Source organism: Pelodiscus sinensis, chromosome 1 (genome assembly GCF_052426305.1).
Source record: "Pelodiscus sinensis isolate ZL-2025 chromosome 1, ASM5242630v1, whole genome shotgun sequence".
NCBI classification, from domain to species: Eukaryota; Metazoa; Chordata; order Testudines; family Trionychidae; genus Pelodiscus; species Pelodiscus sinensis.
In genome coordinates this window covers 249,956,239-250,028,327 of record NC_143052.1, presented here as the reverse complement: position 1 = coordinate 250,028,327, position 72,089 = coordinate 249,956,239, and positions in this window count along the sequence as shown.

Here is a 72,089-nt window from a genome sequence, read left to right as displayed (position 1 = left end):
AGTTACCCTAAAAGAGGGAACAGGACTTTGGGACCAAGCCCATAGGCCCGTATTTATTGTAAAAGGAAAGAATTGTACTGTGGGGACCACACGCCCCTTTTGAAAAGGGACATTGATCCTGCCTTTGTGGACCTCTCCCCTCCCTGACTGTTGTGGGAGTCTGGCCCCCTACATGGCCCTTCAAAGCCAAAGAGATAGTCTGAGAAGTCAGTTGCCTCATTCCAAGAGTCTGAAATAATCAAAATGGAACATGGGTGAGAGAAAGATGGTCCTGGAAGGAGGAAAGCATAGCAAACCCCCCATACTATTGTTCCTTTTCATGTTTTTCATGTTTTTCATGTTGGCTACCCAGAGCCAGTGCTCATCTTAGGAAAGCACAATACTTATTGAATTTAACTTCGTGAAAAATCCACTTCTATTGCTTAAAAATAAGTTGTGTTTATTTACACATTTAATAGCCCAGAAAGATTTTAGACAGACAATGCGAGTGAGATAATATATTTTATGGGACCAACTTGTGTTGGTGAAGGAGGTCTGAAGCTCTGTGTAAGTTTTATAACATTCTGGGACCAATACTGCTACAAAAACCCTAAAACACTGAAACTGCTGAATTATTAATGGTGACTGTTTCTTAGCAGCAATAAGAACTTAGAGCTAATTTTTACCCTCTTCTGTAGACCCTGTTGTGAGTCTCGTCTTCCATTCAAATTCTCATACACATACGTATCTATTTACTGTACCCAGATTTGCATAATTTAAAACACAAATATGAGAAGAACTTTTCATTCCTTTCTCTTTTCTTGTTATCCTCATTCAAATCCCTTTATTTATAATAACTCTGTTTTTACTTTGTTTGGTGGTGGATTTTTGTTTGTATAGCTCCTGTTTCGTTAGATGTTACCTTAATATCTGCAATTTGAAAAATCAGTTAAAATGGTTTCTTTCTGTAAAACATAACATCCACCAGAGGCTTACCTGACTTGTTGTAGGTCAAGATCCCTGTGACCTTGAACTAGTCATAAAGTGCTTGAGGTGACTTATCAGATCCTCACATTGAAATTGGTTTTGAGTCTCAAGAGAAAGTTCAGATTCTAATGCTGGTAACAGTGAAGGTGAAAGCAACAATTATATGTCAGCTCTGGTTTATTTTCAAAGAGAGCATTTTACCAGTCTGACACATTTGCGGGGGGGAAACAAAAGACACAGAAGTTTATTTTCTTCTCATTTATTTTGGGAGATATGATGGAGCCTGCGATTAGTCACAATAATAAACAAATAGGCCAAGATTTGAAAAAAAATGACCATTATATATGGAAGCCCTGATGAGCTGAAATTTAGCTTGGTATAGATCTATTTTCAGGAAGAAGAAATTTAACCTCTTCTGTGCATTGGTTTATTATTGGTTTATGATTGTAATGAGCTGTTTTTCTAAGGCAAACTATCAGTTAAGAAAAAAAAACAAGAATAATTGTAAAAGTCTAAAACTGACAATTTATTTTAAACAAATGTTTATATAATTTGTTATATAATATAATATTACTCTACTAATCTATAATATTCCTCTACTAAGCTATTATTTTAATTCATTGAGAGATGTACCAAGGGAAAATAATCTTGTAGGGAGTGGAAATGTTATAGAATTTAAACAAAAGAAACATTAATTTTGCCTTAGGAATTTACCAAGGAAGAATTAAATGAAATGTCTTCTGCTTTCTTGCTGCTTTCCCTTTTGAGGTCAACAGCTTTTATAGACTTCTTCCAAAACTTCTGATTGTACATCTCTTTGTGCAAATTGATCTTGGCAATATCTGCTCATATCTGGTCTACATAGTGAGTCATTGCAAGGATTCCCCTACCAATGCAACTGTCAGATCTCCACTGGACACATCTATACGGCTATGTCTAGACTGCAAGCCTCTTTCGAAAATGAGCGTCTAGACTACAACCAGTACTTTAAAAAAACAAGCCGCTTTTTAAAAAGACAGCACCCAGGCAGTCTTTCGAAAGAATGCGGCAGCAGTCTAGATGCAGGGGACGTTTTTTTGAAAAAAACCTGTAGTCTAGGCACACCCTACCAGAGGAACCTAATCTTCCACAAATTTTCTTCAATGAGGCAACCCCCATTAGGCTACATTAGCCTCATTAGCACTGGTACTACTATTGACAGGTAATTTCCCCCCCCCCCCTCCTTTTCTATTATAAATTCTGGGTTCCTATTATTTTCAGTCCAGCTACAGCTCATCTGAAGAAGTGGGTTTTGCTCACAAAAAATCATGATACCATTTATATTTTTGTTAGTGTCTAGGGTGCCAGAGTACCACTCATTGTTTTTAAAGTTGCAAACTAACATGGCTATCTCTCTGGGTATGTCTACACTAAAACGTTAATTCGAACTAACTTAGTTAGAATTAGTTAATTCGAACTAAGCTAATTCGAACTAACGGATCCAGACTAAAAAACTAGTTCGAATTAGCGTTTTGCTAATTCGAACTAGCATGTCCACATTAAGTGGACCCTGAACCGGGTTTAAGGATGGCCGGAAACAGTGCCAGCAGAGCATCAGAGGAGGACTTAGAGCGTGGAGATGCTGTCTCAGGCTAGCCCAGGGCTGTGCTTAAAGGGACCTGACCCCCACCCCAGACAGACAGTTCTCAGGGGTGCCCCACTTGCAAAGCAGTCCTGGCTTGGAGTGCCTGGAGTGCCCACACTGGGCACATCTCAGCACTCGGCCATCAGCCCGGCTGCACTTGCCGCAGGCTGCCATCTGGGGAGAGGGGGCAATTGGGGGGCTGCAGGAGAGCTTCCACCCCGAGGAGCCTGCAGAGCCAACCCAGTCCTCCCCATCGGGGGCTCGTACCCCATTCCACCCTCACCTCCTTCCACTTACCCTTCCCTAGCCCCCCTTCCTGATGTACAAAATAAAGGACACGTGTGGTCAAAAATAGAAACTCTCTTTATTTAACAAAACTCAGGGAGACTGGGAAAAGGAGGTGGGAGAGGGGAAGAGAGAGGCTGGGAGAGGGGAGGGGAAAAGATAAGATAACGAGCCTTGTGGATAAGGGAGAAGCGGTGGATGTCATATACCTAGACTTTAGTAAGGCATTTGATACGGTCTCGCAAGATATTCTTATTGATAAACTAGGCAAATATAACTTAGATAGGGCCACGATAAGGTGGGTGCATAATTGGCTGGACAACCGTAGTCAGAGAGTTGTTGTTAACGGTTCTAAATCCTGCTGGAAAGAGATAACAAGTGGAGTTCCTCAAGGGTCTGTTTTGGGACCCGTACTGTTCAATATCTTCATCAATGATGTAGATATTGGGATAGAGAGTACGCTTATTAAGTTTGCAGATGATACCAAACTGGGTGGGGTTGCGACTTCTTTGGAGGATAGGGACATAATTCAAAATGACCTTAGCAAGTTAGAGAAATGGTCAGAGGTAAACAGGATGAGGTTTAATAAAGAGAAATGCAAAGTGCTCCACTTAGGAAGGAACAATCAGTTCCATACATACAAGATGGGAAGCGACTGTCTAGGAAGGAGCATGGCAGAAAGGGATCTAGGGGTCATAGTGGACCACAAGTTGAATATGAGTCAACAGTGTGATGCTGTTGCAAAAAAAGCAAATATGATTCTAGGTTGTATCAACAGGTGTGTTGTAAGCAAAACTCGTGAAGTCATTCTGCCGCTCTACTCTGCACTAGTTAGGCCTCAGCTGGAGTACTGTGTCCAGTTCTGGGCGCCACATTTCAAGAAAGATGTGGAGAAATTGGAAAGGGTACAGAGAAGAGCGACAAGAATGATTAAAGGTCTAGAGAACATGACCTATGAAGCCAGGCTTCATGAACTGGGCTTGTTTAGTTTGGAAAAAAGAAGATTAAGGGGGGACATGATAGCGGTTTTCAAATATCTAAAAGGGTGTCACAAGGAGGAAGGCGAAAATTTGTTCCTCTTGGTTTCTGAGGACAGGACACGGAGTAATGGGCTTAAAGTGCAGCAGGGGAGGTTTAGATTGGACATTAGGAAAAAATTCCTAACTGTCAGGGTGGTCAAATATTGGAATAAATTGCCAAGGGAGGTGGTGGAATCTCCCTCTCTGGAGATATTTAAGAACAGGTTAGATAGACATCTATCAGGGATGGTGTAGACGGAGCTTGGTCCTGCCTTGAGGGCGGGGGGCTGGACTCGATGACCTCTCGAGGTCCCTTCCAGTCCTATTATTCTATGATTCTATGATTCTATGAAAACTGGGAGGAGGGAGCTGGAAGGGGGAAGCAAGGGAAAGGAGGGGGTGGGGAAACTCAAGGATCAGGGGTGGGGGTCTCGCCGGGCCAATTGTCTCCCAGCACGGCGAGGGAGGGGGCCTCGGCTTCCCCGGGGGGATGGGATGGAGGGTGCGGAGGTTGAGGTGGGGGGTGTGGACATTGAGGAAGAGGGTGTGGGGGTTGAGGAGGAAGAGGTGGGAGGGGGGGCAGGATTGGGAGGAGGGACAGCAGTTGGGGGGGCAGCAGGTGCAGGACCAGCACGGGGCACCATGTTCTGCAGCAGGAGCTGCAGGTTTGTGCTCAGCCCTCGGACCTCAGCCAGCAGCTCGTGGCGGAGCTGCAGGTCTTCCCGCATCCAGGCCTGCAGTGTGCGGTGCACGGCTCGCAGGGCCCCCAGGTGCTGGTCCCAATACTCCTGCTCCGTGGTGGTGGTCCGGAGCAGGCCGCGGGTGCGGGAGCATGTCCCGGGCGGGGTGGTGCACCCTGCATGAGCAGCTGGTGCAGTTGTAGAGAAAGAAGAGAAGTGGTCAGTTCTCCCTGAGGACGCAGAGGATGATGCCCAGCCCCCTCTCCCACCCTGCAACGTGAGGGTGACCATGTCCTGCACCGTCAGAGCTGCTGTGCTTGTACAGAGGGCATGGTCAGGATGTCTGGCTCTCCCCAGGACTGGGAGCTGCCCCAAGACCACACCCATGTCCCTGTGCCATGTATAGTGTGGCCGGGGCGGCGGGAGGGGGGGGAAGGGGGAGATGTCCCCTGCCTCTGTGTAGAGGGGACATGTGAAGGGAAAGCATCCTGCTGGGTCCCGCCCTGTGGTCGGGAGCATGTCAGGTCTCTTTGCACAAGCATGTGCCTATTGGGCCATGGCCCCTGGGTGTCACGCAGCTGGAGCCACCTTCCCAAGGGTGGCATGGCACGTGCTCGCACGTGCACAGGTGTCTGCGTGATCCATGGAAGGCATGGCCCACGTGCGCGGTCCCTGGTCTCCCTCCCGCCTCCCCCCCCCCCCCCCCCCCCCCCCCCCCCCGAACTACTTAATTCGAACTACTTACCCGGTACGGTCTCCCTGGACGCTGGGACATCCTGTGGTGGCCTCTCCGGTGTGCCCGGGTCAGGGCCCTCTGGTCCCGGCTCGCTGCCTCCTGGGCTGGTGCGGACCGCCCTGCCCCCCAAGAGTTGGTGGAGGGCGGGGAAGTAGGGGCAGGTATCATCCCCTGCAGCGGTGCCGCCCCTGGTGGCCCTGGCATACCCCTGCCGCAGCTGCTTAACTTTAATGCGCACCTGCTCCCGGGAGCACCTGTGTCCCTTGCGGGCCATGGCAGTCACTATGCGGCCGTAGACGGCCGCTTTCCTCCTCCTAGTGCGGAGATCTTGGAGATTGGGGGCCTGCTCCGCACTAGTCCAGGGGGCTGCGCACCATCTACGGCCCCTGGCTGGCCCCTGGGTGCTGGGGGACTGGGCAGGGGACGGCTCACTGCCACTGGCTGCCTGGCTCATGGTGGGGCCACTGGGTCAGGGGCAGAGACTGCTGGCAGGGCTGTCTGTCTCCAGTGCCATCTGGCCACAGTCTACCCCTTTAAGGGCCCGGGGCTGGGGGAGAGGAGAAGAGTTTTCCTGGTTTTGCCCAGAGAGGCTACCAGGGGGAACCTGGGGAGGGCTAGCCTCCCACTAGTTCGAATTAAGGGTCTACACAGCCCTTAATTCGAACTAGTAATTTCGAACTAGGCTTAGTCCTCGTGCAATGAGGTTTACCTAGTTCGAAATAAGCGCTCCGTTAGTTCGAATTAAGTTCGAACTAACGGAGCGCTAGTGTAGCGCCTATGAAAGTTAATTCGAACTAACATCTGTTAGTTCGAATTAACTTTGTAGTGTAGACATACCCTCTGAGACTTAAGGTTCCGGTCAGCTTCATTGGGAGAAAATTAGTACACAGTATAATCTCCTTTATTTTTAAAAATGGACCCACCAAAGCTTTTACACTATTTATTCCACATTTTCTCTTTCTGAGTATCTTTGGAAAGAGTTGACCCCTTCCATTCCAAATGACTTTAGCACATCCATTGGTACTTCATCTACCCCAGCTGCTTTCTCCTTTCATTTTTTTAAGGGCCTTGACTCCCTTTGCCTCCTGTATGCAATATATCACAACCCTGCTTGGCTTATGTGTTCTTGGTTTTCACTCTTTGCTTTTTCTTATTCATTCTTCTTTCAAAATAATCAGTCTAGACTTTACTGATTGAGTGACTATCCTTGCAATATACCATGTTCATTTCTAATATAAGCAACTCATTCACTCTCCTTGCTGTTTTCTTTCTTGCCTTAATGAGTTTATAGAGAGGAATTTATTATGTATGTCTTCCAAGACAGTTGCATCACACATCACAGACCAAATGTTTAGCTGTTGCAAAGATTTTGATCTTTTTTTTGCCTCCTTATAAATCATTTTACCACAGATCAAGCCACTGGTTTGCCATTTTTTAAGAGTTACCTTTATTTTTCAACAGATTCTTTAACTTGAGGATTCCACAACCAATTGTTCCTCATCTGTTTTAGCACTGGTTTCAGAGCAACATTCATAGAATCATAAAATAATAGGATTGGAAGGAATCTCAAAAGATCATCTAGATCAATTCCTTGCACTCATGGCAGGGCTAAGTATTATCTAGATCATTCCTGACAAGTATTTGTCTAACCTGCTGTCAAAAATCTCCAGTGATAGAAATTGTACAACTTCCCTAGACAATGCTTAACCTCCCTGACAGGGAGTTTTTCCTAATAGCCAACCTAAATCTCCTTTGCTGCATTTTAAGCCCATTGCTTCTTGCCCTATCATCAGATCTTAAGAACAATTTTTCTCCCTCCACCCTTATAACACGCTTTCACTTACTTAAAAACAGTTATCACATCTCCTTCCAATGTCCCCTTTCAGTCTTCTTTTTTCCAGACTAAACTAAACACATTTTTCTATCTTCCCTTGTAGGTCATATTTTCTAGATTTGTAATCATTTTTGTTGCTCTTCTCTGGACTTTCTCCAATTTGTCTACATCTTTCCTGAAATGTAGTGTCCAGAACTGGACACAATACTCCAACTGAAGCCTAATAAGAGCAGAGTAGAGTGGAAAAATTACTTTCATGTCTTGCTTATAACACTCTTGCCAATACATCCCAACATGATATTTGCTTTTTTTCCCCCAGCAATGTTACACTATTGACTTATGTTTAGCCTGTGATCCTCTATGAGACCTACATCTCTTTTTGAGGTACTCCTTCCTAGACAGTCATTTCCTGTGTTATATGTGTACAACTGATAGCTCTTTCCTAAATGTACCACTTTGCATTTGTTCTTATTGAATTTCATCCTATTTACTTCAGACCATTTTTCCAGCGTCTCCAGATTATTTGTCATTTTAGTCCTCTCCAAAAAAGCATTTGCAACCCCTTCCAGAATGGTATTGCATGCACACTTTTAAAGTGTACTTTCTATGTAAGGGCTACTCAATATGTGGCCTGTTGGTTTGCAGCTGGGGTGTGGTTGGGTTTACGTGGGGCTCAACATTCAGCCTGCAGGTGGGATCCATTGAACATGGCCTCCACTGGGAACATGCCCCACAAGGGCGAGGCATCTCCCAGGCAGGAGGTATAGTGAAAGATGCAAGCAGATGGGCTGTCTGGAACAGATGGGTACAGGGCGTCTGCATTTCTATCCCCCAGGGAGGAGTGCCGGGTCATTGTGAGAAGTGGTGGCTGTTAGCCTTCTGAGTAGAGCCTGAAAGGTGGTGATTGCATGTGCTGTGAGTATCCTTGCAGCCTCCGGGGCTTCCAAAGTTGAGTAGCCCTGATCTATGTCATTATCTTAATCATTGATGAAGTTATGGAACAGAACCAGACCCAGATTTTTTCTGAGGGACCCTGCTCATTATGCTCTTCCAACATGATTATGAACCATTAATAAATATGGTTTTCCAACCAGTTTTGCATCCAGATTATAGTAGTTCCACCCAGGTTGCATTTCCTTAATTTGTGTATGAGAAGGTCATGCAAAATGATATCAAAAGCTTTACTAAAGTGAAGATTTTCCAAATCTACTGATTGCCCCCGTCCACAAAGTTTGTTTCACTATGAATGAAAGCTATAAGGTTGAAAAGCTTCAGAGACTATTTGTTATTCCAGCTATAAGGTTGGTCTGACATGATTTGTTCTTTATGAAACCATGCTGACTTTGCTTATCACTTTCTTATCTTCTGGATTCCTTAATTATTTGCTCCATTATTTTTCTGGGTATAGAAATTTAATTGATTGGTCTGTAATTCCCTAGGTTGTCCTTATTTCTGGAGCCTTCTACCACATCCCACTATATGGTTTCAGCTAATATAACTCCATATCATTTCTAAGGATGAACTCCTTATCACTGTAACCTTTCGCCAGCATCTTAGCTTCACAATCTTTCCCTTTTGTCTCTGATACATGTACCATGTTTTTTTTTCTCCTCTTTATTTTAAAACCTCCCATTCATCAAAGTTTCCTCTTACGGTCCAAGTGAATATTTTAGCTTGTTCTACTTATTCATTTGTGTCTTTAACTTTAGTAGTCCTTGAGCAGTTACAACAGTCAGGCAAAGTCTGTTGTACATCACTTGTGGGGAATACCCTCATCTTTTTAGGTACACTTAACAAGACCATCAGTTCATATGAGCATATTTATTGCCCGAGCTTTATAGGTCAGCTGTCAAGTATGACAGGCTAGGTTGAAAATCAGTTTCTTTTCTCCTAGTTGAGTTGCCTACCAAATCTCTCAAACACCACCTGCCCTCGTTAAATCTCATGTACCATCTGTAATTCTTCCTAGTTACCTTCTGTTTGGAAGAATGTTGTTGCAAAGGGGACAAGAGCAATAGAACTGTTCTCGAATTGAACTTCTGATTGTTTTCGAACTTTTGCGATGGGAAGATTTAAGAGCCCTATGAATTTCAGGGTGGAATGCGGATCCTATTTAAGTAAATAGTAAAATTCCTATTGATTTAAGTGGAGTCTTGATTTCATATTAGAATTTCATTGGCATAATCTTGAAAACGGTTCTGTAGAGGAACCCTGTGCCATTGAAATCTCGGGGGAGGGGACAGGGAAGAAAGGGGAAAATACATGATTAAAAGAGTTGGGCTCACTTCTTTTTTGAAAAAAAAAATTGGTGATTAGTTGTCTCCTCTGCACATGCAGGATCTCAACAGGATGTCCAAAATCCACATTTTCCTAGGGAGATAATTGTTTTTTAACCGTATGGGTATGAATCACTGTCAATAAGTCATTATGCAATTTACACTTTGACTTACTCATTATTATTGTCAGTCTCTGAGTTTAGATGGTGAGGCCTGGTGGTTGCTGATGAAGTTGAGAACAGGTGTCAAGGGTCAAAGCTGGCTGGAGAATCAGGACTGGATTAAAGGCACAATGGAAATGGATCTGGGGACAAGCCTTGAGTCAGAACTGAGCTCAGAGACCATAGACAAGTTGAATCAGGATAATAATCAGAATCTGGATAGGGCAAAAGTCAACGCCCAGATGAAGTCAGTCTGAGGGTCAGGAGGATGAGGGTACAGGACTGGACTGGATCAGTAACAGGGCTTGAACAAAGTTGAAGTAGCACATAGACAAGGCCAAACTGGGCTAGAATAGGGCTCAGGGAAAGTTGGGGGCAGGAACAGGACCCACATCAAGGGCAGGCTGGCAGCCTAGGGAATCTGTAACACTGCAGCAAGGCAGCAGGAGGGTTTGTCACACAGAGTAACTTGCAGTGCTGCAACACCTCTGCTTGCACCTGTGACCCAGGTTCTCCTCAGTGCTAAGTTGCTGCAGCATGAGTGGGGACTGACTCACTTTAGACTCCTTGGGAGGAGTGAGTCAAGGCAGTCAAGGGAGCCTCTCTGACCAGGCTGCGGGTTTGCCTCACAATGAATGAATTAGTGTATAATTTTAAAAGTCTATTTCCTTTTATTTTATGTCACAAAACTCCCGAGGGGTAATCCAATCTGTGTAAATGTGTATTTTCCTTTAAGCCATAATAAGCATGCGGACATTTATTTTAAAAATTCGCAGACATCGAATTGTTGAAGGTATATTTTAAAAAGAGAAGGAGAGCACAGACAGACATACTGCATATATTTAGAACAGGTTGTAGATGGACAGATATGAAGTTTTATAGTGGCAATAAATGCTTTTGTTCTATTACTATATATTATAAAAATTATATGCATGAAAACTGGCCATATAATCACCTCTTTGATTTCTGATGCCTCAAGAACTCTGCAATAGAATTAGTGCTTTAATACATATAGTTGAAAATACATAATTCTATACTTAAAATAGAATTTACAATAATCGGTTCATTTTTCTACATAACCTGATGAGTTTTCTGGAGTTACAGTTTCAGGAAGCTTGTTTGGTGTTCTGTTGTTTCAAGTTCATATACATAAATACTGTTAGTAACATAACAAAAACTGAAGTATCCCACAGCTGGAAGTAGCAGTGCAATCTTCCTATACATTGCCTTCCTCCTTCTTCCAATGGACTTTCAATCATGATCTGAAGAAGCCAAATCTAGCAGGCTGATATTAGTTCATTCTTCTTGCCAATTCATTGTTTGGTCCTTTTATTGGGACTACCTACAAGGACCCTACTTGAAATGCTATTACTTATATTTGAATTCTTGTTCATATGGGACTGGATTCAGCCTCTAAGGGTATGTCTACACTACCCCGCTAGTTCGAACTAGCGGGGTAATGTATGCATACCGAACTTGCTAATGAAGCCCGGGATTTGAATTTCCCGGGCTTCATTAGCATAAAGCCGGCGCCGCCATTTTTAAAAGCCGGCTAGTGCGAACCCCGTGCCGCGCGGTTACACGCAGCACGCGCTAGATAGTTCGAACTACGTAGCCATTCCGAACTATCTGTACTCCACGAGGATCCAGAGATTTAAGAAGATTTTGTTTATGATGGTTCTACGTGGAGCCTCATTCATACTGGAGTTACAGTCTATGAGCAGAGAACTGCTGAGGCAGAGCAGAAGTGCCAGCAGTCTAGATTGTGCAACAGAAGCATGTTTGCTATTAGTCAAGCAACCTATAGTGGCATTTCTTGTTCAGTGTGCCACAGAGTTCAAAGCTCAAATTGGACTGGTCAACCACTCATGTATTCACAGAAATCAATCCAATCAGTTATGTCATAGTAATCTTAGAACCCAAAAGATGAATATTTCTTGACTTAAGAGTAATAAGTTAGGGTATGTCTACACTACCCCGCTAGTTCGAACTAGCGGGGTAATGTATGCATACCGAACTTGCTAATGAAGCCCGGGATTTGAATTTCCCGGGCTTCATTAGCATAAAGCCGGCGCCGCCATTTTTAAAAGCCGGCTAGTGCGAACCCCGTGCCGCGCGGCTACACGCGGCACGGGCTAGATAGTTCGAACTACGTAGCCATTCCGAACTATCTGTACTCCTCGTGGTTGACCAGTCCAATTTGAGCTTTGAACTCTGTGGCACACTGAACAAGAAATGCCACTATAGGTTGCTTGACTAATAGCAAACATGCTTCTGTTGCACAATCTAGACTGTTGGCACTTCTGCTCTGCCTCAGCAGTTCTCTGCTCATAGACTGTAACTCCAGTATGAATGAGGCTTCTCCACGTAGAACCATCATAAACAAAATCTTCTTAAATCTCTGGATCCATGTTGAAATGCCCTAATAATAATTTAAGGAATTCTTGAAACATTTTTTTGGCCTCATTGAGGGCACATCTACACAGCAGGGCAAAAGTCTAATTAAGCTACACAACTTCAGCTATGTTAATTGTGTAGCTTAAGTCAAAATAGCTTAATTCGGCTTTTGGCTCTGTCTACACAGCAGGAAGTTGTAAGAAGAATACTCTTCCTTTACTTGCCTTACTCCTCATGAAATGAGGGTTACAGGAGTCAGAGTAAGAAGTCCTTCAGCTCGCCATTATTTTGAAATAATGGCTTACAGTGTAGACACACTCTTTGTTATTTCAGAATAATGAGAGTTATTCTGAAATAACACTGCTGTGTAGACATAGCCTGAGAGAGCTTTCCCTCCTTTAGCTCACCATAAAAGATATTTTTCGGCAGTTGTTTATCTGAAATTCTGGTAACATGGCCTGTCCATCTCATCTGTGATTTCAAGAGAGTATGGATGCTTCAAATACCTGCCTGTATGAAAACCTCAGTGTCTGGAACCTTGTCTTGCCATCTTATCCTCATCAGTTTCCTCAGACAGCCCATATGAAAATGATTCAGTTTCATGGCATGGTGTCTGTACGCCCTCCAGGCTTTGCATGCATACATCCAAGTTGGCAACATGATGACTCTCTAAACCTTCAGTTTTGTTTGTTGCCAATCCCAGTGTCAGAGTCACAAAACATATCTTCAAGCATGGGAGAGAACATCAAGTGAGATGGGGCCAACACATAGCCCTGCTTAACTCCACTGATGACTATAAGTAGCACAAGCTGCTGGGACCTTTAAGAGAAATTCAAGGAATATCCATTCCACTCATAATCCAGGATTTCCGTTTCAGAGAATTGATTTCACTGTTTTCAGCGCCAAGACAAACACCTTCACATACTGCTCAAATCAACATCCTAGTAGAACTTCAGTTATGAAGACTAGTGTTGTGATCCAATCAACCACACACCTCACTTGGAACCAGAAGTAAACAGTCAGAGAGCAGCAGAGATCCCTCAAACAGAATAAATACAGTACCGTACTGTGTTAAAAATAAACTATTAAAAAAGGAAATAAAGGATTTTGCAAAGTAAGGACACTATTTCTGTGTTTCATTTACATTAAGATGGTTAAAACAACATTTTTCTTCTACATAGGAAAATTTCAAACCTGTTTCAGCCAATATTCAGCTGTAAACTTTTGAAAGAACTGCCATAAAGTTTTGTTCAGATTTACAAACATTTGAGTTATGAATAACCTCCATTCCCAGGGTCTTCGTAACTCTGAGTTCCACTGTATGTCAGTAAAGTTGATACAATTGTCCCTAATTATTAACAGAAGCTGAATATTGTAAGCCTTCAAGATAAACACTTTCATTAAATGGATTAACTTTTATAACATGTAGGGCAAGGAAACTCTTTCTAAATCCCTAATGGCTGCCAGACTACACAGATGATAAATAATGAGCCTCATCTTGCTAAAGATGGGCCTATACCATAAATGGTTATAATGAGTGAAAAAGCTGTTTGCCTTTGAAAAGCATCGTTTTGTCTTCCCCATCTGAGTAGTAGAGACAGCAGATTATTGTCAAGAAACTAGTTTCTCAAACCAAAGGCAAAAGACCTAGTTGCTCAGGACTAAGATTCCCCCAGATGGGTAGATGGTCTTATACGAAGATTGAGATTTTTATTGGTTTATTATTGTTTCAAGAATTAGGAATTACATTTTAAAAAAATAAGGACACGACTTCTTGCTTGTATAATGCTACCTTCAGTGCTCATACCCAGCATGCATAAAAGAAAGCCACTTATGCTGCATCTCCACATTGATTTAAGATGTTGGAAAGTTAAGAAAAAGGCCTATTCTCAAAAGACATTAAGAGAATGAAACAGACATCAGATAACTGAGAACAGATGCTGTTAAAATGTCAAATAAAACAGCTGCTGGATAGATATAGACAAGCTTTAAAAAGGTTAGACTTTGATCCAGTTTGGGTTATGAGGATTAAATATATCAAACCGAAGCCATAATTTACACTCTGGACTAGCTTGTGCCAGCCTTTCTCCAGTACTTCGCTCCATATTGATTTCAGTCAGAGTGCTTACAGAGTAAGGGTATGTCTACACTAGAAAGTTAGTTCGAACTAACGGACGTTAGTTCGAACTAACTTTCCTATGCGCTACACTAGCGCTCCGCTAGTTCGAATTTGAATCGAACTAGCGGAGCGCTTAGTTCGAACTAGGTAAACCTCATTTTACGAGGACTAACGCCTAGTTCGAACTAGCTAGTTCGAACTAAGGGCTGTGTAGCCCTTTAGTTCGAACTAGTGGGAGGCTAGCCCTCCCCAGGTTTCCCTGGTGGCCACTCTGGCCAACACCAGGGAAACTCTATGCCCCCCTCCCGGCCCCGGACCCCTTAAAGGGGCACGGGCTGGCTACGGTGCCCGTGCCAGGTGCAAGCCTGCCAGCACCCAGCTAGCAGACCCTGCACCTGGCACGGCACAGAGCCACCCACCCGATGCCCCCCAGCCCACCCCCTCTTGCCGGGACCAGGCTGGCGGCTCCCGGGAGCTTGCCCTGGACCGCAAGAGGCGGGCACCTTCCTGGGCTAGTGCGGACATCGTGGACCTCGTCCACGATCTCCGCACTAGGCACAGGAAAGTGGCCGTCTAGGGCAGGAGAGCTGCCAGCCTGGCCACCCAGGACCAGGTGTGCATGAAAATCAAGGGGGTCCACTGAGACCCCCGACCCTGAGCCCTGAGCTTACAATGGCCGTACTGGGTCAGACCAAAGGTCCATCTAGCCCAGTAGCCTGTCTGCCAACAGCGGCCAACCCTAGGGACCCTGGAGGGGATGGACCAAAGACAATGACCAAGCCATTTGTCTCGTGCCATCCCTCTCCAGCCTTCCACAAACTTTGGGCAGGGACACCACTCCTACCCTCTGGCTAATAGGACTCCATGGACCCAACCTCCATGACTTGATCTCACTTCCCTTTAAACTCTGTTCTAGTTGTAGCCTTCACAGCCTCCTGCAGCAAGGAGTTCCACAGGTTAACTATTTGCTTTGGGAAGAAGAACAACTTTCTCTTACTAGTTTGAAGCCTGCTACCCAGTCCTTTCCTTTGGTGTCCCAACCCCTGCTTTTAGAGACCTCTATCCTGTCCCCCCTCCGTCTCCTCTTTTCTAAGCTGAACAGTCCCAGTCTCTGTAGCCTCTCTTCATCTGGGACCTGTTCCCAACCCCTGATCATGTTAGTTGCCCTCCCCTCTCCCAGCCTTTCTCTTCCCCTCTCCCACCTCCTTTTCCCAGTCTCCCCCAGTTTTTTTCAATAAAGACAGAGTCAATGTTGGAAGAAACGTTATCTTTATTTTGTACATCAAGAAGAAGGGGGGCTAGGGAAGGGCAAGTGGAAGGAGGTGAGGGAGGAATGGGGTACGAGCCCCCGATGGGGAGGACTGGGCTGGCTCTGCGGGCTTCTGGGGGTGGAAGCTCTCCTGCAGCCCCCCAATTACTCCCTCTCCCCAGATGGCAGCCTGCGGCAAGTGCAGCCGGGCTGATGGCCGAGTGGTGTGATGTGCCCAGTGTGGGCACTCAGGGCACTCCAAGCCAGAACTTCTTTGCAAGCGGGGCACCCCTTAGAACTGTGTGTCCGGGGTGGGGGTCGGGACCCTTTAAGCGCAGCCCTCGGCTAGCCTGAGACAGTATCTCCATGCTCTAAGTCCTCCTTTTATGCCCTGCCGGCACTGCTTCCGGCCATCCTTAAGCCCTGTTCAGAGTCCACTCAATGTGGACTTACTAGTTCGAACTAGCAAAACGCTAGTTCGAACTAGTTTTTAGTTCTAGATGCGTTAGTTCGAACTAGCTTAGTTCGAATTAACTAATTCGAACTAAGTTAGTTCGAACTAGCGCTGTAGTGTAGACGTACCCTAAGAGGCTAATCAGAATTTCAGTTAAGGTGACACAATTTGTCCCATCATTTGCATTTCTGTTACCCTATGCTTAAAAAAAAACACTTCACAAAGACTCGCAATCACTGTCTTCAGTATGGCCCTGCTCATTCAATTGAGACTAAAGTTTTGTCCCTTGTAGATTTTTTTTCAAATTTATCACCATAAGGATTACATTGTGTCCTTAGTAGGCTTGCCAGATGCTTTCACCAAAAATCCCGAACATGAAAAAAAACAACCCAGAGACAAAAGTTTCACAAACTTGTTGAGAAAAAACAAAAAAAACAAAAAATGTACAACAACAACAAAAACCAAGTGCTGCACTTTTAAGAATCCCTACATTCCTTGCTTCTCCCCCACCCACGCCAGATGTGGCAGGGTAAGATTGTCCCTGCCGACCTTCCAACCGGCTTTAACATGTTCTGTATTTTCTGGTTTTATTACCGGACGGGGCCAGAAAAAAACGGACTGTCCGGGTGAAAATCAGACACCTGGCAATCCTAGTCTTTAGGCATAACACTGAGTAAGAGTAGTGAGCAATCTCTACCACTCTAGTAGTAACTATAGGAAGCACTGTACCTTAGACACTCACTTCAGAGGCATGATTCCTTTTCTGCTCCTACCTTACTCTAGTAGGCTAACAACTTACCAGAGAGGTTTTTAAAGGCTAGATGGTTCTTAAGTCACACTGACTAGTAACTCACTCTGTAAGCACTCATTATCTACATTCAGCAAGAATAAAGGTAATCCAGTCTAGTCTTTTGAGTTTAATAAGCTGCTTCACCTGTCACATAACACTAGCTGGAGTTGCTAGGCTCAGTCCAGAGTAAGGTGATGTGTACAGAGGTGCAGACAGCCTCTGTGGACCCCTAAGTAAGGGGGGTGGGACAGCTCCACACTCCTGGAAGGGGCCAGGCCTGAAGCAGGAGTGGGACTGGGGCAGCCAACCCTCTATGCTCCTGGAAGGAGGGTGGGGGCCTCAAGTGGAAGAGGCAGCTGGGTGTAGTCAACTCTCTTCACCGCCTGGAGTGCATCACCAAACACACACATACACACACACACACACAGCACTCAATACCACCCAGAGAGCAGATCCCCACCCAACCCTCAGAGCCTCATAAAGTAGATGGCACAGTGCTCCAATGGAGATTTAAAAGGCCCAGAGCTCTGATCACTGCTGCTGCCACAGTAGCACAGGGGCGGCTGGGAGCCCCAGTACCCTTTTGAATCACCAGATCCCAGAGCAACTGACCCCTTTGTTCCCCCCTCCTCAGTGAGCAGGCTTGGGTGTGTAAGTTGACAAGGAGGAATTGGAAAAGAGGCAAAAAATCCTCCTCCGCTCCCCTCTTATTCTGCTTCTCTCCACTGATTTGCTCATAATGGAAGGTAGATACATTTGAGCATCTCCCATGCTCTGCCTATACACAGAGCCAGAATCTGGACAACGCTAGCCCTAGTCTGTACAGGGAAGTAAGGGTGGGCCTCTCTCTCTCACCTTTGACTATTTAAAACTCAGCCACAAATGAGACACAACTTAGTAATAGCAAAATCTATTTCATCAGCATTCAGACCTTGTGACTGAAAATAATACGCTGCTAGTTAATTAGTATGTTCATTGCTACTTATCAGTGCTTGGACATCAAATATGACTGTGGCCTAAAAGACTCAGGGTATTAGGGCCCAACCTTGCTTCTACTGGAATCAGTGAACATTTTGCCATTGATTTTAATGAACAGTCATAGTGATGAGACCTTTATAGGTAATACAATATATTTACTTTTTGGGGGTTACTCTATTTTACAGTAACCAACATAAAGCCCTGCCATATTACTAACTTTTTGTACTGAGGGTTTTTCTTCTGACTACAATAATGACAGAGGGGGAAAAAAGTGTGATGATCCTATTTTGTAACATCATCTGTTACGATTGTTCAATAACACCATTTTTCAGATAAAAGCCCCATGCAACAGCTGAGCTATGGAGTGACTCTCTCTGGTGTCAGTGTGACACTTTACCACTTCAGTTCTCTGTGACCTATTGCTGAATATAGCTCTAACCTTTAAAAGAATTGCCGATAACAGCTTTTTCTTTTGCAGGGATAATAGCCTCCAAGAGTTGTGCTCTCAGTTCAACTTAAAGATTCCTCTTGCTTTTATGGGCTTTATAGGTTTAACACAATGGTTTTGTTTTATTACTCTGTTCAGAATCTTCTCATCTGTCCTGCTCAACTTACTTGGTTTCCATTTAGGTTATATGTCAAAGTTGTTCTATTATTTTTACACTGACTTGGGAAATTAGTAGTCCATTTGTACTGACTAGGTTGGCTAAACACTGAATTAGGGATTGATAACCATACCCCTTTGTGATGAGCCATCATTACCCAGTAAAATTTAGAGCAATCTCAACTGTAATAATTTTGCACTTGGCATATTTAAAATGTTGTAAATATTGTATTAAGCAAGCAATTTAAATTTTTGTGAATTAATAGTTTAGTGAACACATCTGTGCCTCTTTTACCACTTTATTATGCATGCCCATGCTTAGTCCCAGTAACCTACCAGTGAAATGAGTGCAACAAAAGCCCGTCACCCAAATTAAACTATCCGGCCACTAAAAATGAAACATCCATGTAAACTTAAATTAGACATTCTGTTCCTCGTAATGGACAAAAGGATAGTATTTTAGATTCAATATTATTCCTCAATGGCCCTCTAGTAAAATTATGCAGAACAATACAACCAATCACCCAAATAGAAATATGTACATAAAACTACATATGTAAATCAGGGCAACAAAATATACCAACCAAAATTCCTCAGTAATGCTATATACAATTTTCCTGATGTTCTAAGGGAAGCTTTGGGCAGAGATGCCGGAACTAGGGGTGGGGTGGGCGGTGGTGCAGCATACCCCCTGACTTACAGTGGTTTCTATCATATACAGGGTTTACAGTTTTCTAAATGTCTTTCACCCCCCTCACTATAAAAAAAAATGTTCCAACTACACTGCTTTGAAGCAACATGTAGCTATTTATAATGTTAATTAGATTCATGGTCAACAGAAAATTTAACTTATCCACTCTCCTTCCAAGTAGGCTCAAGAATATTATGAGGTATCAGGAGACCCACATGTGGGTAAGTATGGGGCCAGTCCATTCAGCCCCAAAGCCTACTAGTTGATTCACTATACTGGAAATGACTGGGTCAAACAGTTGGCAGCAAAGCAGTCTGACCCCATTGTACAAGGATGAACAAACTATGAAGCAAATCCAAATCTGGTGTTCCAGAATATTTCAATGTTGAAATGGCAAAAGCCTGAACAAAGCTAAAAGGTGGATGCTTGTCATTGTTTTATGTTCTTAAAATGCCCATTGACAATGGTTAACACCTCTGTTTTAAATATCACGGACTGGTTAGCAGCTAGTCATCACTGCACTCAATAATGGACCTTCTCCAGCGGGTGAATACATAGCCAGTCTTCTAAAAAATAATGGCCAGAGACGGTATTTATCTAGCATAATCTAACACCTAGAAGCCATTTATGAAAAAAGTTCAATTCTTGCAATGTCAAGCAAAACACCTATTGACTCAGATGAACTGGAAATGAAAATTCCAGCTCACTTTCATCCTTTAAAGCTGTGAAATGCAGTAATATTCCACCCAAAGATACGTGTACCCAAATAGCATAGGGATCAAGACTGAAAAATGAAAAATTTTCCTACCTGTGCTACATTTCCTTATACAATATATTGTTTATTATAAAATAAGTATATGAGACTTTTGTGGACAAATAATCATTTGTGGGGGAATTAGATTATAAACTCCTTTGCGGGCAGCAATCTATGCCTTGGGGAAAAAAAGTATAGTGTTAGCTCTTACTCCAACAGAACAACAACAACAAAGAGATGTAGGACGACGTAGTCCTTCACTCAGAACAATTTGATAAGCCACCAATAACCCACATTTTCTTCTGAATGCTTTCAGGCCTTGTCTTGGGATATTTATAGAAAAGGTTTGAGCAAGTCAGTTTAAGACTGTAGAGGCTTGATTATTAGACACTGTGGCTATGTCTAGACTACACTGATCAATCAGAAAAAGATACACAAAGTGCACCCTGCAATTTGCGTATCTTTTTCTAATAGTTGTTTCGGAAGAGGCTTTTCTGAAATTTGGCTCATCTATACTGGGCCAAATTTCAGAAAAGCCTCCTCTTTCAGAAGAGCCCCTCTTCCTCGTGGAAGGCGGAAGACAGGGCTTCCGAAAGAGTGTGTCTGCTCATATGCAAAAAAAAGCAGAAGAGCAGATGCATTCTCTGGATGCGGCAGAGTTTTTCTGAGATACCTCCAGTGTCCCAGAAAAACCCCTGTAGTGTAGACATAGCCTGTGTAGCCTTGCTTCTATTTTCAGGCTTCATTTAAGATTTGGTATTCCAAGTTCTTTCTTTGAATGGGAGATTAAATGTGAAAGTCACTCTGAGAAAAATGAAAACATCTCAGTGTGCTTAGCCTTGATAAATCCTATATACTGCTATATTAGGTTGTATTTTACTGACAAAAGTGAGCTAAACTCCCTTCACTGATCCAACATTGCATGTATTTGGATACCCCACTATATTCAATTTGAAATGCCTTCCTATCCTCTCCTTCCTAGGGCACAAGGCTAGGAGTGAGTCAGAACCAAGCTTCAGGGACTCTCTAGGTCTCCTGACTGTTGGATGACTGTTTTAAATGTACTTCGTCACACTGCTCATATTAAATACTCAAATAATCTGAAAATCATGGGGAGTACTAAAGATAAAATAGGTGATAAATAACCTCTATCCTTGTGAATGCACCATGGTGAGGCTCTGAATTTCATATCCAGGGTTAACAGGGACAAGTGCATAATCCAGGTTCCTCTAGTAGTGTAAAAACAGGGAAGGACCAGTGTTTCCTTTAGCTGCCTAATATGGTTAGAGAGTAGAACATCGTGGTGTATGAAAGGAATGCTTTCCCATGCTCATGCCTCCTGCCTCTTCCCACACTTCCCTGGATTACACAGGAAACTAAAAGGTGCTGAAGGAAACCTCACTCATTAAAATAAAATAAGTAAACAACAAAAAGTAGAATTGTTTGCTGAAGCTGAGAAGGGAACTAGGAGTGATAGAGGTCTCCCTGTTTTCAGAGAAGTTTCCTGACATACAGACTGCCAAGAGGCTCAGAGAAAAGACAAGGAACCATAAACCATACTAGGTCAGAGGAGACATTCATATGAGAACAGAAAACCTATTGGTGTTAGACAAGGGTCTCCTATTCAAATCTGGACCAATGAGTGAAAAAGAGGTCAGATTCCAGAATATTTAAGACTTTCCCCAAGATCCCATGTGTTTAAAAACAAAAACATAAAAATAAAAACCTGTGTTTACATATAGCAAAGATGTTTTCAAACTACAGTGCATGCTAAACAAAATGAAAAGCAAGCCACGTCCTGGAGCGCATGCTGCTGCCCTGCCTACAGTCCCAAAACTCCACTCTTGCTCAGAGAATATGTTACGCTTGTAGATTATTTATTTTTGTTTACCCCATGATTCTGTAAAGAACATAAAAACATGATTAAATCATGTACTGAATCATGTACTAACCAGAAGTGAGTATCTCCAAGCATAATGTATGTACTTAAATCCCGAAGAAGCTACATTTGCTGACTAAGGATTGATGATGTGCTTAAATTAATCAGGGGTATACTGGGGAGATTTTGAAATGCACAAGTGGGACAGATGAAAATCAATTTACATCACTGAAAACCTTCCATTATGTGCTTTGATGAATAAGGGCCTATACGGATTGCTTTAACGTTAGGTACCTAAATAAATAGCCCAATTTTCACAGTTATTAAGCTTATCATAGAATACTAGGACTGGAAGGAACCTCGAGAGGTCATTGAGTCCAGTTCCGATCCAAATCAGTGAGTTCTACATGTACTCCGCACCTCTATGAGGGTACGTCCACACTGCATGGCTGCTACCCCACGTCTACACAAGCTGCCCGTTATTTTTAAATATTTCTTGAAATAACAGGCTTGCTATTTTGCCATCCTGGTAAACCTTGCGCAAGGGATAGCTCAAAATAGCACGTCAGAAGGCCTCTTCCTCTACACTGCCTGGGTTCCATGGGGGTGAGATGCAGGCTCCCTGCTGTCATTTGTAATGCATGGCCACACCCTGGTCCAGAAGAGCTATTACAGGGAAAATCCTTCTGCGTTCTATATCCCTGGGCTGGTGCATGCTTTCTTGCTCTGAGAGGATATTATATGCGTGGTCTGGTGAGACTATACTGGGCATGCTCAGTGAGGATGAATCTTAGGAAATTGTCACTATGAAGAGCTAACAAATCTCCAGTGAACATGTCTGAATGAAAATTTTTCAAAGGCTTGTATCTTGGCCAGCTTTGGACAGATTTTAAAAAGAATAACAAAAGACATATCTCTAGAATAAAGCCCACATGTTTGCCAAATTTCAAGACCCTTCTTCAAAGTATTAGGAGTGGCATTTAGGGAAAATGTTTAAAGAGTTATCTTACAGGGAGATTTTTTAAAAAAATCAGCAGAAGACAGCCACCCAGCATGGAACATTTTAGCAATCATGAGGGTACATCTACATTGCAACACTATTCTGAAATAACTAGTGCTATTTTGAAATAACTTTGTCCACATCTACACAGCAGGCTGTTATTTTGAAATAGTGTCAAAATACTGTCAAGCTGTTGTGAAGACCAAGACTTTAACAGGGTTCAAGAACTAGATAAATTCATAGAGGTTAGGTCCATCAATGGCTATTAGCCAAGATGGATAGGAAAAGTGTCCCTAACCTTTGTCAGAGGCTGGGAATGGGTGACGGGAGAAGTATTGCTCAAAGATTTCCTGTTCTGTTCACTCCCTCTGGGGCATCTGGCATTGTCCACTGTCAGCAGACAGGATGCTGATACCGGCTAGAGGGACCTTTGGTCTGACCCAGTATGGCCATTCTTATGTTCTTATGTTCATATGCCCTGTGATAAACCATTTATCTCTTTGGTCTTCTAATGTATTAAATTTTCTTAAGAGATCCTTTTCACTATTGGATTCTGAAACAAAAAAGCATGCTCTCCTTGACTTAGCCACTATGTTACATCATGTGAGTTCCATTGTCACAATGCATCTTCAGAAAGGTATTCTAGTTGAGAAGGTTGGCCCATGAAGGACATAAAACACCTGAACTAAAACTCCCAAGAGGCACACATGTCATTCCTTAATAGAAATATTGAGGTTTTAGTTTTGAGGCATTTGATTTTTCATTAAAACATTTTTGGAAAGTGAATTCTTTATGTAGAAATTTGATTTGTGGGGATCTCAATTTTCTACTGAAAAAAGTTTTGAAGGAAAATTTTTGACTAGGGCAAATTTACAGAAAGATGTACTTGAACTAATATAGAGACATTTTCCAAGACTAGCTATGCAAAATTAATATTGAATAATTTTGTTTCTATATCAGAACTAGATGACAGAATGGCACTAGAACTTTTGGAATATTAATTGTTGCATAGTAGCATTGGAAACCACAATTAGGGATCAGGCCTTGCTTAATTTGGTGTTGAACAGATGTAGGTTAAAAAAAAATCAATCTTGAGCCCAAAGAGCCTACAGTGCATGGTAATGACAAGATAAAACATATTACTGTAGCAAACAAATGGATTTCTTATGGAGTGATATCTAAATATTGTTTTGTTTCTCATCTATAATCTGTTAGTGATTTTTTTATTCTAAAAATCACAATATAATGCTGTAGTTCCCAAATAAGATTCATGGACCACTGGTGGTCTATGGAAAGCTTTCTAACCACAGGATGCTAGCTTTCCTTATTTAAATACAAACTTTGTGTTACTTTTTAACACAAGCAATTTCTGCAGTTGCCACAGGGATATTATTTGAGCATGAACTTAAGGCAGGTGGTATATGTTATCCCATGTAGGGGATGGTCCAACAGGCATAGTATCATAATGTGTAATTGACCAAGAGAAAAATCTTGAGAACCACCTCCCTACTGTGATTTAAGTGTTAGACTGAAGGTCTTCAGATATACCCCCCAAACTCCTATGAACCTCCTCCCCCTACCTCTTATTGTGTTTGGATTTCAGATTCAAAATAATCTTTGAACTTAAAAATACAATCAAGAGAGCTACTATGTTTCCTTGATATTGGTAAAATGCAAAGTCATTTATATTACATTATTTTTACACATAAGACATTCTGTTTTACTTACTAACTTATGTCAGAGGATGTTTGGAAATATGGAGCAGGACAGACTGTACTCTACCTCATCTAAATGTGGGTTAATTTGTTTAATTCAATGTATTTGTTTAGTGAATGGAGGTAAATACATATGCCTTAGAAACAGTTTTTAAATGCCTTTTCAAATGAACAGGAACTGTACCAGGGTTTGATGCAAGGTTTTGTTTTCCCTGTTATTTTCAGCCTGATGGTGTGTGAAATGTGCTCTTCACATAAAACCTGGCGTATTTGTAGCTCTCTGACATATCTAAAGTGTATCCTGCCTCATGTGAGGGTGCATTTCTTAGCCTCACAGTCAACAACAAAAAAGAGGGTGACCACTTCACAACAAACCATAACATACAATAGACCTAGATTTTTGTTAGATTTTTATATGAGCAATTTTTATATGCAATGCCACAGACACTTCTCTGAATCACAATTTCCTCCCTGTTTCTGTTACTTTGGTTGGCATAGGAGGAGGAGATTGCTGCAGGCACAATTTGCTGCTTAACCCAGCACAAAACAATGGTGCTCCCATTACTCCTCCACCCATCAAGAACTAAGTCTCCAATCACTCTACTACCAACTGTTCTAGGGAGGGAGTAAACAGGCATTGAGCATCTGCCCACTTAATTCTGTGTGCCTGAGCCCAAGGTCCAGATACATTTCATAGAAGCATTAGGTGAATAGTATTGCTCTCTTACACCACTGTTGTGCAGGCCATGTAGTCTCAGTCAGGCCTGGTCTACTATACATGGGGAGGTCGAAGTAAGATACACAACTCCAGCTATGTAAATTACTTGGCTGGATTAGAAGTATCTTACATCGTGTTTCCACATTACCCGCACAGAGGAAGCAAACTCCCCTCTTGGCTTCCCTTACTCCTCATGAGGAGCAGGAGAACTGATGTCAACAGGGGCACCTGGTGAGTTTGATTTAGCAGGTCAATACTCCATCTGCTAAACTGAACTCTTGAAGATCGATGGGGCAGCATCAGTCTTCCAGCTAGTGTAGATGAACCCTCACAGTCTAGTCCATAATGTTTATTAAAATCAGGATAAACTTAATAAACAATCAATAATCTGGTAGCACTTTAAAGACTAACAAAACATGTAGATAGCATCATGAGCTTTCGTGGGCACAACCCACTCCTTCCGATGAAAATCAGGTTATCATAACTTCATCCTGAAACTGATGATGTGACAGCGTAGTGAGCGGAATACAATGTAAAAGTCTGCTTGTAAAAGTAGACTAATGAAAGAACAAAATGAGAGTCTCTGTGTGGGGGGATTGGTACCATTTCCTAGAAGCAGAGTGGCTACACATTCAGCAAATAGAAATGCTAGAGTAAAAAAAGAACAAAAACCCTCTGGAGATTAAATTCTTGCAGGTGAATTCACTTTGCAAATTACTCTACGGTTAACTTAAACAAGGGATAGTTTAAATTGAACTTCATGGGCATTTGTTCAGCAACTTGTGTAAAATCTACCATCATTACTCTCAAAGATAAGGTGGTTCAGAATACATTAGTAGTCAATCCCTTATGAGAAAAGAAGATTAGATGCCTCCTGCTTTATTTCATTATTTACTCGATGCACATATTTACATTTTGTATTTGGGAAATTACCTTTTTCCAAATGCTCTATATACTGTGCATTTTATTTGCTGGTGAGCTCAACAGAGGTGGATGGTAAACCTGAAAGCTGCGGCAGCTCTCTGCAATACTGTCAACAAGAACAGTGCAAAATATTCACAGCTAAGTTGAAAACCCTGTGGCTGCATCTACACTGGCATGATTTTGTGCAAATACTTTTAACGGAAAACTCCAGTGTCATCCGAGAGGAAAACTCCTCTCCTCCCCACCCTCCCCAGAGCCCTTAAAGGGGTAGAGTCTGTTTGGCCACAGTGCTTGTGCCAGCTCCAGGACTGCCAGCCCAGAGCCAGCAGTCACCGTCTGTGACCCAGTTGCCTCAACATGAGCGAGGCAGCCAGTGCCAGCCAGCCCTCCACCGCTCTCCGGGACCAGTCTGCAAGCTCCCAGGAGCCTGCCAGGAGATGGAAAAAGCAGGCACCTTCCTGGTCCGGTGTGGAGATCATGGACCTGATCGAGGTTTGGGGAGAATCCTCCAATGTCCATAATCTCCACACTAGACAGAGGAATATGACCGTCTATAGGCAGATGGCTGCCAGCCTGGCCACCAAAAGCCACATGCAAAGCCAGGAACAGGTATGCATGAAAATAAAGGAGCTGCAGCAGGCGTATTCCAGGGTCACAGTGGGCAGCTCCCAAGCAGGAGCAGACCCAGACTCCTGCCCGTATTTTGATGCCGTGGACCACATCCTGGGAGGCCAGATGGTCCGTGTCCCCTAGGTGGTCAACAACCCTGGGGCAGAGGGACCTGGACATGAGACCAAAGAGGAGGAGGAGGATTGCCAGGAGCTGCAGGAGCCTGAAGGGAGCACGCCATGCACCCAGGACTCCCAAGCCATCCCAGTGAGCCTGTCGCCGGTGTCATCCGAGGCCGGGGAGGCAATGACATGTGAGTGCCAAAACTGTCCCCTTATGTGGCGGGGATGGGGAGGGGAGGAGAGGGAGACCACAGATCACCCCTGGGCACATTGCCCCAGCTGGCTGCCACTCAGGGGCCTTGGCCTATTACCCACATGTGTGTATGTATGAAGGCACATGACGTGCTCCTGACCCCGGGGTGGGACACTACACGATGCGCTCCCTCCACAAGTCCCCTCTACGCAGAGGCAGTGGACATTTCCCCTTCCCCCACACACTATATACAGCACAGGTGCAGTCCTGGGCCAACTCCCACTCCCGGGGATAGCAGGACATGCCGAACATGGCCTGTGTGCAAGCACATCGGCTCCGACAGTGCAGAGACCTGCCGTCCTCGCCTTGCAGAGGGGGGCTGGGCTTCATCCACTGTGTTCCTAGGGAGAACTGACCACTTCTCTTGTTTCTCCACAGCTGCAGCAGCTGTGAATGCAGAGCGCACCACCCCGCCCAGGACATCCTCCTGCACCCGGGCCAGAAGGCTGACCCGTAACCAAGAGGAGTACCAGCGGCAGCACCTGGGGATCCTGTGAGGCCATCACCACACCCTGGACTACTGGGTGCATGAAGACATGCAGCTGCAGTGGGAGAGCTGGTGGGAGCTGCTTGATCAGGGCCATGCCATCTATGACCACCTGCAGACCCTAATGCAGAGATTGCTGCCTCCTGCCGCTTCAGCCCCTGATGCTGCCCCAGCTACCACTCCATCTCCCACCCCTGCTTCTTCCCCCCCCCCCACTATCCACCCCACCCTCCATACCCGCTCCCACCCGGGGATGCCAAGACCCCCGCACCGGCAGTGCTAGAAGACAGGAGGGCCAGCAAGACCCCCAACCCTGAGCTTATCCTCCCCCTTCCTCCCCTTGCCTCCCCCTTCCAGCTCCCTCTTTCCAGGTTTCCCCCTCCCCTCTCCTACCCTCTCGCCTCCCCTCTCCAGCCCTTATTCCCCCCCCCACCCCAGTTTTGTCCAGTAAACAGAGTTTATTTTTGTCAACACATGTGTCTTTATTTACATGAGGAAAGATGTTTAGGGCGGGGTCAGTGAAAGGATACGAGGGTGAAATGAGGCACAAGCCCCCAGTGGGGCACACCAGGGAGACTTTAGTCCTCCTCTGGGTGGAAGCTCTCTTGCAGGGCCTCCTGGATGTGGACAGCCCCCCGATAGGCCTCCCGGCTGGTAACTGTGCGGGGCTGCGTGTACAGGCCAGCCAAGTGCTCGGTCTCTGCCATCCAGACTGTAAGGAAAGCCTCCCCCTTCCTCTTGTGCAAATTATTCAGCATACAACACGCTGCCACCACGTGCGGAACATTCCGCTTGGAGAGGTCCAGGCGAGTGAGAAGGCATCTAAAACGGGCCTTTAACTGGCCGAATGCCCCCTCCATCATGATGCGGGCCCTGCCGAGCTTGGCATTAAAGGCCTGTCAGGAGAGGTTGAGGTGTCCCGTGTAAGGCTTCATCAGCCAGAGTTGTAGGGGATAGGCCATATCCCCCACCAGGTACACAGGGATGTCCACGTTCCCGACCCTGATATGGAGGTTGGGGAAGAAAGTTCTGGCGTGCAGCCTTTGGCACACGGAGTAGTTGCGGTAAACCTGTGCATCATGTGCTTTGCCGGACCAGTCCACGTTAATGTCCACGAAGTGGCCCCAGTGGTCAGACACAACCTGCAGGATGATGGAAAAGTATCCCTTCCAGTTTATGTACAGGGACATGGATGGGGATGTGTGTCCTGTCGATTGCCCTCCCTCCCTGCAGTTGGGGAAGCCCAGGGCACCAAACTCCTCGATCACCGCATCCACATCAGTGAGGCGGATGACCTAGTGGAGCAGCACTCTTTTGATGGCCTTGACAACCTGCAGAGGGACACACAAAACCAAGAGTCACTGGGGTGCCAGGGTGGCTGAGAGTGCTCCTTCACCTGTGCTTTTTCCAATAGGGGTTTCTTGCACAAAAAACCCCTCTGACGTATCCACACTTGCCTTTTTGAACAATAGCTGTAGTGCAAAAGGGAGTTAGGTAAACTAGAAAGAGGTTTACCTAAGCCAGCAAAAGCTCTCTGGTCTGCTGTTTTACTGCTGATTTACTTGCGCAAAAGCACATTTGAGGTGTGGACGCTCCACAGGTTTTTGCTCAAAAAAACAGCCATTTTTGTGCAAAAAAACCTTGTCGTATAGACGTAGCCTCAGAGAACTAATAATCTTCATTGCTTTTGTAAAGACACACAATTTATTACCCCAATAAAGTTAATACACCCTTTCTTTCAAACACAGGGTTGAATTGGTTTATATATATATATATATATATATATATATATATATATACACACACACACACACAAAACAATTTTTAACAGTCAGACATGGGTTAAGTGATGCAAAGTAAAATACATAAAAGTAGAGACAATTACAAGAAAATAAAGGTGAAAATATACATTTAACAGTTTAATACTTAAATTAGCAAGGTCCAGGCTTTGCTCAAGAGGATTTCTCTCACCAATCTTCCTTCTTCCTAGCTGTGCCTGACTTTCCCTTAATCAGGACCTTCCACTGAAGCACAGGGAGATGATTTCCCTTGTCTTTCTAGGTGAAAGATCTTTACCTAAGCAGTTTTTCACTTATATTTGGTTTCCAGAGACTTCAATTCGTCTCCTGATCCCCACAAATCCTTGGAAGAAGGATGCATCTTTCTCAGCTTTGGAGAGATCTGTTCCCTTATGTCTGTCTAGTGATGGATGCCAAGATAGCTTCTGTCTTTGCTTATGTCTTCCACAGTTCAATGACCTTGTTTTAAGAAACTTAAAAAACAGTGAATAGTCCTGCAGCTTCTTAGAGACTCACAAAAAATGTCGCTAGTATCGTGAGCTTTCATTGGGAAAACTCACTTCTTCAGATAAACCTGAAGAAGTGGGTTGTGCACACGAAAGCTCATGATACCATCTACATTTGTTGTGATTCTCTAAAGTGCCGCAGGACAATTTGCTGGTTTTTTTTAAGTTTTCAGTTACAGACTAACATGGGTACCTCTCTGAATCTTTTGTTGAAAGAGACAGGATGACCACATACTGATTTTCCTTTCCCTTGGGCTTTACATCCCTCTGTATGTAATGGAGATTCTCATTGTTTTGATTCTACTCGGTTTAGTTTATATAGGAGATAGGTCAATAATGGTATGTCTACACTGCCCAGCTATTTCAGGATACCTCTGGTCTATCCCATGTCTACACAAGCCGCCCATTATTTTGAAATATTTTTTGAAATAATGGGCATGCTCTTTCACCATCCCAGTAAACCTCATTGCACGAGGTTAAGAGAAGCTTGAAATAGCGTGCTATTTTGAAATTTGGCACTTTGTAGATGCACCAAATTTCAAAATAAGCTATTTCAAAATAGATTTGAGATAAGATACGCAATTTGCGTAGCGCAAATTGATTATCTTATTTTGAGTTTAGGGTGCTGTTTAGATGCAACCTAATTGTCACATTCCCTCCTGTCAGAAGAAGAGGTCTCTTTCTCCATTGTCAGGCATGTCAAACTGGCATTTGGCGGGCCATATGCAGCTAAATACAGGCCCACCAGTATATTTTTTTAAAGAAATAATGTGCAGCCCGCTGGCCGCTCAGAGCAGGTGGCCGAGTGCAGATCACAGCTGGCCGGGCCACTCTGTGCTGCAGGGACTGCTCACGGCAGGGCTTCTCTGCGCACGGTGCCCAGCATGTGCTCATGGCCAGCCAGGCTGCTCTGTGCTGGGTGCTCTGCACATGCTCTTGCAGATGGCTGGGACACTCAGCACACAGTGCCCAGCACGCACTCACAGCTGGCCACTGTGCTCACACCGTGCCAGTGCGCCTGAGGAAGAAATGTGTGGCGGCAGCAACGGTGACTCTGGGGCCCAGGTATTAGGTTAGGGGAGTCTGGGAGTGCTTGGCTGTGAGGGAAGATAGAGGCATTAGGTTGGAAGTGCTGGTTCTGGTGGAGGGGGGAAGCATTAGGTGGGGGTGCCTGGCTGTGGGGGTGGGGGAAGCATTAGGTTGGGAGTTCCTGGCTCTGGGGGAGGGAGGAGGCATTGGGGTGGGAGGGGTTGGCTCTGGGGGAGAGGTAGGCGTTAGGTTCGGGGGGCTGGGCGTGCCTGGCTCTTGGGGGAGGGGAAGGCATTGAGTTGGGAGGGCCTGGCTCTGGGGGATCAGGGGGCATTGCATTGGGTTAGAACGGGGATTTGGGAGTGCCTGGCTCTGGGGGAGAGAACGGGGTTATTTTATTATTATTTTGTTTTGTATTTATTTATTCCTAAATAAAATCACAAAATGTATACTAATTTTATATGAATAAATATATTTCAATTTTTTGCAATTGCAGGAATAATGATATGTTTATGCAAAATCTTAAACTTACAAAGTATCTGAAATTTTCACAGAAGCGTGTTCTATTTGATTAACCCTAATCTATACTTGTTTTTATTTCAACAAATCAAGTTATGTATCATATACAAAATTTAAAAGTACCTTAAATTTATATTTACATAAAAATATATTTTATATGATCAAATAACAATTTTACACATCAAATTATTGTATTATATTAAAACAAGACCTGAAAAAATATTATAAAATATACCTAAAACATAATCTATAATAATAAATAATTACGACTTTCTGATGAAGTACATTTTCTTTGGTGGCCCTGAACGCTATCAGTTTTTGTTTGTGTGGCCCTCAGTAGGCTTCGAGTTTGACATGCCCGCTGTAAAGTCGACCATCAATGAATACTCATTGTTCCTTAAGTTATGTTAATACATTCATTTTACAGTATTAACCACCTGTTTGTCACAGGCTTTCATCAAGCCTTTCACTTAATAAACTTTCAAAACACATTAATATTATAAATAATCAATTGATTAAGTTACTTAACACTTGAGATTGAGACTCCTGTCTTTACAGCCAAGATAAAGTTCTCCCTGGCAAAAGCTGGCTCCTATACCACTTTTAGCTAATTGCCGTATTTGCATAATATGTAAATGGACTTTCATTGTCTCAGCCTGAAACCGTGGTTGGTCCGAGAAGCAGCTGGTCATAGCTGTTTACCAATTCACCTGACATTCTTAGCTTAAACAAATTTTACTAATCATTATGTCCTACATCCATAACTTTTAATATACATCGTGTACATACATCATGTACATGTACTAATGATTAGGTTCTTATTAATTCTCCAATGACATGTTCTATGACATCTTTCAGGATCAGATTATAAACCATACTCTATGTCTAAACTAAACCCCTCTGTCAGAGGAGGGATGTAAATGAAGCACTTCGAAAGTGCAAATGAAGTGGGATTTAAATATCCCGCACTTCATTTGCATAATCACATCATGGCGCTGTTTAGAACAAGCGCCATGTCGAAAGTTAAAACACAATTTCGATGCAGTTTTTTCAACAACGGGGCGATTTTTCAAAAGATCTTGTACTCTTCATTTGTACTCATGAGGAGTACAAGATCTTTCGAAAAATCACCCCGTTGTCGAAAAAAACACGTCTAAACTGCGGTTTAACTTTCGACATGGCGCTTGTTTGAAACAGTGCCATGATGTGATTATGAAAATGAAGCACATGATATTTAAATCCCCGCTTCATTTGCACTTTCAAAGTGCTTCATTTACATCCTTCTGCCGACAGAGGGGTGTAGTTTAGATGTAGCCACTGTGTGCTGGGATACACTGAACTGGACAGGCCAGCTGAAATTTATTTCATGATACCAGTGAGCCCCTGGTCTTTTGGCCCTGGATTGCTTTTAGGGTCAGACTTTTTCATTTGCAAATATGCAGGTACATTAGTTACTGGTTGATCCAGGGGAATTGGTTAGAGCCCTTTTTCCTGAACATGGTGTTTGTCTCCGTATTTCATTTGCCTTTTATAAAGAAGAAACCTGTTTTGTCACCCTTATCTGTTTTCAATCTCCAGGACATAATATCAGAGAACACCCATAATTTCACGCAGAGAGTAGTTACAAACATTACACCGTGACATTAATGACAAGTCTGTTAGATTTCTAAAGATCTGTTTATTCGTAACCTTTTAAATAAGTATTTTGACACCAGGGTGTGAGGTGTAGTGAGTATGTCAGGCTGATATGAGTTGCTGACCCAGAGCAGTAAACCACAAATGGGTCCTTGAGCCACACTATCATGTCCAGATAATTCTTAGGTGTTTGCAGGAATTGTATTTCATGAAAAGTGATTTGAAGAAAAGTATAGTAACCTTATGGCCTGGGTCCAGTCAGGAAAGGAGTTCTGTGTGTCAGTGTGGATGTGGAAGAAGACTGGACATGAGAAAGTCTGCAAAACAGGAAAACAAAGTTTATCTCTTCTTGTGGCTGTGAGGATAGTTAAGACATGGCTTGATTTTTATTCCAGGAATTCAGGGACAATTCACTGCAGAAAATCAAAGCAGCTGAACATAACATTTAACAAAGAAGTAAACAAACAAAAAACTACTGCCTTGCTTCAAGTGTAAATTAGCCTACTACATATGCAGGCAACACCATTTCCATGGTTACAAATGACCTGCTAATCTCTTAAATTATCCAGTCATGCTGAAAAACAGGCCTAGTAAATAATTATATTAAAAATGCAGAGCTGATGAAGTACTTGCAACAACTGAATCCTCTAAAGTGGAGAGCACCTGTTAGCAGTTACTTGTGCAGAGTAACATGTGGTAAGGACACATCAAACAACCTCTCTTGAAATGGCATTCACCTGAATTATTAATCTAACATATTTGAAGTGGATTCTAGGAGCACAGTCAATGGCTATTGTTGATTTATATGTATTTGGGAACAGGAAAAAAAACACACTTTACTTCCTGTGTAAAGATTGGTATTCTGAGAGCATGACTGTGCAGGCAGTTTGTGTTTCTTTATTTCATTCTTCTAAAAAGGAATTTTATCACACAGTAGGGAGACTGCTGAACTGGAATTCATTTACAAGTTTGACACACTGTTAATCTGAGCTTGAATAAAGATATTAACTGGCTAGCACACTATGAAGCTAATTTTCCCAACCTTTGATATTTGAATTTTACATCAATTACCCTGAATGTGACACATGCAGCCTACTTAATTAGCTTCATTAACTTGGGACCTACAAATGACGGGTAACTGCTTTTGCTCTTATATATATACCTTGCATTCTGTATTTTCCACTCCAACTCATCTGATGAAATGGGTTTTACTCATGAAAGCTCGTGATCTAATATATTTGTTAGTCTCGCAAGTGCCATTTCATTCTATTTTTGTTATATCTGGTAGGCTGCTAGACTATCACTGATGGATTAGTTATTAAGGTATTTGAAGGAAAATGTAAATATTCAATGAATAATTGAGCAGCTCTTATCTTTCTTTAACATATACTTGTGCAAATATATATACACTGAATTTCTCTTTTTGTACGTTTCTAAACCTACTACCCTGTTTTCAGCCTGAAACAAACATAAGAAGAACTCTTGCATGAAGGTTACAAATTTTTGAAATAAATGCTGAGGCATGCATATTTGGTCACAATTACAGTTATAATGAAGTGTTAACTTTCTTATGATATGGTGACTAAAACAGAGTGACAGAAAATATAATACTAAATACATCCGAGACTGCACTTTTCATCCCAAGTGATCCCAGATGAGTACTTTAACCGGTAAGATTATTCTGCCATGCATATTGTCTCTCCATTCAATTTAATGTTTAAATATTTCAAAGTCTAATGGCTTCAGTGGGAGGGAGGAATAAATCTACTCCAAAATACCCGAGAGTGGGTTAAGAGTGGTAAGACTAGAAAAAGACCTGGTTTCAGCTCCATGCTCCATAGCAAAGATTCAAATCTTGGGCTTCCCCATCACAGGAGAATGTCCTGATCACTGACCTCTAAGACACAAGAATGCTACTGCCGAGTTGAGCTCTTATTTCCAAATATAATTTGCTTTTATTATTAAAAATGCCCAGAAAATACACAAAACATTTTGGTTTGAGTCACATGCACTGTTAGTGAACAGAAAAATCAGTTCTTTGCACATTTCTAATCAGATTCTCCTCTTGCATCCTTTTGTACTTGCATAATTCCACTTCAGTGGAGTTATTCCTAGTCAATAAACAGTTTACATGTATCAGTTCCATTACCAGAGTCTCATGAGTCTTGCAATATTTAGCATTTCATAAAGGCCCACCTCCTAGAGTCACTTGATTGTGTCAAAATGTCAGCTTCATTCTTTAACCAAAGAATGGTTCTATTGCTCATAATAAATGAGAGAAGCTTGAAAAATAGATGGATGCAGGGTATGTCATAGATCCAAATATATACAACAAAACTTTTCTTATACAGGTTGGACCTCCCTGGTCCAGCACCCTCAGGACCTGACCAATTGAGGTTCCCCTCTACTGACAGACTCTGGGCTCTCCCGGGATCTGTCAGCAAATCTTCTCCTTAACATCTGAATTCTGGCCTTTCCTTTCTGCCTATGCCACCAAAACTCTTCTCTAGGTTCTTATCTCTAGTCTCAATTATTGTTACCTATTTTCTAATCTTGATCTACCTCCCCTCAATTACATTCAAAATGTTAATATCTTTCAAGCCTGTCATTTGAACCATGTTAACTCCTCTTTACATTTTTCACTGCCATCTTCTTCTCAATCACATCAAGTTCTAGAGTTGTCTTCACCTTTAAGAACCTTTGTGAGATGCTTTTTAGTGGCTTTGTTAACTTAGCATAATACCCACCAGTGCTTTTGCCAGTGATCCTAGCTTTCACCACCCAGTTAGATATTCCATTAGCACTTACTTGCCTTTTCCCATGACATCCTGTATGAGTGGAGAAACTCCCTGACAAAATCCATCTAGTCACTATGTTGTTAATCTTCAAATAATGCTTGAAACTCCTCTCTGTGATGCCTCCAAGATAGTTATCTGACAAAGTCTAGGCAAGTACTAAGCCATGGCTTATGTTTATTGTGCTAAAGTAGGCCACCTGACCATCCATCTCTCTTCTCAGTCCTCACCCTCTTCTTTCTGTCAGAGCCTAGATTGTAAAATCTTTGGAGGAGGAGGAGGGTGACAGGATGTAAAGACTCCTTAAAGATGAGGAATGTTCCAGACAGGCTCTGGTGGCAAGGCTAATCTCACTCCTGTCACCCTATGAATCATATGTTATAGCAAGAGCGGGGAATCTTTCTTGCGTCGGGGGCTGTCCATCAACAGAGAAAAATCTCTTGGGGGCCGCACACAAGCGAGAATCCTCATGGGACAGATCCAGGCAAGTCTGGGGCCGCATCCAGCCCCCAGACCTGAGGTTCCCCAGTCCGGATTAGACAATCTTTAGGCATGCAGAAGAAGGAGAAAGACAGTCCTCACGTTCACCTCACACACCAGAGCCTACAGGGGCACAGCCTAGTAGATTTTGTGTGTTCCAGCCCCACAGTGGGGGTGCGCATGAGCTTAGGGAGCTGCATCCAGTCCCCGGGCCTGAGGTTCCCCACCCCTGTGCTATAGGAAGAAATCCATTAAAGGGAGTAAACAGCAGTCAGCTGAGGGAAAGATGGAGAAATGAGCAGAATTGCCCTAAGAAAAAGATTGCAGAAAAGACTCCTGAAGCCACGGGGTGGGGAGAGAGGTGTCCCTACAGAGAGTGTAGTGAGCTTCCAGGGTAAGCAGAACCTTCTAAGTTTGATTCAAAGCCAGAGAAGTTTTCCAAAACCAATAACAGGGGTGATACAGTATTGACAGCACTGTAGACTCCCCCACCATTCTGAAGGAATTGGAGAAGGGGGAGGTGTGAATATGTCGGAATCTATGACTTTCCTTTTGATTTTTCCCTGAGCAGAGATTAAGAAGGCCTGCAAAGGCTAGGGCACCCTTGCAAGTGATGAGGCCTGTGCTGGAGCCACCCAAAAGAGAGAACAGGGTGTGGTCAGGTTCTCCATCATCATCTGGGCGGAAAACCATGGGGGACTCTGTTACAAGGAGGGATTGTTTTTGTCATGGCTGTTCCCCACTCTGGCACTCCGAGATCAGAAGGTGGGGGCCCCCAAAAGACCTTCAATATCTCGCCTCTCTATAGGCTTTGCTTACAAAAAAACTCCCCAGAGTCACAGATGTACTGGCTCTGGAAGATAGGCTGCCACCATCAAGAGATTTTAAAGAACTCTGAAAAAAACAGGAAGGAACAATTGAATCCCTTCCCCAGGGGTACCCCAAGCTCTTCTGCCACAATACAGCTTGAAAAAAGAAACAAAAGAAAACACAGAAAACAAACTGTGTCTTTGATAGCTGACCTCTCAGGCTAGGCGGACACACATATGGAACAGACCTATTACCTTCTAGGACATAAGAATAAAATTATCACCTTAAAAACATGATTTTATTAACAAAAAATCAAAAGATATCCTTAATAAAGTAGACTTGGTTGTAGGTGTTACAGAGCAACAGAAAAAAAATCAAATTAAAACACAGAGGCTGTGTCTAGACTGGCAAGTTTTTCTGCAAAAGCAATTGCTTTTGCAGAAAAACTAGCCAGCTGTCTAAACTGTCTACACTGGCTTGAATTTCCGCAAAAGCACTGACTTCCTACTGTCTGAAATCAGTGCTTCTTGCGGAAATACTATGCTGCTCCTGTTCGGGCAAAACTCCTTTTGCGCAAAGCTTTTGCGCAAAAGGGCCAGTGTAGAGAGCTCAGATTTGCTTTGCGCAAAAAAGCTCCGATAGCAAAAATGGCGATCGGGGCTTTTTTGCGCAAAAGCGCGTCTAGATTGGCATGGATGCTTTTCCGTAAAAAGTGCGTTTTTGGAAAAGCGTCCGTGCCAATCTAGATGCTCTTTTGCGCAAATGCTTTTAACGGAAAACTTTTCCGTTAAAAGCATTTGCGGAAAATCATTCCAGTCTAGACGTAACCAGAGACTATTGTATCTCTCAGTACAGCTTAGATAGTGAAGGGAGTGGGGAGAGAAAGCACATGGATTTTACACAGAAGCTTAACCAAACAACCAAAAAAATACCCTGATTGTAACTAAACATACATTCCCCTTTCTACTCATGATCCGTACTGATCTATATTTCAAGGCCCAGTTCATTCCCATGCTCAATATTTCTTGTAGGCATGATAATTCTGTCAGATTACTTCATATTGCTTCCTCCAGCTCTCAACTTAGAACTCATACAAAGAGAAAGGGCAGCACGATTTAAATTTCAGCACTGAATTCCATTGGTTCTTCTGGTTCCCTGCCAACACCCTTAGCTACCTGCGTTTAACCCTTTTGTAACCTCGTGCTGGCTAAAACTCCTCCTATCCATCACAGCTTTTTAAAAAGGTTTTGTAAGATGGCTAGCCCAATGAGGGCCAATCTTTGATAAGGGCTCTTTGAAACTTCCATTCTAATTATTACAATTAAGGGTGGGGAATCTTTTTCAGGTTGGGGACTGCTGACCCACAGAAAAATCAATTGGGGGCCGCACACAAGTGAGAAGCCTTGTGGGACAGATTCAGACAAGTCTGGGGCTGCATTTGGCCCCCGGGCCTGAGGTTCCCCAACCCTGATTAATACAATCTTCAGGCATGCTGAATACCTTCTTATTTACACTAGGGTTTCAGATGTTCAGAATCTTTCTAGACTTAACCATTGTAATGTTTTATTTCTGTTGTGAATTTGCATTCAGCCATGACATTTTCTCCTATGTACAGTTAACCTATTTCAGAACTTTTTTTCATATGTTTACATTCTTTATTGTGCTTTAATAAACAAACAGGTAAAATTTATAGTGAATGGAAGCCATACACTATCATTATACTATATGGAAGGACAATTAAAGTATAAAATAAATCCTCACATAGGCTACATCTATACTGCAGCACTAGTTCTACTAGTATACAGGAGGTATCCGGAAATAGCTATTTTGCAACTTTTGAGCATGCCGGAGGTATCCCGAAATAGCTATTCCGTGTCTTTTGAGTGCACCCTGTTATTTAGAAATATAACGGGTTCACTATTACATCATCCCTGTATATCTCATTCCACGAGGAGTAAGGGACTTTACTCGATTTATTTTTAAATAAGTGCTGTATAGACAGCTCCAAATTTAAAATAAGCTATTTCAAAATTGACTCAAAATGAGCTATGCAATTTATGTAGCACAAATTGTGTAGCTTATTTCGAGCTAAGGGTACCGTGTAAACCCACCCATGCAGTCTTCACTATCAAGGCTGTCACAAACATGTAATTTAGATGGACAGGAGAGGTGCTGAGAATACATTCCTAGTTTAAGCTTATTTCTCTGAAACAAGATTACTATGGCAAATTAAGTATCCGTAGCCCCTTCTGCAAACCTACTGTTGGTGCACATGGAAGCAGATGTAAGACTATGCAAAGGAGAAAAAGGAGTTCATAAAACTGTGAAGTCTCTCTTTACCCCGAGTAGAAAAAAAGGAGAGTGATCAGATACAAAAAACCAATATTGTTTTCTTTGGCCCTTCTTTCCTCTTATACCTACAATCTATGTGAAACAAAAAAATTAGTTAATTTTGCCATGATTAAGTACTAGTCAAGTAGGATTGACAGAGCATGGAGGTGTCCTAGAATGGGTCTAGCATCCAATGACAGTTCAATAAGTGAGCCAGTGCATGTAAGGGACCGGGACATAGGCTGTCAGGTTTGAGGCCACTGCCAGGTAGAAGTCTGCCCATCAGTGACAGTACTCACTGGTCAGGACTTGGAGGAATCACAAGTGCCAGCTTCCCTAAGCAAGAATGCAGGCTAGAGTCAGTCTGGCATCAGAGACCATAAATCAAAAATATCCAAGCCTGGAATCCTGAGGCAAGGATTGGGGTCATGCAGCAGAAGTCAGAGACTGGAGATCAAAGGCAGTACTACTTGAACTGAGAGATGGGAATGAGAATGAGAGTGAAAGTCAGGTTGGAGTCAGACTGGAGATCAAGCAAAGTCTGGTGTTGCATCAGGCCAAAGTTTGGTTGGCTGGGCAGCCCTGGGAGTTAAACAGGTGCTTGGCCAATCACAGGGCCATAGAGTACTGTCAGTCTGTACCTGTTCTACTTCTACTTCCTCAGATACCTTTTCTACATAGTTATCTCCGACTGTACTGCTTATAGCATCTTGGTGGCACCATGGGAATATTTGCTGCATCCGACTCTGGAAACCTGGATTTTAATCCTTGTGTCCTTAGGCTGTGTTGTCATTGCTCTGGCATGGAAAGCTTTGCTAACCCCCTTCTCATTTCTCTCATGAAACACACTGAGCCCCCTACTTTTGCTTATTTTCATGGGTTCGTTCCAATTTGCCAGTCCCAGCAAATAGGAGTTGCAGGTGGTATCTGGCCCAAAGACTGCACTTCAAATCCCACCTTGTTTTCTTCCATGTACTTTTTTTTTTTTAAAGAAAATCCTTGGCCATATCTAAATTGTATTTCATGATAGTGGAAATTTTTTATCTCATAGTAATGCATTGAATAGGACAAATAGATGACTATAATAAATCACTTGAAGGCATTGTGACAATAGAACAATGCTTTTTGAGTTGGTTGTGGTACTTGATCTCCGGGCAATCACTAATTTTTTGAGTTGTGGTGGTGTGGTGATCTCCTGACAGTCACTCATTCCTGGCTAGTATTTCTCTCTTAAAGAAATTACAAAAAAAAAAAAAAAAAAAAAGGGTTTGAGCTGAAGAATGTTAGATTAATAGAACAGACATGTAATGCAGTATCCCTATATTAGGCAGAGAAACCGCTGATTCCAAGCATTGTGATAGATGTACAGTATATAGGAAAGACACGATGGCAGCAGAGCTACTGACAAGCAGCGCTGAATGGATTTCATCAAAGAATATCTTCTTTTCAAATAAGATGTTAAAGCAGAAGATTATAAAACTAGTGCTGTGCTTGTAGCTTCATGCAAAGTATCAACATTTGCACTTTCCCTGGAGTCCATCACTCTTCAACTTGAAGGGTACATCAACCAGCACTGACACAGAGAAAAAAGTTCTACCTATGTTCACTCTCCCAGCATATTTGCATTGCAGCCAGCTATAGTAAGGTGACTCCTCTGGGACTGACCAGTCTTGGTTTCTCACTTGAGTAAGATTAGGTGACTTGCAGTGGCAGCTGCAGAAGATGCAGTGGGACACACAGATCAAATAGAGATAGCGGGGGTTGGTACCAAGTCCAACCATGCAGGTTAGGACAGAGCTGAGGCCAGAAAAGGGAGAATTGATTTGGAAGTGTGGCAGAGAGGATTTGAGTGTCTAGGAGGAAGTATGAGTACTGCAAAGGGAAAAGTAAGAAAAAACAAAAGCATGGGAAAGAGGAGGAGTAAGCATCCTCTCAGATATTTTAGGTGTGGATAGAAGGATCTTCCCCTTGAATAATGGGGTCTGTGGGAAAGAAGAAACTCTGCAGTTGGAAGGACAGTCAGTCCTGGGTGCCTAAAGTGAGAGAATCAAGTGGGGAAGTGACAGTCACAGCATCCCCTTCTGGAATGAGCAGAGGGGACAGAGAATAAAGTTGGAGGTGGCTGCAGGGAACCGTGACTAGAAAGAAGGGATGCCCAGTGCAGTGAAAGTGGGTGCTATGGTTATGGCAGCCCCTCTTACAGCTGCCAAACAGTGCAATGCATCTTTAAGAGGACAGGGTATTGAAAACCAAGCCTTTCTGGCTAGAAGTACTGAGTAAAACAAGGGTGGGCAATCATTTTTGATGGGGGCCCATGCCAAGATTTTGGAAAGTGGTTGAGTGCCTCACTTTTCCTTGGTATTAATGAAGGAAGTGCCAGGTCTAGGATGGAGGTTGGGTGCAGAAGGGAGCTTGGGATAAGGGATTGGGTTGCAAGAGGGTTTGTGGGGTCTGGGAGGTAGTTTCAGTGAGCAGGGTTTGGAATTTCTTGTTGAAATGCTGGAGGATGAAAAGAACAGACTTCATCTCCAGAAGTTTGATGTGCAGAGGGTGCTGCAGGAGAGAGCAGTTATGCTCACAGGTTAGCCAACTGAACAGGGATCTGGAGTGTCTACAGACAGAAAACAGTCTAGAAAGGGACAATGAACGAAGTTAACAGTGGATGAATTGGGGTGCAGGCACGTGTAGAGAAAAATATATTCCTACAGCTAGAACTTGTCCTAGGGTAGGCAAGATTCTAAAGAGGATGGGCATTACAGATAGCTGACCTTGATTACTAAATGATCCACTGCTGAACTGGATCAGGTGACTACCCTGTAAAGAACAGCAGGTACCTGCAAAGAAGGGGGTTCTCAGGAGGCAGGCAACCCTCTTATAAGTATCTGATATCACCCAAAGACACAACTAAGAAATATATAATACAGGTGACCAGTGTTCCCTCCATCTTTTCAGATGGAGAAATTTTGTTATGGGCATTGCATCATGTGTGTACCACCAGTAGAAGCACATGATGCTGGCTGTGGGCACTGTAGGTGCTCTGCTAATCAGCTGGGCAGCACCTGAATCTCTCTCTTGGGCAGCTGCCCAACTGCTCAGTTTACAATCTCCTCCCTTGGTTATATGTTCTGTGACTGCACTCATGAAATGCCTTTGTACCCGTTCTGGTTTAGATTTCTGAGCATGACTCTTCCACCTTGTAGATGATTCAGTTATAGTCAATTCTATTTTAAAAGTCAACAGCTGACACAATGTGATATCAGAGATGCCGCAATTATTTCCTACAGAGTACAGGAGGAAGCAATGTGATTACAGATGCCATGGTACACCAACTGTTGGGGAAAATGTGGCTCTTTTTGATAATAACCATTACCACCTTTGTCAACTTTTGCATCCTCAGTCCTCCCTCCACAAACACAAATCAATGTCACACTATTCCATTTTGTTGTGAGCACTTTCTTTCCATTTCTGGCCAGACTTTTGTCATGAGATCATGGCAGCGCATTTTTGGTTTGTGCAGTGATCATTTGTTGTCTCTGGACATCCAGTCACTAATGAGGGTTGCCCACCTATTGTCTTGCCTGCAGATTCCATGTCCTACCCATCTCCACTTTGCATCGTACGTTGCCAATATACTTGTATTAAACTATGTCAAATTGTTTTGTATAATATAAAATTAAGATTTCAAGTCTTTAGTTTTAGCTGAGATGTCTTGGCAGAAGATCACTGTAATTAAGGATTTATTGATAATATTTAGTTGAATTAAAAGACAGGATAACATTTTTATGCCACTCCTGAACCAACATTATTTGCTCTCAGAACTCAGTCAATTTCACATGTGAGAGTTGAAACCAAGTGACATTGGATAGAAAAATGCTGCAAAATGCTGGGGATTTGGTCATTTATTTGCTCCCCAAAATTGCACTCTGTTTTTTTCCCCCTAACTAAATACTTGGAAGTGGGGTGGTTGATTGGCATGTGTGTCTTTCTGCATATGGAGCCTGGCAAATGATATTCAAACTTTTCTCAGCCTAACAAGAAGAATTAACTTTCCCCCACCACCACTATAGGCAATGTTGCCTTTCTTTAAAGTTCATTTGTCAAAAGTGGCAGGAAGAAGAAATATGAAGAGAATTATAGCATTTGGAAATGGGAGAAAAACTATCATGTCATGCAGTCAATCAGTCACTCTAAGAGGCAGTGCAGAATTGGTCTGTACAGTACTGTGAATGTATTAATGTCTTTTCCAGTCTTATTTTAAAAGTGCTTAATGCAGAACAAAAGTTTTCATTACTTCCTTGGGAAACTCCTTGATAGCCTCTTCTTAATTTTACTCCATTATCCCCACTTATTCCCCTCTTATTATGCTAATAAATTCATAACCCTCAGTAAGTTTTTGAGTTACACCTCTTCCTTTGTAACTCAGTCCTTGCAGTTGCTTAGTAGATGCCGCAGTCTTGTCAGCTGTGCTTAGTTCAGGGCCATGGTTCTACCCATGCAGAACAGCTTGCAGGAGGGAAATTGAGTTTGTTATGTGAACTCCTTCCATTTAATCAATTCTTTACTGGAATGTGTTGCTCTGAACTGAACAAGATATTTCCTGGAATGGTCATCCAAGGGCCATATGAAAAGGGACTGTTATCTCCCCAGTCTATGATGTCATGCCTTCATGTAATAATTAAATTAAGTTCCATTATCACTCCTTGGCTTCACTCAGCATTACAGTTTCTTAGGTGTGGGTCCTGTTAAATTTCTATGCTGGAACAATGTTTCCTCAGATGCATTAGCCTGAATCTTTTCCAAGCTGAATTTCTTTCTTTTAGTATTCCTAAAACAGTTTTAGATTTTCTCTTCGCATTTGTGGGTACTCTCAATTACTCTCAATTTAAAATAATGCATTAATTTAATGTGTATTACCTTTACAGAGTGACAGCTAAAATGTATTACTTACAAGGGGGAGCACAGAGCTATTGGTTTAAGTAGTTGTATGGCCCCATCACCATTACATCTCACATCCCTTATACATCTCACAGTGGTAAGATAGGGAAGTCTGATTGTCTGCACTTTGTGAATGGTAAATGAGGCACAGAAAAGCAAAGTGATTTGTCCGGTCACACAAAAAATCTATGGAATGGCACGGAATTGGACCTACGTCTTTAGCCTATATCTAGGCAGTTCTGCTCCTCTTGACAATCCAGCAAAATTTAATTGAAGTGATGTTGCTAAGCTTCCTAACAGCCAGAAAAGGAAAAGGGCTCCACATCTCTTGGTATTCCTGCATCTTCTCTTTGACCCAATTTCCTCCCATCTTTCTCCTTCTCTATGCAAATTAGAAATCTACTGGGTTTTGCTTTGAGTGTTGATAGGTGCAAAACGCATTATAAAAAGCATGGCCTGAATGTGCTAAAAGGAATATATAAAATGTGTGTGTGTATATATATATATATTGAGAGAGAGAGAGAGAGAGAGAGAGAGTGTTTGTGCATTTGTTTGTCTATCCATGAGTCCATCAGTCCATATGTGAATCCGTTTGTTCAAAAACGAAAAAATAAGAGATAGGACCACTACATTTGGTATGCAGCCTCCTCTTATCCTAGTTTAAAAGCATTGTCAGGAAAATGGGAAGTGACTGGATTGGGATTGTTTTCCATAACATGGAAAGGCAGGAGTCTGAGAGCAGGGACAGTTATGTTCTGCAATGAGGCAGCGATCAGAGGGGATAGATAGGCTATGTCTACACAGCAGTGTTATTTCAGAATAATTCTCATTATTTTGAAATAACAAAATGCACATCTACACAGCATGCCACTATTTCGAAATAATGTTGAGCTGGAGGACTTCTTACTTTGACTCCTGTAGCCCTCGTTTCACAAGCGGTGAGGAAATCAAAGGAAGAGTGTTCTTCTTTCAACTTCCTACTGTGTAGACAGTGTCAAAAGCCAGATTAAGCTATTTTGACTTCAGTTACACAATTAATGTAGCTGGAGTTGTGTAGATGAATTCAACTTTTGCTCTGCTGTGTAGATGTGCCCTTATACTGCAGAGTGACCACAGGGGGGCAGCTGCACTAAGAAGAGAGTGGTTAGCTTGGGCCAAAGATTCCCATGTGGCAGGCCACTGGCCTGGTTAAGTGTCCTCCCCCACCAAAGCTTTTGGGGCCAGAACGGGGGAGAACGGGAGCATCACTAGGTGGGCAGTGCAGCCCCGCCCCTGGGTAGAAATTGCCCTCAGAGCAGCACTGCCCTCATAGCCATGGGCAGCCCCAGTAAGTCCCCTCCAACCTCCCAGCTCCCTATCCCAAGCTCCTGAACCCTGCACCGACTGCCCTGACTCCTCCTCCACTGCCTATCTAGAGCCCTCACACCTCCCAGCCCTGACATCTGCACCCCCCCTTGCCCAGAGTCCTCAACACACCCAACCCCCTTCCCTATACAATCATATAAATGCATCATGTATATCTTCCTTTTAATTAAAAACAAACAAACAAAAAAACAAACAACAACAAAAATTATTTCATTTAAGGGCCTGAGCAGTTCTGGGTACATCTTTTAGCTGATCTACTATATATTTGAGAGAATTTATCTGGCAATCTGCCTGTTTGTTTGTCTGTTTGTTCAAGAACTCCCCATAAACAGTAAGAGCTTGGACCACTATGTTCAGTATATGGCTTGCTCTTATCATAATTTAAAGCAACATAAGATACAGTTATGTCAGGGAAATGGGATGTGCTTGGAACGGGATTGCTTCTCATAAAACCATACAGAAAAGAGACACCAGGCAGATGAAACGGGCTTCCTGCGGGTGCCTCTTCTCCTGTCCAGGACTGCCCCAGACCTGAGCCTTCCATTCTCCAGGTACCCATTAGAGAGGGCAGGGAGCTGAAATTCACCCTTCCCAATTCATATGGGAACATTGCTGGCTGTTCCCCTTCATCAGGGAATTAGAGGAAAGTACACAGTTTGCTGAATTCTTCACTCTGGCTGGAGACCACAGGGGACAGGTGAGCTGTGCACTTTGTTACTATCCTATCCTATTCTGTCCTATCCTATCTATCTTGGGGTATGTCTACATTACCACCCTAGTTCAAACGAGGGTGGTTAATGTAGTCATATGAAGTTGCAAATGAAGCCCGGGATTTGAATTTCCCGGGCTTCATTTGCATGTTGCCGTGCGCCGCCATTTTTAAATGTCCGCTAGTGCGGACTCCGTGCCTGCGGCTACACGTGGCACAAACTAGGTAGTTCGGACTAGGCTTCCTATTCCGAACTATCTGTACACCTCATTCCATGAGGCGTACAGGTAGTTTGGAATAGGAAGCCTAGTTTGAACTACCTAGTTTGTGCTGCGTGTAGCCGCGGGCACGGAGTCCGCACTAGCGGACATTTAAAAATGGCGGCGCCTGGCAACATGCAAATGAAGCCCGGGAAATTCAAATCCGGGCTTCATTTGCAAGTTCGTATGACTACATTAACCACCCTCGTTTGAACGAGGTAGTGTAGACATACCCCTAATGTCTTGATGTGGTTATATTGATAGGTCTGTTGGATAGGTCTTGAAAGCAATATCTAACGTGTGTTCTTTGTTTCTGTCTGTGCATGCTTCCAGCTTCTGTCCTTTCAGTATCAGCTTTACTGTTACCTGAACTGGTAAACTCCTTCGGGGGCAGCCTCAGGAAAAAGGTGTAGGTGAGCAGGGCATGGAGGATACAACTGACCGCACACGAAGTACACAAATCAAAGAGAAAACTCTGACGAGAGTAATATAAAAGAAACAGCTGTGCTTGGTAAGCTTTTTTTCTTTCTTTTTTTTTAAAATGTTATTTCAGCTAGTAACATGGTGAAGCTGTGCTATCAAGTCTCTGCCTGACAACTGCAATGATAAATTCAATCACTTCCCTGGGAAATGTTTGTTTCTCTCCCAAGTTCCTCCAAGAAAACTCCATTTATGCAACAATTTCTATTACTTTTTTCATTGATAATCTTGCATGGTTCTTTTGTGACCCAACTACCAGTTCTCATAGGCCATGCGGAGAGAGAACATAGTTTATGCATGACTGAATAGAGAAACTGAGGTTGAGAATGCTATATCAATGGGGCTGCCGGTATTTAATGAAAGGCAAAAGAAATGGCAGCTGTCAATTTGATATGAAACATAGTTTCTGTCTACATGCAGTGATTTGCAAGCAGCATGCTGGTAATAAATTGGGCCGTAAGTGTTTCAGTTAGGATAATCAGATAACAGTAAAAAATCAGGACAGGGGATGTGAGCTAAGAGGCATCTATCCAAGAATAATCTGTCTATCAGAACTGTCACTATAAAATTAGGACATCTTCTCACTCCATTTTCAGTCTGTGCATCTGAAAGCTTTAATACAAACTCCTACAAAATATATTTTGTATGAAATAACATTGAAACAAAAAGAAATGTAACTTCCTCTTTGATGAAGTTTACCCCCATGTTTTCTCAACACTCCCTTTAACTTTTTATGCTCTCTGCTCTGTTTTAACTCTCTATCCTTGTTATCACTAGTACTCAAAAGACATACTAATGGATTTTATTTTTTATTTAGTAAAAAATCATAGTAAACTGAAATTAACATACTATTATCATTTTACCCCATGAAAAGGAAGGGTCTCTTTATTATATGTAATTTTAATTTTGCTTTTAATGTTTAGTTTGAATTGAATGGATGTTGAAGACTTGCACTGGACACGTCCATCAATCATTTTACCAAGGTTCCTGACATAATTTGATCTAATTGAAAATAGCAAAACGAGCTACATGAACAGAGAAAGAATGGTCAGAATTAATAAAGAAGAAATGCAATTCTTATGCTCATTTGCAACTGTTTTTTTAAGGAAATTTACCCTGAATGCAGAATGATATGATGACTTTTATAGATTCGCTGCTGGTCTCTGTGTTTGGCAACATGATGGAATGAAGTCATTCCAGGGATATAGTACAATGTCCTTTAGTCCTTTAGGGCAGGAAAAGAATACATGGCAAGGATGTATGATTGAGTGCTGTCAATATATGGGTGTTGAAGTGCGGAGCCCACCAGTGTCAGTTCAGTACATGTGCGGCCTGCCACTCGCTGTCCTACCTCCCTGGGGGGAGGGTTTGGTCTCGTCCTGGGGGGGGGGGGGTTTCCCGCGCTGGGGATCTCAAGTATCCGGCGCCTCTCCCAGTGGTGCCTCCACGTACGGGTGGCTGCGGGGTAGAGGGGCTTGGGCCCACCCTCTCTCATGGGCCCCAGCCCAGGGCCCTAAGGGCAGGTTCAACCGAACCTGTCCAGCCGGTGGGGGTCTTAGCCCGCAACCCGCCGGATCACCAGCCGTACCTCCAGGCCCTGCCCTGGGCTGCTTCCTATCCTGTGGTCTGGCCTTTCTCCCTTCCTCTCCCCTCCTCCGTGCCAACTCCTCCTCCTTCCTCTGTGCCAATCCTCCTCCTTCCTCCCTCTCCTTGGAACTCACCTCCCTTTTAACCTTCCCGCCTCCTGACGTCACCCGCCGATCCTCCTGATGTCCTCATGTCCCTGTCCCCATGCTGATGTCAGCCCCCATCGCCGCTGCCGCCTCCTGCCGCCACGTCCCACTCATGCGCCTAACCCCGCCCCCACTGCTTAGCTGGGCCGCCGCGGCCATGCACGGTGGACAAAGTCTCCATGCCCCTCGATCTGCCCCGAGGAACGCGAGGGTGACTGCCGGGTCAGTGCAGGGTGGATCCACCTCGGAGAGACAGAGGCGGTCTGTCCCATCACAATGGGCAATATCAACATTTTTAGGCCAGGTCTAAATGAGAGAAGCCATGTTAATCAATAGACCAACAAGGTTTGACCCAGGCCACAAAAGTGTGTGGGAAGCTGTTTAGGGTTAGCAAGCATTCAGAGGAAACATCAATAATGAGGGGAACTGTGAAAGTGGAGGGACCTTGAAGAGAAGCTTGGTGAACTAGCATGTGTAACCCACACACACAGGCTATGTCTACACTACAAAGGTTCTTTTCGAAAAATGTGTTTTTCTGAAAAAACTTCACTTAAGTCCACACTGCAATCGTGTTCTTTTGGAAAAAAAATTAAAAGAACAGAGGGGTTTTTCCAACATTGGTAAACCTCTTTCTACAAGGAAGAAGCCTTTTTCTGAAAGAGCTCTTTTGGAAAAAGGCATGTGTGGATGGGGGAGAGGGACTTCTTTCACGAGGAAAGAGGAAAAGAATAAGTACCCTGGTACCCCATCCATAGTAATCACAGCTGAAATGCGAGATAGTGTCCATTCAGTGTGGACTCTATCTTTTGAAAAAGCAGATTGCTTTTTCGATGCGCTTTGGCAGTGTCACCATGCAAGGCACTGTATTTAGCCCTATGGAGTGGAAATTCATCAACCTCATGACATGCATCTGATGAAGTGGGTCTTTGCCCACGAAAGCTTATGCTCCAATAAATCTGTTAGTCTATAAGGGTATGTCTACACTAGCCACCCTAGTTCGAACTAGGGTGGCTAATGTAGTCATTCAAACTTGCAATCATTTAAATCATTTATCATAATGTAGTCATTTAAATATCCCGGGCTTCATTTGCATGTTCCCGCGCGCCACCATTTTTAAATGCCCCATAGTTCAAACTACCTGCCTGCGGCTACACGTGGTAGTTCCTAACTCCTTTGGTAGTTCATATCCTAAGGTGCCACAGGACTTCTTGTTGTTCTTGCAGATTCAGACTAACACGGCTACCCCTCTGATATTTAGCAGTGTGGACGCTGTCTTCTGGAAAAGCTTCTTCCAAAAGAAGCCTGCAGTCTAGACATAGTCTTAGTGTGATTTGCTGTCCCATGTAGTGGCACTTAGACAGTTTACAGCAAGAGATAAGAACAAGGGAGCTCTACAGCCTAAGCTAAGAGACAGCTGGTTTTATAGCTTAAGCTGTAGAGGCTCCTACAATAAGCTCCACAGAGGCTTTAGGTTCAAATCTGCCCAGCGGCGATTACACATGTATTTGCTAGCTGTAGCTTTCCCAGCTGTCTTGGTGGAAGAATAATGATAGGATGGCATACAAGTAGGCTGCGTCTAGACTGGCAAATTTTTCCACAAAAGTGGCCAGTTTTGCAGAAAAACTTGCCAGCTGTCTAATGTAAGATTGTCAGTGTTCTTGTGCAAATACTATGCTGCTCCCATTCGGGAAAAAGCCCTCTTGCACAAATGTATATGTGCAAGAGGGCCAATGTAGACAGCTAAAAACTGTTTTGCGCAAAAGAGCCCCGATGGCGAAAATGGTGATTGGGGCTTTCTTGCGCAAAACCGTGTCTAGATTGGCATGGACGCTTTTCTGCAAAAAGTGCTTTTGCAGAAAAGCGTCTGTGCCAATCTAGATGCTCTTTTCCGCAAATGCTTTTAACGGAAAAACTTTTCCGTTAAAAGCATTTGCAGAAAATCATGCCAGTCTAGATGTAGCCATAGTGTATTGGCGTGTGGAGGATGGTGGGAAAGTGAAAAGGTTAGTGTTGGGGAGGACTTTAATGGTGTGTAGGAACTAAAACTAGGCAAATAACTGTGGGTTTGCTTGTTTGTTCCAGTTCAGTGGCAGTTCCACTACAATCTCCTTTTCCTCAGGTCATCCTGTGAATATCTAAAATAATTTGTGTCAAATTGGTAAGTAGTTTTTTTGTTGACAGAAACTACATTTTCTAACAATTGAACCCTTTGTCTAGTAATTTCCACATATCCTTCTAACAGGGACAACAGGAGAGGGAGTTTGTCACTATTTGTGGGTATTCACTGAGTTGATCCTGAATTTGAATGGGATGAAAATGAGTGTGCTAAAACTTTTTCCACACTGGGACTCTGCCCTTCCTTTCCATACTGGCACTACTCCAGACTCTCTATCCCTTCTAGTTGAGCTCTAGCTGGGAATTCCATCCTATTTGGCAACATAGGAAGTCAAAGGTGCAATGTAGGTTCCCTAACTGAAGGGAAAAAGTAGGTCCCTCCAGCTCCTTTTGTCCTTGTTTTTATATATTTCATATCAAGCAGGAAGAAGATTACGTATCTTCTATTCTGCTTCCGCTTCTGTATTCCAGAAGCTACGTATATTAAGATTTTGCAGTCTTCTCAGTACATGACTACTATCAAGCTTCTTGGTAGGCAAACCCTCTAAAACAGAGCATTTTCTTGCACACTGCATGTTTTTCTTAGTTCACAGGCAAGGGAGGCTGCTTTAGAAAAAGAAGGCACGGTTCTGCAGCATGTCAGCATGTCTGAAGAAGACAGAGTATTTTTTGATTTGCGAAAGTGTTAGGCTATCAGCTCAAATTCAGGTGGCTTTAAGCAATTTTAATCAGATAAACTTACTTTATAAAATAACTCTAAAATCAAGCTGAAATTGTTAGGTCATACTCTGATCCTTTACCAAAGTAGTTCAATTGAATCCAATTTTGTAAAAAAAAAAAAATGCTTTTCCATTTTAACTGCAATGTCATCATGGAGTGTGAGAGTCTACAGGTCATATAAACGAAGAGGGTCAGAGGAGGGAATGTGGGGAAGAGTGTTCAGTACTTAAAAAAGATCGGAAAATGTGTGGCTTTGAGTAGGGTTTCATAATAGCAGTGCTTCAGCCAAAGTTCAGTTTGAAGGTAATGGAGGATAAAATAATCTCCCATTGAGGACTGCCCATGTGAAATGGCAACAAATGAAAGTAACAGTTTTTAAAACCACTGAAGCACAGACACCAAGTGCAATTTGAAGACTGGCCTCTCTGCAGATAGCTGGAGTATGATAGATGGAGAGAAGCAAGATTAGATTGATAGAAGTTGTAGAAGTGGCGTGAAGGGTGATAGATCATCACCCTGCTTGACATTGAAGTGAGAACAGTATATATTCATTTTTTTGGCTGCTGCTATCTGTTAATGTACTGGAGGGACAGAGAGAAAAAGCAGATCCCAGAAGAAGTCAAGTGGTAGTTGGCAACGCGTACTTGTGTTGATAGTGAGCTTTCATAATCTTTTTTCATGGCATGACTTTGCTGAGCTAAGACCTTCCTCTGTTCACAAAACTAAATTTAATTTGTACTTTATACTTTGGCACATAGTAACAGATTATCTCACATTCTAAGTATATCTTTCACCAGTCCAATCCCACAACTGGAATGAAAATTGATTTTAAAGTAAAGCTGCAAAGGTTTAGCATACATTCTAATCAAAAAGAGCTCTATTTCTGGTTAGCAGGGCAAATGCAATTTTTCCTCCCTGAAACACTTGTCGAGGCTAAACCAGGATCTCTGTTTTCCCAACCTTTCTGCTTTAGTTTTATGTTATTCTGCGCTCTCATCTAGTCACAAGGCCATCAATTCCTTACTCCATTTGTTATCATCCTACTTTTCTATTATGTACCTTGAGATAATGAGGATTCTTAATCACAGTAACATTGTTTTGCTAGCTTCTGAAAACAAAGTCCAAATGGCAGTGTGAGAAAAAATTGCTACATTGGATACTTTTCAAGTGCCTTTTCTTCCTTTGCCACTTTATAGTAATCATTTCACCAAAATAGTCCATATGGAATTGGTTTAATTGGGCCGCATTAGGTGCCAAGTAACCTTAAAGTTTGTCATTCAGAAGCTAGTTCTCTGGGTTTACCACCAAAAAAAGAAGAACCCCTACATTTAAGTCATTGCACAATTCATTTGCATGCAGTCGATACAGTGCCAAAGTGATGTGATGAATCCCGTTTTCTTTCATAAAATTTCCAAACTCCTGAGAGATGAACTATGAACCATTGTCACTCACAAGTTGTTCTGGCAGACCAAAACGACTAAAGATTCCACACAGTTTCTGGATAGTTCTCTCAGCAGTAGTGGACAACATTATAAAGATTTCTGGCCACCTGGAATAAGCATCTACCACAATCAAGAACGTGCTTCCTTCAAATGGGCTAGCAAAATCAATGTAAATATGTTGCCACCATTTTTCATACCAGTCCCATGGGTGTAGAGGTGTCAACTGAGGTGCATAACTCACCTTGATCATCCTGAATCTGCTTGATGATATGCAAGTTTTCCTTTTTGGTCCGCCAGTCCACAGACGTCTTTTTCTTTTGTTGCAGACACGCTCAATGTGTCCCTTTTCGCCACACTGTCGACACACTAGGTCCTTTCACAAGCATTCTGATGCATGGAGACTCAGCTTACTATAGTGGTATCATTCCTGGTTTCCTGCTGTTTTGTGGGTAGGTTCTTGGGATACTTTATGCACCCTAGGGGTCGCACTGAGGTACCACACCTCCCATGTGGCTACTTCCATGGAGACCACAATATCAACAGCTTCTGTAGAGTGACCTGGGCTTCTGTTAATAGCTGGTTCTGTATAAGCTTCACTGTGCAGACCACACACTAACTTGTCATGTATAGCATCATTTAACATCTTCTTACATTCACAGTGTTCCGCAAGCCTTTTCAAAATTGCTACAAACTGTATAACTGTTTTATTTCTTTTTGGTCTCTTTTGTGGAACTTATACCTTTCTGCAATTACCAGTGCTTTTTGGAGCATGTAACTCCAGGATTTCCACAATGTCACTCTAAGATTTGGTTTCTGGCTTAACAGGGAGCAGCAAACTGCGTAGCAGAGAGTAGGTCTTAGCCCCTACAATACTTATGAATATTGGTACCTTCTTCTCTTCCTTAATGTCATTTGTAATAACGAAAAGTTCAAAAGACTTATTATATATGTGCCATTGCTCTATAGTCTCCTCAAAAGATCCCAGCAGCCCTATGAACATAGCCATGCTGCTGCACCTCCTTTCTTTTTTGTTTCCTCCCAGCCCCTGGGCTTCACTGATTTTAATTTCAGTTTGCACTGTCAGTGTAACAGTCAATTCTCACCCTATCTTCCAAAACAGCAAAAAGGTTTGTTTTCTTACACTGACTTCTACTTCTTCTATTGCTGGAGGAAGCACAGGCATTCCATCCTCGTCCCCACTTTGTTATACTCTTTGGAGCTGCTGAGTTTAGAGAGAAATCACTTTAAACACTGTAGGCTACGTCTACATAGCTAATTTTTGTGGCAGAAAATATGCTAATGAGTGACTCATTAGCATAAGTTGAGCTCTCATTAGCATATTTTCTGATGTTTCTTTTTGGACAAGGGGTGTTTGTGCAAAAAGAAGCAGTGTAGCTGCTTCCATTTTGTGCAAAAGCCCCATTTTGTGCAAGATCCTTATGCCTCTCTGGGTTTTTTTGTGCACGACGGAAGCAGCTACACTGCTTCTTTTTGTGCAAAACCCCTTGCGCAAAAAGAAACAGCAGAAAATATGCTACTGAGATCACGACTTATGCTAATGAGCATAAGCATATTAGCATATTTTCTGCTGCAAAAACTCGCAGTGTAGACATAGCCAGAGAGAGGAAGCAGTTGCAATCTTCCCCTTTATTGCATAACACAGAACTAACTAGAACCAGCCAGAACTGTCTGGGCTGACCCCTAATGACCTAACATAGTTACTATACCAACAAAAGATCTATATGTATGACAACCCAATATACAACAAGTATCACTGGATAATCCATGTCTGGGTTCCTCGCTTAACTTATGTCTCCACTGGTGGTACACTAACAGAAACAGGAAAGTCACTGCTTCTAGTTAAAAAGTTCACACTTTGTTTCTATTGACTCTCCTAGATTTCCCGAGCATCCTGCCAACTTGCTAGGACCAGCTGTCTTTGGTTTTAACACTTACAGGCAAGACAATTAAGGTTAGGTTTTAAGAGTTAAGAACTGTAAAAACATGTTAGTCAACTGAATGGCTAGAATATCCAGAAAAGGATATTGCCCACTCCATTCACCACAGATGTCAAAAGGAAAGTGTTAGTATCTGGTGTATTAGAGAATATTAAATTGAAAAGAGCAGTTTGGAGGGCGAGGACTCTTGGCACATGTCTACACTCGGAAATTATTTGGGAATAACTTATTTCCAAATAATAACTCTTAACATAATTATTTTGAAATTGCATGTCTACACTACAGGAAAGCCTCAAAATTAGTCCAAGGCAGGCTCCCGTCATGTGGATGCACTACCTCAACTTAGAGCCCCAGGAAGCACTGGGGAGTAATTACTTTGAATGACTTTGAGGAGTAGTTATTTCAAAATAGCAGGAGTGGGGCATCCACACTACTGCCATTTCAAAATAGCTATTTTGAAATAAGCATTATTCCCTGAGGAAAGCAGAAGTTATTATTTTGAAATAACCAGCCACTTATTTCAAAATAATGGGCTTGGTAGTCTGGACATTCCATTTGTTATTTCAAAATAAGGGGAATTATATCTTAGTAACTCCCTAGTGTAGACTAGAGTGGACCCAGATAATGGGATTAATGTGAAGAAGAAGAAGAAGAAGAAGAAGAAGAAGAAGAAGAAGAAGAAGAAGAAGAAGAAGACATATAATGATTGCAGGAGGGAGGCATCTGGGATATACCACTTTAAGAAAGAGGGTGGGACAAGGTACAGAGGCGTGGACATTCCTGCAGATGCAAAGTGGGTCAGCTTGGCAACACTGACGCATCCCCCTGGAACCTGAAGAAAGGGATGAACAGGAGGGGTGTGTCTAGACTACAGGGTTTTGTCGACAAAAGTGGACTTTTGTCGACAAAACTATACCTGCGTCCACACTACCGCTGAGTTCTGTCGACATAACGTCGACAGAACTCAGCAGTTTTGTCGACGCTGGTAAACCTCATTCTACGAGGCATAGCTCCTTCTGTCAACAGAGTTTCTGTTGACAGAAGGTGTTATTGCATGTAAACTGTCCTTTGCGTCCACACTACCATGTCAACAAAGCAGCTTGCTTTGTCGACAGAACTCAATGTAGTCTAGACGCTCTAGGTCGACAGAAGTTTTGTCGACAGTGTCTGTCGACAAAACTTCTGTCGACAGAAGCCTGTAGTCTAGACGTACCCGAGGTGGCCTTGTTAAGGATGACTTTTTTGTGTGTGTTGCTTTTAGGATCAAGTTAGTACTTAGGTCCCATAGGGATTTTAATGAAAGGACTCTGGGGTTGTGGAGTATACACTGGAAATGATATTAAATTTGCTAATGTCAAAGATGCACCAAGAAGGCTGGGGGTCAATCATTTCTCCTCCAGATAGGGGGCAACCCCAAGGTCTGCACAATGGAGGCTTTAAGGACATACAGAATGATAATACCAGAGAGGGATGACTCCTTTTTTATGCACATTGGTGGGAGTCCCCTCTCAACATTCTGGTTTGTTACAATGGTGAGATAGGGACTGCGAAGGCTGACTCTTCCAGCCCGGGAGTTTGGTTCCTGCTTCTTCAGGATGGCAACAGCAGCTACATAACTGGATATGGGGGTGAGGGTAACCCTTCAGGCAATTGGGTGTTGGCATTCAGAAGCACACAGACATTATATGAGACCCTATACGGGAAGTCCGTCTTAAATTTTTATTCTGCTTTCATTCCAGACGTGGGAAGGTGGGCCACACAGATAGTGGTATGAATCTGCAGGCATAGTATTTTATGCTGGGTGCATAGGCAGGTGTACAAGTTGCCTGAGGGCTCACAACTGGGACACAGTGATGAAGCAGCTGGCATGGAAAGAGGGGCATCTTTTGGGAGCATCTCTACCTCTGGGGCCCATAAGCAGGCTCCAGATATAATTGTGGTGTACATAAGGAATATGTGTAGTGAGGCAGCCTTAATGATTAGAGCTAAGAGGGTCTTGGGGCAGATGTGGGAACTCTTTCCAGGAGTAAAAATCATATATTTGGATATACTAGAATGGAAAGTGCTGTGGGAAACTTTAAAGCCCCCTTCTGTCAATGGGGCTTGGAGGTATGTGAACAGGGAGATGGCCAAATTTATGGAAGTTAAAGGAAGGTTGTTATTTTTGCAGTTTAACATAGTATGTGGGGCACCAAAATTATTCAGGAAAGAAGGGGTTCGCCTGTTAGACTTGGTGGCTGATATTAAAAGGGGGTTTTAGGAGATGTCTGGGAATTCAGCTGGTAATGGGCGGGGGGGGGGGGGGTGGGGGGGAGGAGGGGAGCAGCCAAGCTAATTGCTGGCACTCCCTTGTGGCAGATGTCCAGTGCAGGTACTCTCAAGGGAATGGATACAGTGATCAGATAAATGGTTTCTTAAAGGATTTAAAGGAGGTCTCAGGTAAAGGAGTAGAAACAGTGTTGTTTCGGGGCTCCTTTGAGTAGCATGGCAGGATGCCAGCCCTTCCCCCATTCATGGCACACATTAACCCACATTCAAGGGCAGATTAAAGTGCCAGTGGCTGCTTGGTGAAGGACCAGTCTGGAAAGGGGTTGTTGTGGGAAGCTCTTCAAGTCGATATTGAAATAATCATTGAGTTATGTGCTATACACTTCCATCTGCTGGGTACTCCCAGGCAGCGAATAATGAAGCTGCAGCCTAATTAAACTATATCCAGTGTTTCCACCCCTTTTTCTGCTGTAACCAAGTGATGTAAAAATGGAACACTGCATGTTGTGTTGAATGCCCCACCATAATGGTCTAATCTGCTATTTTAGTCTCTTCATCAGAAACAATTTTCTTCCACTTTTCCCTCTTTTCTTGATTGCAGTATACAATGGAACATTCTTTATGATTGTAAGTGGGTTTGATTCAGGGGATATCAATACAGTTGTGTCCAGTTACACTGGCAATCTGAAGCTAGTTGTGTTCATTTTAGAAACCAAGTTCTAATATTCATAATTTCTCTTTGTACAGCTATTGGCAATTTACTTGTTATTGTCTGTTCTGTCTTTGGTTTCTAATACTCTTCACAGGGGAACCAGTTAAAAATGACCTGAGTTACAAAGGTCAAAGAAAGTAACTTTGCTGTAGTTTGAGGAACCATTGAATTCAGGTTCTGAGATTGGGCCCAGTCATTCCTATTATGGTGGGTTTTAAAAAAATCTGTAAGCACTTCTGCATTAGGAATTGAACTAAGACCATTTAACACATATTCAAAAGGAAAACAGTTTTCAACTGGTAATGAACTCAGTCATTAGTGACCTGGTCTGAGTTTGTACTAACAACCTGGACAGGGAAGGCTCTTAATCACAATGCTAGTCTCCTTTAGAACCATTCAGTTACTCTTCCAAATTCCCATTTTTCTTAAAATGATGTGCAGTCTGTGGTTCTGGCTTGGTAGTTCTGAGTCAGAGTAATGCCTTATAATTTTGAAGACTTTTTCTCTTGTGTAAGAGGACCGACTGCACCAGGAAGCAAATAATTGAGCCTGAGAGTTTTGCCAATTAAAGACTGAGTAATGACTTCAGGATTTGGCCCAATAATAATGAGCACTTACACGCTACTTTCCATTTTCAAAGTGCCGTACAAACATTATCTAATTAAAACAAATGTGGCTAATTAAACAGTCAACCCACATGCATTTCTGGTGAAATAAAAAACAAAGATGACAAATTAACCACACTGTTCACCAAACATTTCTCTTTGTGGACTGCAGCTGATATTTGGAATGGAAACAGTTCGTCCTTCCCCAATATTTTGAGCTAGATTGTTTTTCTTTTACATAAATAAACTGAGTGCATATTATTTAAGGAGCCCTGTTTAGTAAGTTAGTGTGTGTTACAACAAATTAACTCTGGAGGTTATGACAAATATCCTCCATAACATTATTAAGTGAATTAGCACAGGAAATTTTAGCAGTAGCTTTTAGCAGCATATGGTACAGAATTTTAATGTACTTTATTTTTTAAAAGGTTAAGTGTTCCTCCAAGCCCACTCATTTTGTTATCATTCCAAAACAAAATAGAGAACTTTCTTTTTCCAAGCTACTTGTTTAGTCAAATATTTTAATATAAGATCTGTTGCTTTCATAATCCTCCTCCTAAATGAGCAGTCAATACTCTGTTTAAACTATTCTTGTTTTAAATAGCATGTTGCTGAGTATAGTGAACAACACACATTAGTGGAAAAATGTGTGAGGCAAGTGCTAGTCCTAGAGGATATTAATTTAGCTGGTTCCCAAGATGTACAAGATAATCATTGTTATTGAGGCATTTGTGCACAGCTTACCTATGTTTTGCTATAAAAGTCTGATGGCCTTGTGTAATCAGCCACCTGACTTATGCACAAAATGGCTAAGCAATTCATGTTTTCATGTATTCCACTGTTATTACAACATAATACTGTGCTTTTAAAATTTATGTTATAAATCTAACATTTAACTTAGGAAAAAACAAACATTTTAGTTATACTAAGTAGCCCTTCCCCTACCCTGTCATGCTTTTCCTCATCATGCCCAACTTTTGGTGAAGCAAGTTAGTTCAGGTCCCATTATCAGATGTTAAAGACAATCAACACACTGTTGATCAAGCACGCTGTTAATCAAGCACTGGAGTCTTGATGTGTATAACAATGAGGAGATTCTTATTTTGTCACATTTCATTGGCTGGAAGAAGTTGCAGGTATTGAGAATGAAGGGAGAACCTGCAGATATGCCTACAGTGGGTCTGCAATCAAGTCTCCCAGCCTAGGTCAACAGACTCGTGTTAGCAGGGTTGTGCTGCTGCTATGTAAACATTGCAAATGTGGCTGGACCTTGGGCTTGCAGATTTTTTTTAAGGATGGAGTGTATGGATAGAGCCCAGACTTCATGGCTGAGTTGCATTGGGAACAGTGGGAGGCTCTGGATTCAGTAATTCTTTTCTGGGGGATCATGGAGCTGTCTTGGCCATGCCTCCCTCAACTCTGTCACAGTGCACCATTCCTTCCAGATTGATCATCCTTTTGTTTCTCTACTGCTATTTTGTGCTTAGCCTGTTTCTTTTGACTCCCTGTTCCCTGATCATGTTCTTCTCAGTCTTACCTCCCTACTGATCTGTCCTTAAGTTTGGCCAGGCATTGTTTTCTTTATGCTCACTCCTTCCATGGGCAAGCCCATGCTGGCTGGCTGAGCAACGGCAGGAGGCACATTGGAAGCAGAAGAAAGAGACGCAACTTTCATATTAAGAGGGCTGCAGCTGGGGGAATCCACTCCTAGTAAAACTCTGCTTAGTCCCAGTAGTTCTTCCAGATGCTCTAGTTGGTGTTGAAACAAGCAGCCAATAAATGGAGAGAACTCCCTGTAGTGATTTGGCTTTTTTTGTGAAATTAAATAAAAACTAAAACTAGAATTTCAGACACTTTTGTTTGAGAGAGAGCTTTTCCTGTCTTAAACAGAGGGGCTACGTCTAGACTGGCATGATTTTCTGGAAATACTTTTAACGGAAAAGGTTTTCCGTTAAAAGTATTTCTGCAAAAGAGCATCTAGATTGGTCCTGGAGTTATCGTTAGAACAACGCGCTTTTGCGGAAAAGCGCGTCTAGATTGGCGGTGCGAATTTGCACAAAAGCAGAAGCCTGGAACCATTTTGAAGAGGGCAAAATGGCACCAGCCCTTTCCGGGGGCGGGGCTGGAGCTCCGTTCAGACACGTGCTAAAAGGGGTCTCGCTGTTTGTCTCCTGCTCCGCGTGTTAGGACCTCTGGCAGGGATTGACAGCCATAGCAGGTTTGGTGGTTGCCCTCTGACTTTTGGGGACACCACCCTTTTGCCCCCTACTGCTTTTTCCTGGTTTTGGTTTCTTGTACCCTGCTCTGTCTGCCATGGAGCCATGGGTGGCCATGTGCCTGCTCTGGCCCCTGTCGGCCATTTTCGAGTGCCTGCAGCTGGTGTTCCAGGCTGGTGCCCTTGTCTTTCAGGACCAGGAGGCAGAGATCACCTTCGACTCCCTCACCAGGGAGGCCATGCCATTCCTGTGGCATCAGCACCCCACCATGGAGAGGCCACTCTGGAGATTGGACACCAGCACTGACTGGTGGGACTGGATGGTTCTTGGGCAATGGGACGACCAGCAATGGCTCCGGAATTTCCGCATGTGAAAGCGGACGTTCCTGGAGCTGTGTGCCTGGCTCACCCCTGTGCTACAGAGAGCCACCACCCGGTTGCGTGCACCTATCCCCATCAACAAGAGGGTCGCCATCACGCTATGGAAGCTGGCCACCCCGGACAGCTACCGATCAGTGGCACAGCAATTCGGGGTGGGAAGATCCACCGTGGGTGTCGTCGTAATGGAGGTAAGTCCCAGGGGGAGTGGAGTGTGGGGAGGGTGTTGCACTCTATGCCCAGGGGTAGCCAAGACTCAAGGCTGGGTCACCCAGGGGTTTGGGCTGTCCCTCCCTTGCACAGGCCTGCTGGTGAGGGGGGAGGGCGTGGGGCGAGGGGACCCTGGTGTATGTGTGTGTGTGCGTGCGTGAGGACAGAGGAAATCACGGGAGGAGGCCCAAGGGAGCGCACACTCACCCCTGTCTTATGTGATGTGTTCCCTTGTGTTTCTCTGCATCCTTCTGCAGGTCATCCATGCCATCAATGATGTCCTGCTACCAAGAGTCATCTGCTTGCGCGACGTGGACACTACGCTGGCCAGCTTCGCTGCCCTTGGGTTCCCCAACTGCGGGGGAGCCCTGGATGAAACCCACATCCCCGTCCGGGCCCCGGAGCATTGAGCAGCCCATTTCATGAACAGGAAGGGGTACTGCTCTATTGTTCTCCAGGCCCTCGTGGACCACTGGGGCCGTTTCCTGGACGTCTACGTGGGCTGGTCCAGCAGGGCACATGATGCCCGCATCCTCCACAACTCCGGACTCTTTCGCAGGCTGAAGGAGGGCACCTACTTCCCCCGTTGGGAGTTGACTGTTGGGGATGTGCCTATGCCCATCTGCGTCATCGGGGACGCGGCCTACCCCCTGCTGCCCTGGCTAATGCGGCCCTACACGGGGCAGCCGGACCAGAACCGGGCCCAGTTCAACGACCACCTCAACCGGGCTCGAAATCAGGTGGAGCTCACCTTTGGCTGCTTAAAAGCCCGCTTCCGTTGTTTGCTCACCCCTTACTTCCTCCCAATTGTAAAGCGTCGGTTCCAAGCACATCGGCCATCATCATGAATGTTCGTCGGGTGCGTCGGACATAGGGTTTTTCTTTTTAGTTTAGGCTAGGTTTTAGGCCACCATCACCTGTCCGAGCTGTCCCGAAGAACAGGAAGAGGATTCGTGGTTCGTACGGAAGGCTCGAGTCAGCGTACCCGAGTCCAGTCGTCTTCGAGGGATCTCCTGGCTGTTCCTCTCCCGAGGCCTGGAAGGACCAAAGGATTGAGGTTGCCAGCAACACTACAATCGTTCCCTGTGTCTAGACTATGTTACATATTCTTTTGTGTGTGTCTTTAAACCTTTCTTGCATGCTTATTATCTATGTTAATATAGTTGTGGTTTAAATTTTACTTAAAAGTGTCAGTATTTATTTATGCGCCACAAACCAATGACCACTTAAAGGGACGACCAGTGCTAGATACAGAATTTGGTGTCCGCATTTTGTAATCCTCTTAAATTTAGTTGGCTAATTGGCATCTCAAACCATTTGTTACAGTTACCTCGAGTAACACAATAACCAACACAGTTTTGTTTTCAACTGAAAAACTGTCTGTTTTTATTTACAAAGGGGAGGGGGAGGAGGAGGAGACCTTCAACTGGGATGGGGAGGGGGAGGAGCTACTCCTGGGAGGGGTGGCCCCTGCAAGTGCTCCTGCGGGGGCGGACCTGGACATGCGGGGCAGGCCGCATCAGGGCAGGCTGCACGGAGAGGTGGGCAGGAGGAGGGGGCATTGCAGGGGCAGCAGGAGGAGGGGGCATTTCCAGTGGCGGAGCCTGTGCCTGCGTGGTTGGGCAGCTGGGGGTGCCGCTGCTGCCGGACTGGAGGGTCCCCGGCTTGTGCTTGGTCCCGCTGCAGGGAAGAGAAGAAAGGATGGGTCAATCAGGCAGGCCAGCCACTGTCCCCACACCTCATGCCCTCCACCCCTGAGCCCAGGTGACCCCACAGTAGTGTGTCTTGGGCCCACTTGGTTCCCCCCCGGCCCACCGTGTTGTATGTTTGCAAAGAGGACCGCCCCTGGAGTGGGGTCCTCTCCATGTATTGTAACCATCGGTCTGTGTCCTGGCCCCGTGGAGGGCGGGAGGGCACTTGTGTTGTGTTCACCTGCGGAACTCCCTGCCGGTGGGGACTGTGAGGCTTTGGGCTAATCACTGGTGTTTGACAGGGAGCGAGATGCATCCCCACACGGTGCCTGGGAGCACATCTGGCAGAGGAAGTCTGGGCTCTCAGATCCCCTCACGTGGTATATCTCCTGGACGGAACCAGGAGAGTGACTGGGGGGGAGGGGTGTCCCATCCTTGCAGCAAAACTCAGGCGGCCCTTAGGGCCGCCTGAGCACTTCCCCCCCTTCTCCCTCTCACTAGCCCTCACACACGTAGCCCAGGGACACGTGTGGCCGCAGTGGGGACTCCCCTCTGGGGGCCAGCCAAGGCACCGGCAGCAGGCAAGGGGCTCGATAGGGGCCATGTTCACAGGGCTGTGATGCTGCGGTTTTCCCAGGAGCAGCTGGCTGTGCCTCACAGCCAGGCATGGGACAGTGTGCCATTCTGTGTGCTGCACCCTTGGCGGAGGTGCGGGTTCTGGGCTGAGTCCCTGGGGCCCTGGCTGGTTCCAGCCGGCATCCACCCTTCCCCCTGGTCCCGCCGAATGTGTGTGAGCAGCACGGTCCCAGGCGTGCCCTGCAGCTGCCTGCTGCGACCACGTGCCGCTCGGTCACCAGGCTGCACGTGGTTGCACGTCCTGCTTGCTGCCTAATGTTACACAGTGTGCAGCTCACATGGCCTGAGTGACATGCTCTCCCCCTTCTCCCTCCGGGCACCTGGCTCCCCTCCCGCCCCCTGCCCTTGTGAATGCAAAGTGTAAGACTCACCAGTGGATCCTTCCCTGGCCTCGGAAGATGCGCTGAGACGTCAGGGCTGCTGGAGGGGGTCTGCTGGGTGGCGATGCTGGCCTCATCCTCGGACGCACTGCTGTCTCCTTCCCCCGCCTTGGTGGTCCCGGTGACCGGGGGGAGGCGCACGCAGGTGTCGACCGGCAAGTCTGGGGCTTGCGGGGCTGTCTGGCCCAGGATGGAGTACAGCCGGTCGTAGTGGGGGCAGGTGTCTGGTCCTGCACCCCTGCCCTCGCTGGTCTGCACATAGCCCAGGAGCAGCTCTTTAACTTTAGCCCGGACCTGTTCAAGGTTCCGAGCCGGATGTCCCTGCTGGGCTAGCGCCTGGGCCATGCGGCCGTAGATGTCAGCGTTGCGGCGCCGGGACGTGGTGTCATGGAGGCCCTCCTCCTCTTGGCACAAGTCCATGAGGGTCTCCAGCTCCCTCGGGGACTACAAGGGGGCCCGTCGTTTCCGGCCCCTGGGGGCCTCCTGTGCTGGGGGTGCAGGTGGCTGAGTGCCCGGAGCTGCCATGGCTGGCTCTGATATGGCTGCTGGGCAGGGCAGGGGCACCATGGCAGACCTCAGGCCAGAGGTCTGAGGCACGCTCCTTCCACGTGCGCTCAGGAGCCTGCGACTGCTTTATGTGATTGGGTTACCAGGAAGTCCGGGGCTCCTATGGGGTCTCCCGGCGTCCAAACCACTTTTTTCCATTTAGCCTGCTTTTGCGCAAAAATGTTAGCTAGCTGTCTACACTGGCCCTTTTGCGCAACAATTTTTCGCAAAAAGGACTTTTGCCCGAACGGGAGTGTCAAAGCTTTTCCGGAAAAAGCACTGATTTCAGACAGTAGAACATCAGTACTTTTGCGGAAAATCAAGTGGCCAGTGTAGACTGCTGGCAAGTTTTTCTGGAAAAGCGGCTGATTTTCCAGCAAAAGTGGCCAGTCTAGACATAGTTAGGCTCTGTGGAGCAGCCATTACTCATTATTCTCAGTAGGAAGAGTCACATGAATAAAGACTACTTGCTGTCAAAAGGTTTGTTAGATGTGACCTCCACAATTGGAATCCAGTCCAGATTTTTTCAAAGTTTGTATGGGTTCAGTCCTGCAATTTAGTTTAGGTTCAGCTTCAAGGGTATGTCTACACTACCCCCCTAGTTCGAACTAGGGGGGTAATGTATGCATACCGAACTTGCTAATGAAGCCCGGGATTTGAATTTCCCGGGCTTCATTAGCATAAAGCCGGCTCCGCCATTTTTAAAAGCCGGCTTGTTCGAACCCCGTGCCGCGTGTAGCCGCGCGGCACGGGGTTCGAACAAGCCGGCTTTTAAAAATGGCGGAGCCGGCTTTATGCTAATGAAGCCCGGGAAATTCAAATCCCGGGCTTCATTAGCAAGTTCGGTATGCATACATTACCCCCCTAGTTCGAACTAGGGAGGTAGTGTAGACATACCCCAATTTATTTTACAAGAATAAGGGAAGGACTCATGTTAAAAATAAGATGACCCCTCTTATCTCTGTATCCTTGCTTTAGTTACCAATAAAGAGAGATTTCTTTAATGTGGATGCCAAAATTTATGCCAGTGTGTTAGTAAACAGATTGAATGTCATCTTCCCCATATATGCTTACTTGAGTAATCTGAGTTCATTGCTCTTATTCATCTGCCTGATAATAATATAAATATACAGAAATTTAATCATGCTAATTCTAGCAATTCTTCCTTCATGCTACTTTCTTTGGCACTAAGAAAGTCCTTGACTGCCTGCAGTGAAGGTACCTCAGACAGATTTCGGCAATGTTTTGTTTTGGAAAATCAGTTTTATACAGACATATTGGCCCTACAGACCAATCTTAAAGCGTCTGCTTTGGTTAATGGTCTTCAGTCCTCTTCTCTTAATTTGTTTAAGAATGAGAGTCAGAATTACCCATTATTCCCCCTCTTTGTTTTGTCAATTAACTTGAAAACAGCTGCTCAGTAAAGGGCATCAAAATACCTTCTGGATAAGAACACAAAGTAGCTTTGTATGTTGAGACTGTCTTGTTATATTTGCAGGATCCAAAAGCCTTCATAAGAGTGACAGATCATTTGACTTTGGAAATTGGGCAGGTATCAGGCTTTAAATAAATTCTAATAAATCTGAAAGTGTAGGAATTAATATTCTCAAAGGGCTTGTCTACACAGCAGTGTTATTTCAAAATAACCAGCGTTATTCTGAAATAACAAAGTGAGCATCTACACAGCAAGCCTGTTATTTCAAAAAAATTACAAAATAACGGGCACCTCATTCTGAAATCTTTAACCCTCATTTCACAAGGAATAATGCATATTTTGAAATAGGGCATATCTACACAACAGTGTTATTTCAAAATATCTTATTTTTGAAATAGTTATTTCAAAATAGCTTTTTTCAAAATAATGCATTTTGAAATAGAATGTTGCTATTTTGAAATAGCGCCTCCACACTGATTGGATGCTGAATTGCATTTAAGGCTGGCCAAAACCAGTTCCGGCGGGGCACCAGGTCAGGACTTACTGTGTGGGGCTTCTGTCTGAGGCTATCGGGGGTCTGTGCTTAAAGGGACACCCCTGGACAGCCAGTTTTCAGGTTTCCCTGCTTGCTTGTCTACCTCGATGAGGGACAGCAAAGCATTTTATCTTTGCGTGCTCTGATTGCCCTCACTCAGGACACCACAGCACTCTGCAACATGGAGCCAGAGATGCTCCTGGGCACTCTGGTGCTTCTCTTGGACACGTTGCTGTGAGCCTGGCTGCACTTTCTGCAGGCTGCCCATCCAGAAGGTCCATCGGGGGTCTGTCAGTATCCAGGAGGCCCTGCGGGAGAGCTTTTGCCCTGAGGAGCACTAAGATCCTCCCTGGTCTGCCCCATTGGGGGCTTGTGCCTCATTCCTCCCTCACGTCCTTCCACTTACCTCCCCCAGGCCTCCTTCCTGATGTCAAATAAAATACATGTATTTTCATGAACACAAACGCTCTTTATTTAACAAAATGGGGGCTGGAGGTGAAACTCTGGTGAGACGGGGGAAAGGAGGTGGGAGAGGGGAGACGAGAGCGTCAAAGAAGGGAGGGGGAAACCTGGGGTGAAGGAGCTGGAAGGGGGAAGCAAGGGGAAGAAGGGGGAGGGAAAGCTTGGGACTCAGGGGTGAGGGTCTCATCAGACCAACTTGATTTTCATGTGAACCTGATCCTGGGTTCACATGTGGCCTTTGGTGGCCAAGCTGGCAGCTATCCTGCCATAGACAGCCGCATTCCTCCATCTAATGCGGAGATCATGGAAGTTGGGGGCATCCCCCCTAAACCTGAACAAGGTCCATGATCTCCATCCTGGACCAGGAAGGCGCCCGCCTTCTTCGGGCCCTGTCAGGCTCCTGAGAGCTGGCAGACTGTTCCTGGGGAGCAGTGGAGGGCTGGCTGCCAGTGGCTTGCTGGCTCATGTTTTGGGGCCACTGGGACAGGGGCAGTGACTGTTGTCCCTGGGCTGGCAGGCTTGGAGCTGGCACAGGCACTGTGGCCAGAGTCAACCCCTTTAAGGGCTCTGGGGAGGGGGAAGGGAGAGGAGTTTTCTTTGTTGAGGCTGGAGGAGCCAACAGAGCACCCTGGGAAGGCTGGAGGCCCCCTATTTCGATATGTGTGTCTACACAGCATTTATTTCAAAATAGCTATTTCAAATTTGGCTTTATTCCTCATGGAATGAGGTTTACCAAATTCAAAATAAGTGCTCCGCTATTTTGAATTGCTTTTACAAAATAGTGGTTTGGCTGTGTAGACGCTAGGAAAGTTATTTTGAAATAGGGGCTGTTATTTCGAAATAACTTTGTTGTGTAGACATACCCATAGTTATTTCGGATTAGGGTATGTATAGACAGGGCAGCTGGAGTTATTTCAAAATAAGTGGCCCCCAGAGCTTCCCACAGGGGCTGCTGGCACTCTGTCCACACTCATCAGGACTCTATAGTTCCCCTTCCTTGGCAGCCCTAAAGCTGCAGCCACAGGGGAAAGGGCTTGTGCCATACAGCAGCAGCCTTCACAGCCACCCCCATTCTCCACCAAGTCATCCGTGGCTGCAGCTGCCCAGGGTCAGAAGAGGTGTGCACTTTCCTGGTCTGGTACAGAGTTCCTGGACCTCATTGAGGTCTAGGGAGAGGAGACAAACCTCGAGGATCTCTGTGCCAGATGCAGGAATGCCAAGATCTGTGTCCAGATGGCTATTAGCCAGAGCCACAAGGGCCACATGAGCACCCAGGAGCAGGTGCACATGAAAGTTAAAGAACTAAGGCAGGCCTACATGAAGGCCAGGTAGTGGAGCTCCCGCTCTAGGATGGCACCTCAGACCTGCCCTTATTATGACCAGCTCCACCGTCAGTCCCTCCCCCCTTCTCCGTTGTGGACTGGGCTGGAGATGCCTGTTATTACCCTCCTGGGGGCAGAGTTGGTGTGGGGGAGGAGGAGGAGAAGCCAGCCAAGACCAGTGCCAGCTCCATGCCTGCCAACCAGGAGGTCACGCTCGCCCTTGAGCCAGTGCCCCATTTCTAGGATGTCTCCCAGGCTTTGTCCGAAGCCAGAGAAGGCCCTTCAGGTGAGTGCCATTACTTTCCCTAGACACACCTAGGTGGAGGTGGCGGGCAGCGAGGGGCAGCTGCACACTCTTTACTAGGCCTTCTCATCCGGGATTGCACAGCAGCGTGTGCATGTGGGTGACATGGATTGCCAGTCCTGGGTGCACAGCCTCAGGAGGCTGCAACAGAGGACCCTTGTGCTCTGGCTCACAGGATGTCTGGAGAGGCCTGCTGTGCTCCCGACACTGGGGTGGGTGGGGCTCCTGCTGCTGCTCCTGATCCCATTCCTGCTGCGGCTCCTGCTCCTTCTCCCTTCTTTTCCCCCCTAGCTCCTCAGTGGCTCCTGATGGCCCCACACAAGAGGCAGTGGGACCACGCATCTGGTGCGTGTGTCTAAGATTTAAATCTTTCTGAGAAAATTATTAAAGAGATTCACCTTATGTTGAAATGCTAGATTCCTAGAGATGCCATGACCAGCTTGCCAACTGCTGCAGCAAAGGATCTACACACGCAGAACTATACATTACTTTATTTTTTACTGTTAGCATTAACAATTGAACTTTGAATTGCACGTCGTTGGAAAATGTGGTAAACTATGGACTGTCATTGTAATGGAAAAGCTTGCACACTGAGTATGCACATCCAAGACTCCCCAAAAAGAGGATAGGTACTTAGAAATTGAGTCATCCTTTTTAGACTACTCAGAGAAGGAGGGGTCCCCAGCCAGAAAGTCATAATTTACCTCCTGGTAACTTTAAATGTTAGCCAGAATATGAATAATTAATAAGTAATGCAATATGTTAATATTCTATTGTAATTTTACATTAACAAAAAGCCCCCCACCTGAAACATATCTCTATCTCTATCTCTGTCTCCCCGGGTATGTCTACACTACCACCCTAGTTTGAACTAGGGTGGTTAATGTAGTCATTCGAAGTTGCAAATGAAGCCCGGGGTTTAAATATCCCGGGCTTCATTTGCATCTTGCTGGGCACCACCATTTTTAAATCCCCGTTAGTGTGGACTCCTCGTGGAACAAGGTGTACCGGTAGTTCGAGTTAGAAAGCCTAATTCGAACTACCTACTCCGTGCTGCGTGTAGCCGCGGACACGGAGTCCGCACTAACGGGGATTTAAAAATGGTGGCGCCCGGCAAGATGCAAATGAATCCCAGGATATTTAAATCCTGGGCTTCATTTGCAACTTCTAATATACCCTCTGAGAGTTTGTCTGTGAGGTTGTCTGTTTAAGAACTTCTCCTAAACAGTAAGATCTAGGATCACCAAATGTGGTAACAAGATGGTTTATTAGATTATGTGCTTTCGTGGGCCAGACCAACTTCCTCAGATCAACAAAAAGATTTTGATCTGAGGAAGTGGGTCTGGCCCACGAAAGCTCATCATCTAATAAACCATCTTGTTAGTCTTTAAAGTGCTACATAGTCCTGTATTTTGTTTCAGCTACACCAGACTAACACGGCTACATTTCTATCACTATTCCAAATGTGGTAAGCAGCTTCCTTTTATCATCACTATCTTCTTTTTCTTTTTCCTTAAGGCCTCAACCTCCAAGAAGCCAGCTGTTGTGCTTTGCAGGGTATTGGACTGTTTACAGATTTTGTCTTTTTTATTTTGAATTTCTAAACTGTAATCTCTGATGAAGAACAATTCATCTTGCAGGAAATCACAAATTCACTTATACCATTGCAGCCCAACTAGAATAAAATAAATCTTAGCAGACAAGAAATCAAATAAATTGCTATGAAATAACAAATCTAAATCAACAGCTGACACTGTGCAGATCAAGAGAAATACACAGCCAAAACATGTCAGCAGGGAAACTGACAACAGGTGGACAAATATACTCTCAGAAAATCTGCCAAGCACTGAAAAGTGCAATAAAGGAAGACACAATATAGTGCTTATGAAGTAATTACAAAATTGAATTGGGGAGGGATGAAAATTAATGTGGAGAGACTGCCAGAGAAGGAATGAACAGAGCAGCAGAAATACAGAGAATGACTGATGAGGCCTTCATGCAGTAATAGACTGATAAGGCCAATGTTCATAATCTGCATTTGAAAGCATCAAGCCAAGTTCTGCATTCTGTTACAACTATGTGATTTCCACTTTATTGATCTGCAGTTGCCTGATGTAAATGTCGAAAGAATTTGCCCCACTGCTTTCATTCTCTGGATTTCAACTATGCAATTTTTCCATAGGCACTATATTGTGTTCCTGTACTTTTCAAAGGTTGGCATCTTTACTGCAGCTATATTTGTCTATCTGTTACCTGTGGTGTCACAGACTTGTCTCCTTTTATGTTCTTTTTCTTGTTGTTTCTCAATCTCAGCTGTTCTGACTTGTTATTTCACAGTCATTTGTCTGATTATTTGCCAGGTAAGATAATGCTTGTCATCACTTTGTCTCTTCTGGTCCGACAGTGGCAGATTTCTCCTTCAATTTGCTAGAGAGGGAACTATATCCCGGAAACATTTTGCCATTATCAGGATGAAAGATATTCAAGATCTTTAGATGAGTCATTCTCTAAGGCTGTGTCCAGACTCCATGCCTCCTTCGACGGAGGCATGTAGATTAGCCACATCGGAAGAGGGAAATGAAGCCGCGATTAAAATAATCGCGGCTTCATTTAAATTTAAATGGCTGCCCCGATCTGCCGATCAGCTGTTTGTCGGCAGATCGGGAGAGTCTGGACGCGATGCCCCGACAAAGAAGCCTTTCTTCATCGACACAGGTAAACCTGGTTTCACGAGGCTTACCTGTGTCGATGAAGAAAGGCTTCTTTGTCGGGGCATCGCGTCCAGACTCTCCCGATCTGCCGACAAACAGCTGATCGGCAGATCGGGGCAGCCATTTAAATTTAAATGAAGCCGCGATTATTTTAATCGCGGCTTCATTTCCCTCTTCCGATGTGGCTAATCTACATGCCTCCGTCGAAGGAGGCATGGAGTCTGGACACAGCCTAAGGGTGTGTCTAGACTACAGGGTTTTGTCTACAAAACTATACCTGGGTCTACACTACGCCACGTTCTGTCGACAATAAGTCAACAGAATGCAGCAGTTTTGTCGACAGCAATAAACCTCATTTTATGAGGAATAACACCTTTTTTTGAAAGTACTCTTTCAAAAAAAAGTACTCTTTCAAAAAAAGGTGCTATTGCATGCAAACTGTGCTTTTTCGAAAGAGAGCATCTAGACTCTCTTTAAAAAAAACGGCTTACTTTGTCAACAATACTGATCGTACTCTAGACACTCTTTTTCGACAGAGGCTTTGTCAACAGTATCTGTCGACAAAGTCTCTGTTAAAAAAGACATGCAGTCTAGATGTAGCCTAAGATCTGCTGGAGTGAAAATTTGTTTGGCTCAAAAAGAGTGAGAACACCTTGTTGTTTCTGTAATAATCAATTGCATCAAATACTACTACATCATAAGGGTTTTAATCAATTGATTTGTGGAACATTTTA